The sequence below is a fragment of the Antechinus flavipes genome, chromosome 2, assembly GCF_016432865.1.
Source record: "Antechinus flavipes isolate AdamAnt ecotype Samford, QLD, Australia chromosome 2, AdamAnt_v2, whole genome shotgun sequence".
Taxonomy (NCBI): Eukaryota; Metazoa; Chordata; class Mammalia; order Dasyuromorphia; family Dasyuridae; genus Antechinus; species Antechinus flavipes.
Genome location: NC_067399.1, coordinates 680999480 through 681071568, shown reverse-complemented (window position 1 = coordinate 681071568; position 72089 = coordinate 680999480).

Below are 72089 nucleotides of genomic sequence, written 5' to 3'. Positions count from 1 at the left end.
AGCTTTTTTACCTTATTTTTTCATTTGGCCAACTCTATTTTTAAAGGAATTATTTTGTTCAACATTTTTTTTTCATTTTGTCAATTCTATTTTTCAGGAGTTGTTTTCTTCAAGTCAATTTTCGTGCTTCCTTTTCCAAGCCATTGGCTTTTTTCTTAAACTGTTTGCTTTCTTTCAAAATCATCCTACATAGCTTTCATTATTTTTCCAATTTTTCTTCTAGTTCTCTTAATTGATTTTTAAATTCCTTTTTAAGCTCTTCCAAGAGAACCTTTTGAACTTGAGACTAATTCATATCTCCCTTTGAGGCTTCACATGTTGGCATTTTGCCATTGCTGTTTTCTTCTGGGTTTGTGTTCTGATCTTCCATGTTGCCATATTAGCTTTTTTTGCTTTTTTGCAAAGTTGAGCTCTGTTCCTAGGGCACAGGGGAGACCATCCCAGTCTTCTTTTTCAGGAATCAAGGATCTTTCACTGGGTTTCCATACTGGGGCCAGAGGTGCTGCAGATTTCCCACTGCACTGGCTAGGTCTCCCTACATCTTACACCAGGCACATTGCAAGTGCCTTCTGTGCTTGGGTTGGAGATATCACAGCTGGCCTGCTGAGCCACTGGCCCACTGAGCTAGGATAGAAGCATCTCTGTGGCTGATCTGACCAACTTTTTGCCACTAGATTCTTTCTGCACCTGTGATGGGCTGCTTTCCCCTCTAGCCAAGTGAGACAGAACTTCTCTGAAGTCCCTCCAAAACACCCCAAGCTGGAAAATTGTTTCACTCTTAATCCATGTGAGTTCTATCCCTCCAAAATTCATTTAGAAGCTTGGTTTAGCACTTTTTAAGGGAAATTTGGTTTCCTGGCTTCTCTCCACCATGTTTTTCTACTCTTGTTGGTAACTGTTTCCATTGCAATATAAGCAGTTATTTAATGATAAAGAGATCTTCTCCTCTCTTTTGCCAGGCTGCCATGTATCCTTAAGATCTTTATTCTTAAGGCTCTTAATCATGTATATTGTTGAGTGCCAGATAACAGCAGGCAGCATAAAACATTGGCAGTGTTCTAGTGGCATTCTGTGGCTTGAGTCTGGTTTTAAAGAATATATACTCCTGGAATCACAGATTTGGAAGGACTGTTACCATACTGGTGATCCTCTTCTGGGAAGTCTCCAGATAGACCACAGGATAAAAGGTTCAGAGCTAGAAGGAAACTATTCCAAAGTCACATGGAAAACAAGTGATATAGGCTGCTTTTGATTCCATATCACTCTTTGTCCATGCCTTCTTCTCTCTTCATCATATACCTTAAAACATAAATGTCATCTCATGTTACTATCAAGTCCAATACTAGGTTCCCCACACCTATCCACTCTGTGGGGAGTTTTTCCCTCCTGGAAAATCATACATAGAGATGTCCATGAGAATGGCCTTCAGAGCTGAGAAGGGAAAGGCTGAAAACTGCCCTAGGGGTACAGTTATAGCTTTTGTCTAATCCCTAGACACCAATCTCTTTTCCTCTATTGTTAGGATTCTTACAAGGTGCTAACTAAGGAAGTAGAATTGAGGAGACAATGATTAAATCTATTTTAGCTTTTATTTAATCCTACAACAAATAATGGTTTCCTAATGATATAACGATTGGTGTATACTCAGTGTAGGGAATATAAGGAAGAAGTATACCCTGTGATTGAAGAGCTTGACTCTTCAGGTCAAAAACTCTATTCTGGAAACCTTGAGCTTTTTAGATGATAATCAGAATGGAGATCTGCTTCTTGCCTTGGATAGAAAGTAAGAGTTTGGAGAAATGAACTTCTATTCAAGAACTGCTCTTACCTTGAATGACAAAGGCAACAGTTGTGAAAGAGTGAGTTAGCAATTCTCCAGAGAGTTCATGAGTCAAACTGTTTAGTGACTCAACATAAACAATATTGGCTTTTTATTTCCTTATAATGGAATTTCCAAACTGGAGGCATAGCCTTATTTTAAGATCTGGGTCATTTTCTGACCACCTGTAATTCTTTTCTTTCCTATCAGGTCTATAGGTGGAAGAGTAGCAACCTATCACCTGATCTCCACCTCCAGATCATCATCTTCAAGACCACTCACTTTGGACCACCTCCAGCAGATATGGCAGGGTCATTTTTATATAATGAGTTTCTTTGGAGACTTTCCTTCTCATTTGGGAGCCACTGACTAGTCTCAAATTGTGTTGGGGAAAAACAAATTAGTGTACTCTCCCATCTTTACTGTTATGTGACCCAGAATGGCCCACAATTTTACAAAGCTCTTCCCTTCAGCCCAGATAGAATTGGCTTTTTTGTGTTTGTTTGCAGTTATAACAGAAACTTCCATTAGCGGCTGTGGAGGCAGCAGGAAAGCTGCAGGGGAGTTCAGAACTCAGCTGGTCTCCCTGATGGCCTGTTTGGAAAGAAGAAGCTCATTGCTTTGGAACGAGGTTGGGCCCAGCAAGTGGAATAGCTTTTATTTACTTGAAAAAGTAAATAGCTCATCATATTTATAACCAGGATTTGACACACAGAGAGAAAGGGAGTACCTTGCTACCAGAGGAGACTCAAGTACCCAGATCCTCAAAGCATCCATTTCCATCACTATAGGCAAATTTGATGAGATAAATGTTCTAGGCTGTGTGAAATTCCCCACCACCACCACCACCACAATTGAGATTACCTGGGGACAAGTGTTGAATGATTAGATACAAATTTGGATTTCTGATTCCTTTTCTTTTTTATTGTTGTTTTATTTTTGTCTCTTTGGAAGCAATCAGGGTTGAGTGACTTGCCCAAGGTCACATAGCTGGTAAGTGTCTGAGGCTGGGTTTGAATTCAGGACCTCTGATTTTAGGGTCAGTGCTTTGTTCACTGTGCCATCTAGCTGGTACGGATGTATGGCTTTCAAATTGGTATGGACCTATGGCTTCTTGGGTGTGAGCAATTCCCACTGTAGAAAATCTCTTCATCAATGTCAATTAAGAATCTGTCTGCAACTTTTAGTGTTAGGGAAGTGCCTGAATCACTGAGAATTGTAGTGTTTTGTCCCTAGTTACATTGTTATTGTATCCCACAGATAGGACTTATCAAGAGCTTGATTCCAAGGGTACCACCCAGCATCACAACATGCTACTTGTCATCCTCTCAAGTCACATTGTAAATGTTAGAGCCAGGGGAGGCCTTGGCAACAACCCATCCCAAATTAATTTTATAAGGAAGAAACTAGGATCCAGAGAGAAGAGGGTCCACCCCCAAGATCACACAGGAGCAGAGTTTAATATGAATCTAATGTACAACAAAACTAGTATAAAAGACATAGGGACAGAAGGCCATATTATCCAGATCCGAGGACATGGTGAGTCCAACTGGGCTTTGCCAATTCAAAGGTTTTTGAAGTATCATGATTAATGAAGGGAGCCATATTTTTAGAGGGCAATTAACAGTCTAATTAGTCTACCAGAAATGTGCAAAGCCAGGAAACTGTGGCTAAAAGAAAGAGCACTTAAAAATCGCAAGTACTCTGGGTCACCTAACAATCATTATGAGAGAGTTTACAAGTTCATGCTCCAACAACCAAACAGACTAATTCCTCTTCAATATTTAAATCCAGCCATGTATCCACTCTTTCCTGCCCTGAGTTTTCTCTTCTCCAGGCTGATTATTTCCAGATTGTTTCCCTGAGGCAATTGAAGTTAAGTGACTTGCCCAGGGTCACACAGCTAGGATGTGTCAAATGTCTGAGGCCAGATTTGAACTCAGGTCCTCCTGACTTGAGGGCTGGTGCTCTTTCCATTGTAAGACCTAGCTGCCCCCTCAGCTGATCTTCACATACATGGAACAAAGACTTTTTACCACCCTGATTTCTTTCTCCTTGAGGTTTCTCAGCTTATCAATGACTTATCAGAACTAAATACTTGCTCCCCAGTATAACTACTGAGGGCATTCTCTGACAAGACTTCTGATTTCATAATTAGAGCTCTTTCCAAACCCCTAACCTGGTCATTCAAAGTCTGCTTCCATTGAAGCATAAGCTATCTTTCTAGTGTGGCCTCCAAGAACCCTTGGATGAATTCTTCACACTTTCCCATCTCTGTACCCACTTTTTACTGACCTTGATTCCTCAACCTAAAGAAATTCTAACCTTCCATTGAGAGCCAAAAAAAAGTCACCAACTCCTCTATGAAGTCTTGGCGATTACCATAGTCAGACATGGTATCTCCATACACGATCTTACTTAAATGTAAGTCCCTAGAGGACAGGGTCTGTCCTAATGATTGCTCTTCCATCTCAAATGTATAACCCAGCTGACAGATACAGAGTAGAAGACTCATTGAGTAAGTGCATAAGAAATGCTTGTTAAACTGATTTCAGCTTATAAAAATACATCATAATAAAAATATTTGATTGATATAGTATGAACCCATGACTTGGCCAGCAAATCCAAAAGTTCTCCTGCTGCATCCAAGGCCATCTCCAGTCATTTTGATCTGTATTTGGCCACTGGGCCCAGATGATTCTGAAGGACAAAATGAAGTTGGTAACTTTGCATAGCCCTCCCTCATTTAAGTCCAAAATCATTTGCATGTCATGGCCATCTTCTCTGATGTTATAGTCATCTTCAAGAAGGAAGGACAAACAATGACTAGAAAATGTATTGCCCAGGGATGTACAGATGTTTCCTGTCCCAAATGAAGCTATTGAAGGGCGAGGAGATACTAGTCACAGAGGAGAAATCATATGGCCCTAATGCTGAAGGGACCCACATCGATGAATTTACAGATTGAGGCACTGAAGGAACAAATTCTCTCATTCATCTACAAAGAGAAGACAACCCTGTTTCAACCAAAAATCTCTTTCTGCTGTAATAGAACCAACAAGAACAAAAAATTGTTCAACAATACTGTAGATAAAAATTAATTAGAATTTTAATTTAATGTAAGGAATCAAAAATGCTGCTTTGGGTATTTAATTTCTGGGACTGAAAATGGATGGTGATTGAGTGATCTATATCAAATCTGATAATCTGAGCTCAACCCTACCAAAAAGTGATCTGAGGACAATCTCCAGTCTTTGTCAGGGGAAATTCCCTGTCTCCTACACCATCTACATTAGACATGAGTGTTTAGACACTCCCACCCCACCTGCCCTTAGACAAACCCTCCAAGGGACATTTCTTCACTTCTTCGTAAGCCCTTTTGAGAATATTTATTTGGTGGTATTTGTGGTGGGAGGTGGAGAGGATTACCACTGAACCACAATAGGGAGCAGGGATTACAAGATGACAGAAACTAATGCAGGAAAAAAAAAACACATTTATGTAATATTTTCTGGATTATACAACTATTGCCTCCCACAGCCCCTGGGAGAGAAAAAAGCTTTTTTATATGCCAAGTTCTGTCATTCAACACTCAGTGAAGAAAATGTCTACTGTATCATTTTAAAAAATATTTATTGTAAAACCAAGTGAACCTCAAATTTCAAGAATTGATTCACTGTATTTAAGTCTTTTTTGCCTAAGGGAACAAAATCATTTCCATCTGATTCCCAATGCATAGAAGAGTCAATGAAAGTCTGGGAAGAACCTCAGAACTAAAGCCAAGAGGTTGAGTTCTAATTAGACCTCAGACTCTTAATGGTCCAGTGATTCTCCAATCCTTAGTTTCCTCATCCACAAAAAAAAAAGACAATGAGCAAGAGACTCCTAATTCCTACCTCAAAGGATTGTTATTTTGCTCAAATAAGACAGTGTGTATAGAGCAATGGTTGAATGAATGAAAAAAGTCTGTCAGTTACTCACTATGAGCCAAGTACTCTGACAAATGTTATAAAGCTAAGTCAGTACCTGTCCTCAAAGACCTTACATTCAAATAGAGAAAACAATATCCATATATACATACACACATGTACCAGGTACTAAATACTATGTAGAGGGAAAAGAGTCAACTGTCCTCAAGGAGCTTACATTCCAACAGAGGGGAAAACAAGAACTGGGTACATAAAGAACCCGACAGTTAACTTAAAAAAAAAATTAATGAATAATTTCAGCAAACTTGCAGGAAAGAAAAGAAATCTGCCCAAAATACTAGTATATTTATATGACCAACAAGGAAATAGTAAAATTCAATTTAAAATACTTGGGAGTCTACCATGGTATGCACAAGAATTATATATTGATTACAGATCTCTCTTGGTAAGATCAGGAGAGTCTTCAGTACTTTTCCTCTGCCAAGAACTGGTGAGCACCTGGGTGATTGGGATGGGGATTGAATTTAAGTGGTTAAAATCCATAAAAGGCTCTCATTTCCCTTTGATAGTGGAGAAATCCTAGGCAGTTGGATTTTTCTACTTTCCTTTGGTAAGATCAAGTGAATTCTCCTTTATAGAGGACGAGAAATTGAATCATGGGAAAACAATTTAAAGTAGCTGGCTCAAAGCACTTATTTAGTATTCTGGAAATTAGCCCTTTAGATAATGAGCTTATGAAATGGGATGAAGTGTTATGCCACAGTCTCCTCTGTTCTACCTCAGTTTTCCTGCATTTGTTTCCCTGAATTATATCTCCATTGCCCTGAATTAGTATGCAACTCCCACCTTTTTTCCTGTCCATTATGGCTGTACTACCTACTCTAAACATTCCAAAAGATAAGACTATCTCAGATACCTAATTGACATCTTTATTTCTGTTTGTTCAGACATCCTAGTTAAGAAGAATTTATAGTTTTCACCCCCATCCTGTTAGAACCAAATTTATGGTCCATCCCTGAAAATTTCCACTCTTTGCTTCCTGCCTTTGTTTCTCTTCTTATTAGAGTCCTATAAAAAACCTGGGAGTCTCACATTCACCACTGGATACTTTGAGACAAAAGTCCTGTGCAGTCAATCAATTAAACTCTCCAATAAATAAAATATTAAAACTTTCTAATCTCTCAGTTTCTTTGGCATTACAGAAGTACCAAAATGTACAGGGAAGGACAAAGATAAAATGATTAAATACTGCTATTCTGTTTGTGCAGGCACCCCACTTGGAGGAAATATCTTCTGGCCAAGTATGGATTTTCCAAGATTTGGGTTTGCCAAAAATTGAATCACTATGTGAATTCAAGGAGTTTATTAATTCTTAGGAGAGTGAATATGTAACCTTGTGGTTGCTGACTGTGGGAAAATCTGTTTTGAAGAAGGAGGAAGAAGTGCTAGAGAAATTCTACCCATCTCAGCACTACTTCCTCTCTTTGCCCCTCAGTCAGCCACTGCTCTATGACTAGGACTCCAGAACTCCCTTGACTCAGCCCTAGGAAGGAGATGAAAAAAAGGAGCTCAACTGATTTAAAGCCATTAACTATTTCCTTTCTTCTTTGCCACCATTGTCTTTGGAGAGAATTTAAGCAAATATTAAAGGATAAGAAAGCTTTCCATTCTCCACAGGAACTGGCTTGTTTTTGCTTAGCGCTGGTCTCATTCACCTAGGGAGGAATTAGGTTTGTAAATGCTCCAAGAAGCATGGAGGTGAGAAATGTTAAAAGGAGAGAGAAAGACAGAGAGAGAGAGAGAGAGAGAGAGAGAGAGAGAGAGAGAGAGAGAGAGAGAAAGGCACTTTTAAAAGATCCATCTGGGTTAGTGGGACAGTTTGACCAATTCTTTGGTCCTAACATTTATGCCTTGCCATAATTGATGTCAATCTTAGGGTTTCTCTTCATTGGAGAAGAGCAGGGGCAGATTAGGAGAGCTGGATGAGACCTATCTGGTTGCACAGGGTGGCCCCCAGGGGAGAACAAAAGTTCCGCCTTCAGTATTCCAATTGGTATCATAATAATCCAGGCCATAAAGAAAGTATGAGGGACCTATTAGAAATACAGTCCCTCAAAATCAAAATATAAATAAAGGAATAGAAATTAAGCAAGAAAAGGAAGAAACCTCCTCAGTCTTTTTAAGTAGACTGGAGGAATGTAAGATTTTTGAAAGTAGTAAATGGTTTAGTGTTGTTGGCTTCAAATATGACTTCTGGGCTTGTCTACTAGATCCTGAAAGGAGGGATATCTTTGCTTTTGAATGGGAAGACCCTAATACTGGAAGAAAACAGCATTATGGTTGGTGTGTTCCTTCTCAGGAATATACAGAATCCCCTAATCTGTTGGGACAAGTACTAGAAACTATTTTGGGAGCTCCCCTGGGTATCCATGCCTTAGGATATTTGATGATTTATTGATCACTAGACAAAGAAGAGAAGGGGTCAGGGAAGCTTTCTTTGAATTGTTAAACTTCCTAGGGAGGAAGGGGCTCAGAGTTTCAAACAGAAAGCTACAATTTGTGAAAAGGGAAGCAAGGTACTTGGGGCACTTAATTAGTGAAGGGAGTAAATGGGAAGCCTCAGGACAAAGGAGTTTCCAACAATTAAAGGAGGTTTTAAAGTCTCTTCAAGTACTGGCCCTCTCTTCCCTAGAAATACCCTTTCATTTATTTGTTAAAGTGGATCATTGAAGAGCTTTAGGGGTACTGATACAAAAGAGACCTGTGGATTTCCTCTCCAGAGTATTGGATGTAGTGGCACAGGAATAGCCTGTTTGTATTCAAGCTATTGAAGCAACAGCTATATTAGTGGAGGAAAGCAAAAAACTCACTTCTGGAGGTAGCGTCATAGTCAGTGTTCCCCACCACATTAGATCCATGCTAAGTCAAAGAGCCAGGAGATGGCTCATCAACTACAGAATTCTGAAATATGAGGTCATACTCCTAGAAAAAGATGATTTAATATTAGCTCAGGATCATCATTTGAACCTTGCTTCTTTTCTAACTACCTCGGTTGGTCAGGAAGGACCAAGACCAAAATATTATTTTTTCTTCGAAATGATTGATTTACAAGCAAAAACATGTAAAGATATGAAAAATGCCCAACTTCAGAAATTAGTAATTTATTCATAGATGGATCTTCATTTTTGAGACTAACAATTTGATTTTCCTCTTTCCTTTTTCTAATCAAATTAACTGAAGGCTTATCTATTTTTTTTGGTTTTTTAATAAAACCAACTTTTAGTTTCATTTATTAATTCAATCTTTTTTTTATTTTTCAGTTTTTATCGATTTCTTCTTTTATTTTTAGAATTTCAAGTTTGGCATTTGATTGGGGGGAGGGGGTGTTAATTTGTTCTTTTTCTAGCTTTTTTAGTTGCAAGCCCATTTCATTGATTTTCTCTTTTTCTATTTTATGCAAGTAAGGATCTAGAGATATAAAATTTCCCCTTATTACCTCTTTGGCTTCATCCCACACATTTTGGTATGTTGCCTCATTATTGTCATTCTCTTGGATGAAATTATTGATTATGTCTATGATTTGCTGTTTCACCCATTCATTCTTTAGGATGAGATCATTTACTTTCCAATTACTTTTTGGTCTATTTTTGAAGCAGGAGGGAACTATTTTCTTTACTATAAGTTGTGGTCCCTTTAGAAACTGTATTTCCTTTTGATCTGTAATCCTTTTCAGCATCTCAATCCCTCCTGGGGAAGGCATATCCCCCTCCAGATAAGTTATTTTTCCAGGACGCCAGAGCCTTTGATTCAATTAGAAATTCTGGTCAAAAAACACCCCTTTGAAGGATTGTTAATTCCAATAGGAGATCCAGGCTGTCCCAGCCTCCATCTGGTGTGATCAGCTCGGACTGTCCCAGCTCCCATAAAGATACCCAATATAACAGCTTCCCTCAACTAAGATCTTTGCAGATGGCTCTAGTTAGTTTGCTGTCTCAGCTGCCAGAACCCTTCTGCCCACTGAGAAAACATTTTCAGTGCCAAAACTCCATTTCCCAATAGGAACTGATTTCTATCCAATAATAAACTTTCATTTTGCAACTAATAACTCAGGAATGAGTGAATTCTTTTACTCCTAAACCTGCAGGTGATTTATTTTTTTTTAATTTTTATTTAATAATTACTTTATATTGACAGAATCCATGCCAGGGTAATTTTTTTTTTTACAACATTATCCCTTGCACTCGTTTCTGTTCCGATTTTTTTCCCCTCCCTCCCTCCACCCCCTCCCCTAGATGGCAAGCAGTCCTTTATTTGTTGGATATGTACCTGCAGTTGATTTAAAGGAGATATTTAACAATCCTCTTATTGCCGCTAACCTCTTGACTACCAAGAATTGAGACCATTCAAACTGCATCATTGTCTCCTTGACTTACATTGCATGTGATTTTTATTGCATCATGATCTGGAAAAAAATGCATTTACTATTTCTGCCTTTCTGTACTTGATTTTGAGGTTTTTATGTCCTAACATATGGTCATTTTTTTTATAAGTTCCATGAACCCCTGAGAAAAAAGGAAACTCCTTTCTGTTTCCATTTAATTTTCTCTAAAGATCTATCATACCTAATTTTTCTAACATTTGTTTATCTCCTTAACTTCTCTCTTATTTATTTTGTGGTTTGATTTATCTAGTTCTGAGAGAACAAGGTTGAGATCCCCCAGTAGTATAGTTTTTCTAAGTATTTCTTCTTGCAGCTCTCTTAACTTCTCCTTTAGAAATTTAGATGCTATACCACTTGATGCATATATGTTTAGTATTGATATTGCTTCATTATCTATGGTACCCTTTAATAAGATATAGTTTCCTTCCTTATCTCTTTTAATTAGATCTATCTTTGCTTTTACCTGATCTGAGATCAGGATTGCTATCCCTCCCTTTTTTACTTCATCTGAAGCATAATAGTTTCTACTCCAACCTTTTATCTTCACTTTGTATGTATCACTATACTTTAAATGTGTTTCTTATAAACAACATATTGTAGGATTCTGGCTTTTAATCCAGCTTGCTATTCCCTTCCATTTTATGGGAGAGTCCATCCTATTCATATTTATAGTTAAAATAACTAATTCTGTATTTCCTACCATCTTATTTGCCCTAAGTTATGCTTTTCTCTTTCCTTTTCCTCTTCTCTCCTCCTCAGTATTTTGCTTTTGATGACCACCTCCCTCCAACAGTCCTCCCCCTTTACAGGTACTCCCCCTTTTTTATACCTTTCTCCTAATTCTTCTGTTTTCCTTTATGTTAGTCTTTCCCTTTCTTTTCCTCCTTTTCCCTTCTACTTCCCCATAAGGTGAGACAAGTTTCTCTGTGAAACAAAATATGTCTGATATTCTTTCTAAGAGCCAAATCTAATAAGAGTAAGATTCACACAATACTTATTTCCCTCCTTTCTTTCCCTCAATTATAATAGGTTTTTTTTTTTTTTTGCCTATGTATAAGATATAATTTCCCTTATTTTATCTCCTTTTTCCTCTTTTCCAGTACAATTCCCTTTCCACCTTTAGCTTCTTTTTCATGTTACCATAATAAAATCAAATTATACCCACATTTTCTAAGTATCCTTATAACAGAAATACAGTTCTCAAGAGTTCTTTCCTTTTTACTTTTTATACTTCTTTTGAGTTCTGTGTTTGGAGATCAAATTTTTTGTTCAGTTCTGGTCTTTTCATTGGAAACTCACCTATATCATTGAATGCCAGTCTTCTTCCCTGAGAGATAATGTTCATTTTAGCTGGATAACATATTCTTGGCTATAATTCCAGTTCCTTTCTTTTTGAAATATCAGATTCCAGGCCTTTTGACTATAAGGCAGAAGCTGCTAGGTCCTAGGTAATCCTAATTGTGGCTCCTCAGTATTTAAATTGTTTCTTTCTGGATGCTTGCAATATTTTTTGCCTTGGTATAATAGTTCTGGAAATTAGTCACAATATTCCTTGGAGATTTAATTTTGGTGTTTCTTTCAGGAGATGATCTGTTAATTCTTTAATGGCTATTTTACCTTCTGATTCTAAAATGTCAGGGCAGTTTTCTTTTATGATTTCTTGTAAGATAATATCTAGGTTCTTTTTTTCATCATGGATTTCAGGAAGTCCAATAATCCTTAGATTGTCTCTCCTAGATCTGTTTTCCAGGTCAGTTGTTTTTCCTAGGAGATATTTCATATTTTCTTCCATTTTTTCATTTTTGTTTTTGTTTGGTTGATTCTTGAAGTCTTATTGAGTCATTCATTTCCATTTATTCAATTCTAATTTTTATTGTATTATTTTCTTCTTTTACCTTTGTTTAGCTTTTTTTGCAATTGGCCAATTAATTTTTTTGTTCATTGCACTCTTTCCATTTCACAGATTTTGTTTTTCATTGAAGTGATGTTTTTTTTATATCTCTTTTGTAGGATATAATACACTTTTTCCATTCCTTCTTGCAATGATCTCATTTCATTTCCCCATTTTTCTTCTGTCTTTTAAGATCCTTTTTGCAATCTTCTAAGTAAGCCTTGTGAAATGGGGACCAGCTCATGTATTCCTTTGGAGCTTCATCTGCAATCGCTTTGCTTTTAGAAACCATAGGATTTGAGAACTGTTCTTCTCTCTATATATAAAAGCTGTCTATGGTAAGAGTTCTTTTTTGTTTTTTTATTTATTTTTTTAAGGCTTGTGATCTGTTCAATGCAAAGGAGTGACAGCTGCTTTAATTTGCCCTGGGGCACTTCTGCTGATAGATTTCCAGTGTTGGGTAATGGAGACCATTACTATTGTACATGTGTATGGACATCAACCTGATCACTTCTTTGAAGTAAAGGAAACCATCTTGCTGGGAGTTTCGTGAAGTGAAAAGAATGAACCAGGAAATCAAGAGACAACTCATCAAATTAGTATTAGAATTCTGCTAACATTGTGAACTTGTTTATTCTGGTATAAGCTTTAGAATTATGTGTGCATTGATATTGAAGTATTGCTACTAGAAATTTAAGTCTGTATTTGATTTGATTTTAAGTTAAAAAATTTTGGTTCTTTGGTAACTTACCTAACAAGATCACATGTTTGTATCACCTAATTAGATGAAATATATTTAAGCTACTACATTGCTTTCTAAATTGTATATTGGGTAATTTGTAAAAATTGTATGTGATTTAACATTCTGTCAGCCTGGCTGGATATATGGTACACATTTTGTGAAATTTGATCCAAAGCTATTTAAAATATTAATCATAAGGTTTGTATTACTTTCTCCCTATAACAAAAAAGTGAAAGCAAGAAAATTTTTGCATAAAGAGATATGTGTAATTGTAGAACAAATTATATCTGAAAGGTGTGTGATATGTCTAAAGATAAATAAGGAAGTATTAAAGAGGTGTTCCTCCAGATGGAGAGAGCCTGGCTCCAAAATATCCAGGTTAGTTTTAATGAAATGACACCAGTGTGGTTGGGTGGAAGCTTTTCCCTAGACTCTGCTGCTTTATGAGGGTTTAGTGGTAGAGACTATTGATTCTAATAAAGGAAATTGATGTTAAGAGACTAAATTGCCTTGGACCAAATATTTGCCTATTGCTTTGTTTTAAAAGATTGCTTTTGTTAAAAAAAAAAAAAAAGAAAGAAAAAAAATTGTTCCCAGAAGTAATCTAGGACTTTCCCCATATGAGACTGGTCTATTTCATTTGGGAGGAGAAAATGGAAAGAACCTTTTTTTGAAACAAAGGATAAATTTTTCGGTAATTATATACTAGCAGTGTTCTCATCCCTTTTAGGATTAAGGAACAAGGATTGCTGATCCAGACAACATATTTGATGTTTGCAATTTGTAGGAGAGTGGGTATTTACTAAGTCCTGGAAGAAGCAGAGTGGGAAGGATCTTACCAGACTGAGAATCTTATAGATGTCTGAGACTGCAGTCTGGAGGCTGAGAACACTGGGCTTAAAGGACCTGTGGAGGAATCTCAAAAATGAACTATTAAGGACAATTTGTCATCTCTAAAATTGACTTTACAATGGTGGGAGATTAATTGTGCTTGAGGAATTTTAACATTATTGATGTTGTACCTGTTGTTTATATGTCCAGAAAATCTTATTTTCTCTTCAATTGGAGGACATGGAATTAACATTTTTAGGATGAAGAAATTATTAATTTCTTAATTATCAATTTGATGCTAGATTTAAAATAGAGATAATAGGGTTCTTTAATGTGAAATTAGGATATTCTATATTCTCTGTGAGTCTTAATTGATTTTATGGAGTCATTTTAAAGTTGTTCCCATTGTTTAGGGAGATCACTGAGACAGTGATCTGTATCTTTGTCCCTTTGAACATGGTGCTACCTGGACATGGTTTGATACAGATTAATTATTGAGCATCTTAAAGTAAAACCATTTGTGTAATGTCGAATTTAAAATCCATCTACTTAGATATGAAGATAAGCTGTGAACTTTCTAGGATGAATCTCTTACTATGATCTATATAGGATTATAATCAATACTTATTTAGGATCCTTAAGAACTAAATTCACCTAAAGACTTGATTAATGAGACTTGATATGTGAGATAAAATCTCTTGGCACTTGCCTGATATTATTTGAAGTTTTGAAATCAGATATGATCATCTGATGGATCATCAAGCCAGTGATCCACCATTTAAAGGAATATTCCATAAGCTACTCAGAGGAATATGATCCTGAATTATTAAAGATGGAGGTTAGTATCTAGGCAAGAGTTAGGAGGACAATCTTGGTCTCCACTTAAGGTGGGATCCTTCTGACTCACTCTCCCTGTGGTGTTCCTTTAAATAAGAATCCACCTGATTATTCCTGAATCTGGCTATAAAGTGGAATTACTAAATTGAGCTAAGGATACTTTATCCTGTCATGTATGTACTCTCAGGTCTCTAGAGGCCTGAAGGACCAGTTTTTGATTATAATCATATCCCTGCTTTTTCCTCTTATAGAAAATTTCTATAATCAGGGTAAGTGTTCAATAGATCTGAAAATATGTGTTCATTATTTCTTAAATAAGTATTTGGCCTAGTCATTTGTTGTTAGATGCATATCTATCTGGGTTTGTTTTGGGTTTTTTTAGCTTTTTTGTTGTTGCTGACTTTTGTGGTAGGAATTTTTATTTCTGAAAGGTTACCTACTCTAATTACTAGGACACAAATGAAAAGATGTATCAAGTAAATGGTCAAAGGGTATGAACAGACAATTTTCAGATGAAGAAACTGAAACCATTTCTAGTCATATGAAAAGGTGTTCCAGATCACTATTGATCAGAGAAATGCATATTAAGACAAGTCTGAGGTACTACTACACACCTGTCAGATTGGCTAAGATGACAGGAAAAGATAATGACAAATGTTGAAGGGGATGCGGGAAAACTGGGACACTGATACATTATTGGTGGAACTGTGAATGGATCCAACTATTCTGGAGAACAATCTGGAACTATGCCCCAAAAGTTATCAAACTGTGCATACCCTTTGATCCAACAGTGTTACTACTGGGCTTATATCCAAAGAGATCTTAAAGGAGGGAAAGGAACCCACAAGTGCAAAATTTTTTGTGGCAGCCCTTTTGTAGTGGCAATAAACTGAGAACTGAGTGGATGCCCATCAGTTGGAGAATGGCTGAATAAATTGTGGTCTATGAAAGTTATGGAATATTATTGTTCTGTAAGAAACGACCAGCAGGACAATTTCAGAGAGACATGGAGAGACTTAAATGAACTGATGCTGAGGGAAGTGAATAGAACCAGGAGATCATTGTACATAGAAACAAGTTTATACAATGATAAACTGATAGACAAAGTGCTTTTCAATAATGAGATGATTTAGGGCAGTTCCAATGATCTAGTGAGGAAGAGAGCCATCTACACCCGGAGAAGACTGTGGGATCTGACTGGGGATCAGAATATAGCATTTTCACTCTTTTTGCTGTTGTTCACTTGCATTTTGTTTTCTTTCTCATATTTTTCCTTTTTGATCTGATTTTTCTTGTGTAGCAAGAGAATTGTGGAAACATGTATAGCAGAACTCCACATGTTTAGATTATGAAAAGGGGAGATGGTGAGGCAGTAGTGCCCCCCAAATCTCAAATTATGCTCCAAAGCAGTCTTTCACAAAACAATTTGATGCTAGATTTAAAATAGAGATAATGCAGTAGAGCAACTTAGGCACACAACCTAGAGAAATATGCCTAGTATCTAGTATTTGATAAAAATGAAGACTCCAATTGGAGGGATCAGTATTCACTATTTGACAAAAATTACTAAGAAAATGGGTGCTCTGAAGATGGAACAAAGTATTTTGAGTTCCCCCTGATGCCAACCAAGTTGGTGAGGTGCCTTCCCAGAGACTGCAGTCACCCGCCAAGTAAATGCATATTAATTAAAAGTTCCTGTCTTTCTTGGAGACAAGGAAAGCAGACTACACCTCTCCCTTTCAATTTGCTGTTTCAGTGGAGTTCTTATAGAGGAAGAAAGGACATCACTCAGCACTTTCAGGGAAAAAAACAAGGCTGGTTTTCTCCTATATTGTGCTCTGGGACCCTTCACCCATGGGGGGTTCAAGATTCCGTCTGGATCCCCTTTCATTCAAAGCTCACGAGCCCCCACCAACACAATCATGTTTGCTAGTCAGTGGGATAATACAAGTAGTCTAAAGCAAAGGTGGATCACCACAGGAAAAGTAGAAACTAATTATCCACATTAATCTTGACCACACTTCAACATATTCATAATCAGAGAATAGGTAACCATTTGAATCTTATGTACAAGGCACACATGGAAGAAGCATAAATGGCTACTGTACATGTTTAGAAAGGCAACTTATGTCTTTGCTGTTTGTTGCACATAATGCGAGAGCCCTCTCCTTTCCTGGTTCTGCTCCCTGATGGGCACACACTACTCTAACTGGTACTGCTGACCCCAACTCACTATTCCCTGCTTGCTTTTTCAGTTCCAGGTCATTTTTGTTGCTTCTTCCAATTGGGACTTACCTGTAGCCTTCAGCTGACGTATAGCATCTCCCTGATAAAAAGGGTACCATTTTTTTTTGCCATCTTAGTTTTTAGTTTTCATGCCAGAGATTAAATTAATGCACTCACTGAGGAAGTGGGACTCCACAAAACAAGCGCACAGACTTGGGAGACTCCAGAGCTGTGCTACTGAGAGGTCTGTCAGATCTCATAGTCCTGGCTCCTGGGGCTAAGTTCTTTGGAATCCAGACCAACCAGCCAACTAATTAGAGCCTCCAGGCATAGAAACTGGGGGATTTTTTTTTGTTGGCTGGCTTGTTTTTTTTAAAAATTCACTTACTGTTTGTAGCAGGATCAAAGTCTCTATCTTAAGCCTCAGTCTGATTTGGCAATAAAAAGTCTTCCTTAGCTCTAGTGGCTTCCAGCCAGTCTTGCTCAGGTCCCCTCCAATCTTTTCAGGTGCTTTATTCCAGCATCCCACAAAGGGCTGCCCAGGTTGGAGGCACTTGGGATCTCCTTCCACTCTGAAGAGATTCCAGATGCATCTGTCCAGGAATTGCAGGTGGAGATCCTTTGACGTTTTTCTTAACATCAGCCTCAAACACAGTTCTTGGCAAGATCAGAAAGAGTTTGAAGCTACTGTTATAACTCATAAGAATAAGGCCTTCAGGGCACATAGGTGGTGCAATGGATAGAACACCAGCCCTGGTGTCAGGAGGACCTGAGTTCAAATCCGGCCTCAGACACTGAATACTTCCTAGCTGTGTGACCCTGGGCAAGTCACTTAACCCCAATTGCCTTAGCAAAAAAAAAAAAAAAAAAAGAATAACACCTTCTATTGATGGTCAAGCCAAGTGGGTAGGTGCCTTCCCAGAGACTGTAGCCACGTACCAAGAACTGTGTTAGATGTACTTAGTTTTTATCTTTGGTCCTCAAAACAGCTCCTTGAGTAAAGAGGGCAGAGGTAGTAGGATCATTCCTATGTTGCAGATAAGAGAATGGGAAGGTACAGAAAGGTTTTGTGACTTGGGCAGCAAAATGGGCAGAGGTAAGATAAGGATTCTGATGTCATGTGCTCTTCCCTTGTAAAATCTTCCCCCCCACCCCCAAGTCACCTTTCCTGGTATAAACTAGGCCTTTTGGTTAGCCAGCAGGTGGCACCCCTCAAGGTGAAAAGGTCCAGTAGATGGCTGGATACAGGGGCTGATAATGGAGGGGGGGGGAGAGGAAGAGGATAGAAAAGGAAGAGAAAAAGGAGGAGAAAAAAGGGGAAGGGGAAGAAGAAGAGAGGAGGAGAGGGGGTAGGAGGAGGACAGCAATTGGGTTCACCTTCCACTTTCTTCCCACCCAAGTCCCTCCAAGCTTTGCTTTAGGGCATCATCCAGAAAGGCTCCCAAAAGGGTCCACCCATCTATCCTTGGGCCTTTTAAAATGAGAGTGTTGTTTGCTTTCTTAATTAGATCTTTTGCATTTCAATGTTTTCTTTGTAAATTTACTCACAGTTTGTTTTTCTCTATTTGGTGTGATCTTTGCAGTAAATGAAAATAGATTTCTCTTAAGTAAAACAGCAGACAGAGAGGGCTAGGTCTTACAGAGTTTAGAATTGGGCCTTTTTTCCTGGGGGTCAGCCTTTGTTTTCTGACTAATTGCCCCAAGCCCTACCTTTAGAGGGGAGACTTGGGTAGGATATCCAATCTGATCCATCAAAAGCCATGCAACTTGGAACTAATTGGTGCCAAAGCTCTCTGGACCTCAGTTTCTGATTCTATAAAATCAGGGATTGAATTAGATCTCTAGGTTCCTTGTAGTTCTGTTGTAATGCCAGAGAAAATGAGGCAGGAGAGAGATTAGAGAGTTTTTAATATTTTATTAATGGGAGAGTATAATTGACCGGACAGGACTCTCGTCTCAAATTATCCAGTCAGACAGAGATAAAGATATACTGGGACCAAGGAATCCATGTTGGTCCCAGGGCTAGAGGAGACTCTAATCCCAAAGAATCCAACATCCAGTATCCAGCCGACAGCTGCCAGTGTCCAGCATCCAGCCGACAGCTACCAGCCTCCAGCCTAAGCCACGTTCTCAGCCTCCTGCTTCCATCTTTCTGTCATTCTAGATTCTGGATCTTTTTGTTGGGTGAAAGCACACACATACACAAAGGCACAGCACACACACTTTCACACACACACACACACACACACACACACACACACACACACACATATATATAACAGAAGGGATTGAGGGCAAATATTTATCCTCAGTCCCCAACTGTTCCCTCATTTCTTCTGTGCCTAATTTTAAATGTGGTGTGTTTTCTCCTTTCTTTTCCTTGGGAAGAAAGCCAAAATCCAATCCAGAGCCATTCTCAGGAAAATCAGCATTGTTCCTGTCTCATGGCTGGAAAATGGAGCCGATAATATCCGCAGGACTCTGAGAAACTTCAAAAAAGTTGATGTGAGGAGACTGTCTTATAAACAAAATGCCACTGGAAATGGCTAAAACTCAGATGGGTTCGATCATCCCCTACGAGAGGCACAACAATCACGGAGGTCTTCGGCACTGATCCAAGTATACATCGGTTGGTTGTCCCTTGGTAGGACAGGGATAGTTTCGTTATTGTCTCTGTATCCCCAGCACCAAGGACAGAGCTCTATCCATGGAAGCTGCCATATTAAGCACTTACAAAGGGTGATGAAATGGTGCAGTGAGTAAAGCACCAGGCTTGGGAGCAAGAAGACTTCCTGGGTTCAAATTTAGCTCAGACATTAGCTGTGGGATCCTGGGTGAGTCACTTTACCCTATTTGCCCCATTTCTCATTGGTAAAATGAACTGGAGAAGGAAATGGCAAACCATTCCTATATTTCTGCCAGAGAAACCCCAAATGGGGTCAAAAAGAGCCAGATTTGACTGAAAACAACCAAACAACTTAAGATGCTTTAGTTGAATTGAATTAAACTGGCATTCAAACCCCAAGCCTTTGTCTCCATACCCAGTCTTACTCTATAGCCTCATCACTGTCCCCTCAAATTCTCTCCTTCCTTACAACTTCCCCTCTTTCTAGCATCCTCATTCTCTCAGGATTCCATGTTCAAGGTCTTGGATTCTTCCCTGATGCCTTTCTCTCATTTGCATCCCTCCTTCCCTCCCTATCCAAGATTGCTTTTTTCTGTCACACCTCTGACACACACCCTTCACCTCATAGCTTTTTTTACTTTCGGCCATGCCTTCTTCAAGAGAATCTGTCCCTTCTGTTTCTCTTCCTCATGGAATCAGTATCACACAATGTTAATGCAGAAAGGGCCAGAAGCTCCTCCAGTCCATCAATGGTTTAGGAACTGGAGACAATCTGAGGTTGTGAGGTCACAATCCCTAGATCGAAATCAATACATGACAAATTCCCAATGGCCATTCTCTTTGGCAAAAGCAAGATTTATTTGGGGAATTAGTAACAGACAAAATTAAGGGATAACATAAACACCAATAATAGTAAATATGAAATAGAGTTGGGAGAGCATATAGTTACCAAGGAAAAACATAAGTTCCCTGGGTGAACTCATAATTAGCCAGGAAAAAGGAAATAGTCCATGAGGTAGGCTGGCACTAACCAGAGTTAGTTAGAGCAAGGAGAAAGTCTCCATTAAAGGGAAGGCACTATGAGGGAGAAAGAGTGTCTCATAGTGGGGTTAATTCTGAAAAGCAAGATCTTCATCATAAGCAGATCTTTTAGAGAAGAAATGTAGCCTTGGGAGTTTCTCAGGCATAAACCAGGAACTCAAGAGAAAGGACTCAAGGAGCCAGATGGGATGTACCTTGCAGACCAGGTCCCAGACCTGTCTAAAGATATGCTAATCAATATCTCAAAGGTTAAGAGGTTGGGGGATGGCCTTCATGAGGGATGATAAAGAGGTCCTTCTTAGATTGTCTGGGAATTATCTGATAAAAGAATATTCTGATAATAGTTTCTTCCTGACTGGAGAAGAGAGTAATTTACATCACTTGGTCCAAGGAAACAAAATAACAAAAAAAAAGTTATGGCCAAAAGCAGAAAAGATGTTTCTAGTTATTCAGCCAAGATCAGCACCTTTGCTTCTGTACTGGCTGTTTCTGAGCAACGCCAACTGTGAGAATGATTCATTGGGAGCCGTATGAGATTGCTTTTGTCTCAAAATTTCCTTTCCAGAGGTTAAAATACAAGAATTAATCAAAGTATAGATTAATGCCTCATCCTTAAGGTGCCACATGTAAATCTGAATCCACTAAGTTGTAAACATTTCAACTCAATTCAGCAAACATTATGGAAATGTTCACTGCCCAGCCAGACCCTGTGACAGGAATGGAGAATGCAAAGATAGACCCACAATCCTCATGCCTCCAGTCTGCTGGATGGACCCACATGAAGCAGGTACACAATGGGATCCGATTTTTTGAAAAAGAACACTAACAATGAGGGGGTAGGGAAAGACTTTAGGAGGAGGTGACAGCTGAGCTGAGACTTGCAGAAGATGAGGTTTTTGACAAGTGAATAAGTGCTATCTCATGCAAATGTATGAAGGCAGGAGACAGGACATCATCTCTGGATGGGACAGCTCCTTATCCTGTCTGACTCAAACATAGTTTGTGAAGGGGTCCTGCAAAGGGGGTTTTCGGGGAAAGGAAGTTAAATCCAGAATTGGGGGAGGGGGAGGAAGGAGGGAAGGTTAAAGACCTGACTCAGGACTTTGTATTTTATACTGGGCAAAAGAAAGCCATAGAAGACACATTGGCAGAGGAGTGATGTGTTCAGAATTGTACATTCAGAAGATTATCTTGGCAGCTTTTGTGGAACACAATCTTTTACAAAAGCCAAGGTCTCCCACTGCATCCAGGGCCATCTCATTATCCCACTCTGTATCTGCCCAATGAACCCAGATGGCTCTGGAGAACAAAGTGAGCTTGGTGACCTTGTACAACCCTCCCTCACTCAGATCCAGTTCACTTGCAAGTCAGCATCACCTCCCTGACAACAGGGTTCCCTTTGAAAACTAAGGACAAACAACAACCGAAGCAACAAATTGGCAGCTCTAGGGAGGATATGTTGGGGAGAGAAAGGGCTGGAGCAGTTGGGAAGTCATTTGAATAATCTAAGTAGGAGGCAGAGATGGGAGAGAAGGGGATCATATGAGGGATATCATGGAGGTGCTCAGCATCTGATTGGAGGCTCATGGATAATTCTACCCTGTGTCAATGGAAAGATAGAGGTATACTTAGAAAAATTGGAAAGTTGGGAGGAGAGAACAAGATGAGCTCTATCTCTTTCAGGGATCTGATGCATCCAGGGGATGTCAAAACTGAGATGTCCAGTTGGCGATTGGTGATCTAGGACAAAGGCTTGTTAGCTCCTAGAGGATAGGCTTTGGTCTTCTGGCCTTTTTTTTTTGTTTCCCTAGCACTTAGCAAAGTGCCTGGACTCATAGAAGATGCTGAATAAATGTTTATTGACTGACTGACTGAGTGACTGGGGGTCAACAGAGGTAGATTGTTGTTGTTTCCCCTTGGTTCTCAAAGATGACCAGGACATCAGGGAATTGAGGCCATGACATGCAAGTGCCTTGAATTTGAGCGAGGGAGGATTCACCAAAGCTGGAGCTGCATTTTTACCATAGAAATTGGAGTCATCTCTAGAAATGAATATTGAGTTCATGCAAGTAGAGGAGACTACCAAGGGAGAAAGTAAAGAAACAGGAAGGAAGAAGCCCTGGGGAAATTCCCATCTACCAAACACTTTATTCAGTGTAGTACAAAAATGAGTAGAATGGGAGAATTACAAATGCTAGAAGAAGCATTAACACTAAGTATGGGTTGGGAGATCTGCTTGTGTTCCTAACTTACTCTTATTAAAATAAGGATAAGATACTTGGATGAATCCATTCTATTTCCTGAATTTCAATTTCTCTGTTAAATTAAGGAATTAATTTAACAAAAAGTTTCTTAATTTTTGTTTCCTGGAACTTTTTGGCAATATGGTGTTAGCCTATAGATCTCTTCTAAAAATAAGTTTTTAAGTTAATAGCATAAAATAAAATAGCTAGTGTTACACAGGAAATCAATGACATTATCAAAATATTAAATAAATAAAAATCAAAAAATTTTTTAAAAAGCAAAAATAAGCTTCCCAGGCCCCAGATGAAGAAGACCTGAACTAGAAGGGGTTAATATATCTTTGACATTCTACAATTATCTCAGAAAGGCAAAAATTTGGATGTAACTGCAGGAATGATAGAGAAAGGTCACTAGTCACATCACATCTCTTACAATCTTTCTAATTAAAGCTCCAGGATATTCTGTATGACCCTAATTCTTGATGTCAGAATGGAATAAGAGTTAAAAGAAATTTACATACCCCAATCTAAATAGTAGGAAAATCCAAGAAAATTGCCACCGAGTAGGGAACAAAGTCAGTTTTCTTTTGTTTTTAAGGGACGCTATTTGCCCTACAGAGGCACTAGATGACATAATGGATAAAGCACCAGGCCCCAGTCAGGAAGATTTATCTTCCTAAGTCCATATCTGGCCTTCCACATTAGTTTTCTGATCCGAAATAAGTCATTTACCCCTGTTTGCCTCAGTTTCTTTATCTGAAAGATGAGCTAGAGAAGGAAGTGAAAAAGGCACTCTACTGTCTTTGCTGAGAAAATGTCAAATGATGTGACAAAGAGTCAGACACAACTAGAAAATGACTGAACAGAGATACAATTTGAGTTACAGGCTACTATCTGTGTGAGCTGTATATAGCTGTGGGTCTGACTCAAAAAAAGAGATGAAAGAGTCCTTGGGTAGGTATGGGCTGCCTTACAAAGGAAACGAGTCCACTTCCAGGTGGGGAAAAGTTACAATTCAACTGAGAAATAACACATAATAACATGATAACTCCGTGAAGCAAAAAGAGTCGCTTCTATGCACAGATAAACAAGGAGGCAACAAGAAGCAGCCTTTGGGCTACATTGAGCATAAGATGTATTTTAACTGATGGATTAGACAGGTTGCCTCCTCTCTACATCTGCTACTCTGCTGGATTTCACCATCTGGAGGAGAATGTTCTGCCCAGGTTAAGGTCATCACCTCTAATCTGATCACCAAGCTGCTAACTCAAGACTTGACTAACACAAGTACCCTCAGTCTCTACTGTCCTCTATTTGGAGGGTGAGAAGGCAGAGCACCAACCTGTTTTCCTTTATAGAGGGCAGAAGCTGAACTTGGGGGTTCATTCCTCTCTGCACAGCTACCTTGCTGGAGGTTTTTCAGTGTGCGTAATGCTTCCCTCTTCTTTCCCCTTCCTCTGCTTCTCAACTCCTTTACTGTGTTATCTTTTCACTGAACTGCAAACTCCTTGAGAGGTGGAATATCTTTCTATTAATCATAATCACTAGCACATAGCACAGTACCTAGAACCTAGGTACTGTCTAGGTCTAATCCCTAGCACTTAGCACAGTACCTAGAGTCTAGGTCCTCAAACTTCTTAAATAGGGGGCCAGTTCACTGTCCCTCAGACTGTTGGAGGACCGGACGATAGTAAAAACAAAAACTTTGTTTTGTGGATCTTTAAATAAAGAAAATTCACAGCCTGGGTGAGGGGGATAAACATCCTCAGCTGCCGCATCTGGCCCATGGGCTATAATTTAAGGACCCCTTATCCTAGAACATAGTAGGAACTAAATAAATATTTATTGGATTTGACTGTTTCCTCTTCTGCAGAATGTGTGCCAATGGTAATAGGTGGAATGAGGGGTATTCCTTATTATTTGTTATTGTTTGCTTGATTTTTTTTCTTCTCATTTTTCCCGTTTTTGATCTGATTTTTCTAGTGCAATATGATAAGTGTAGGAATATCTATAGGAAAATTGTACATGTTTAACATGGATTGTTTGATTCTAGAAAAAGGGAGAGGGGGTGAAGGAAGGGAGGGAAATTTGGAACAAAAGGTTCTGCAAGGGTGAATGTTGAAAACTATCTATGCGTGTATTTTGAAAATAAAAACTATTATTTTAAAAAAAGAGCTGGTGAAGAAAATCAGAAGATTCTGCAATCAAGTGAAGTGAGGAAGTTTCTGAAGTTGGTCTTTAGCCCTTCCTGCCTCTCCCACAGACACACTTTGGCTCCTCTCTTCCCACAAGGCTCACAGTACCCTTCATGCCATTCCTCAGCTTCCTAGTGTTTTCCAACTGAATATCTTGCTTCAACATTATAAAGAAGGGAATCATATTCCTCAATTATGGATGACAACTAATGTATCTTTAAATAAACACCCCCACAGTGGGAGAGGAGAGAACTAATGGAGTCGCCTGACAATGGTGTGCACTTAGATGAGCAGCTCCAGAAAACTAAGTATTACAGAATGAATTCGAGGAAGGATAATGAATCTACTCCTTTTCCTTTACGTGGAACTCTGAAGCCAGAAAGTCAGGGATTTGGCCTGGCACACAGCTAGTCAAAGCCATCTCCCCTAACTCCTAATCCATCTGTTACTTTTTCTACTGCATCACACACACACACACACACACACACACACACACACACACACCTCAGGCTCTTCAAATGGTCAACAAGGCAATGATGGGTCCACCAACCTCATTGTGCCTTACTCATAGTACTTTATCAGTTCTAGGAACCAGGCTTGAAGGAAGATATATATAAATGTCTTGAGGAGGCAGCACAGGCAGTGAAAAACTTTGAGACCGTACTGAATGAGGATCAGATGAATGAACTTGGAGAAAAAAGATTCCAGGGAAACCTGTCTTCAAACATCTGAAGATGTTTGGATTTTGGAGGAGCAAGAATTAAACTTGTTCAGTCTGGGGGGGAGGCAGAGCAAAGAGCCTTGATTGGGGGAGGGGGTTGCTGTGAAGCCAAATAAGGCTTGAGATCATGAAAAGCTTCCTCACAATTAGAGCTGTCCCAGATTAGCCTAAACTACCTGGAAGTAGGAGTGGACTCCCTGCTATTGGAGGAGGTTAAAATGGGCATTAAATTGGAGGGCACCAAGTTCCCCCTCCAATTCTCCAAGGTGATGAGTCTGTGAGATCCATTCATTAAAAGGAAGAAATTAGGTGAGATCCCATCAGAAAAGCTGTACTCCACTTCCAGAAGACCCCAAGCTATTCCTTGCCTCCAGAGAGGTTCCCCAGGAGGATGACTATCAATGGCGCACTGCCAAGATGCAGAAGAATCAAAGCTATAAAGGACAAATGGCAGTAAAAGAACATGTAATGGGAGTGAGTAGGTGAGATATTACAAGATGATGAAATACAAGGAGTAGATATGACTCCAAAAATATGAACATGAAGGATGGCAAGTGGATAAAGAACCCAGGGCCATCCTGATGTTCAAGAAATATAAAAAGTATCAGAGAGAGGTTTATAGGACCACATGGATATTATCACTGAGGATTTAAAGTAGATGGAGAACACAAGAGGAGATGGAATGGAAAGTCATAATCATCATTGGTAGGACCACAGTGGCCACAGTGATGATGCCCCAGATCCACAGGAATTGACAAGAAAAGAGAGATGGATGGATGAATGGAGAGGTAGATAGATAGATGGATGGATAGATCAATAGATCGATAGATCAATAGATAGATAGATGATAGATAGATGGAGAGAGACACAAGAGACAGGCAGAGACAAAGACATAAATATCCATGGGGGGGGGGCAATTTCAGTATAATATGCATGTAGTAACTTAAATAAGGTCTCCCTCAACCAGATCTGTTCTCAGTGTTTGTATTTATTAGAGAGTTTTACATCATTTCAGCAGAAGAGCTGAAAATCCAAATATCTTTCAATATATTTGAATTGAAAACTCAAAGAAAACTCCTCAAAAAACCTAAGGTAGGCTCAAGAAAATGATGCAGCCTTAAATTATATGATGATTGATGCAGTGCCAGATCACATCAGTTTTCAGCAAAACCAGGGGTCCTCCTAGTGGGAGCAGTAGGTACAGACCCATTGAACAAGAACCAGGAATCCATCCAGGAGAGATTGGGGACTGGCTGATCATCCTTGAAAGCAAAACCGATGATGCTGCCTGCCCCCCAATCGCCTTTGGTACTGAGCTAATCCATCATTCCTGACCCTGAGAAAACAGAAAGGAAATGGTGCTACTCTCCTGGTTTTAATTACTTTGGGAATGGAAGGCTGAATTTAAAAAGGGAGATGGTGCATATTGTTCTCTGGATATCCCCCCCTCATTTTAAGGCTCCCATGTCTCTTTGAATCACATACTCTCTTGAGCCTCCCAACAAATAGTAGATACTATTGTTATGTCCATTTTACAGGTGAGAAAATGCAGGTGAACTTGCCCAGGCTCATACAGATAATCTGTGGCAGGAGTCAAATCCAGGGTCTTTCACTCCATGTCTAGTATTCTCTCCCTTCTGTCAGGCTCCCCCCTCCCTAGCCCAGGACAAATGATTTTAGATTGGAAATGCAGTGGCCAGAGCCCTGGAAAAGAAGTAAAGAAAGCTGAGTTCTGGTCTTCCCGCCATTGCAAATTTTCACCGTAGGACCCTGCACAAGTCCTTCTCTCTGGCAAGACATTTATGAATATGTGAAATGAGAGGATTGACCGAGACTAGCTGGGAGGATGGACCTGACTCAGAGCTTCTATACTCAGCTTCCTCCTCCCCTGGGCCAGGCCTCAGTCACCTGAAATGAAAGAAAGAGCTGGGTTCAATGGCCTCTGGATTTCCTTCTGCCTGGGACATCCTGTCTTCTGCCTCGTATGTACCAAAGATGACCGTCCATGTGGAAGAATTCAGACTCCATCATCCTAGCCCAGGGTCCATGACATAAGCACAGTGACTGGGTGCTGTGCACAAAGGTTGGATCGGACTGAGCAGGTGGCCCTTCTCACCCCCATTTGCCCACAGTACACATTCCCAGCCACAGCAACAGGGCAGAGCTAAAGCACATTTTGGGAGAAAGGGAATGTGGTTTTATGGGTATAGTAAATTCCAAGAAAAAAAATGGTTTCTACCAGTTCAAACCCACACCTGTTCTGCAACTCATAATTTTTTGAGAGTTGCTTTAGGCACTGAGAGTTGGTTACGCAATAAACATTCGTTAAGTGCCTACTATGTGCCAGAAAAAACACTGGGAATGATACACAGCAAGGCAACTTAACGCCAGAGACAACATGCAATCAACTGTAAACAAAAAAAAGCTATATCCAGGTCAAACAGGAGAAATGGGGATTATAGTGGCCTCCTTGCAGATCTAGAGGCAAGTAGACCAGCCCTCAAGCTATGTAATAATCCAGGCCTGAGATAAAGAAGACATAATTGGGGATTATGTGTGAGGGTAGAGGTGGTGGGGAAGAATAAGAAGTGGACAAGAAGGTGAGAAAAATGTTCTTGATAGTTTCAAGTAAAGCCTTGGTTAGTGGAAGACACTGGTTTCTTAGCAAAGGGAAAAGTTAGAACCAGTAGGAGGAGACTCAAAAGAGAGCTTCTTGAATGTTGTTCTGTTGGTTTCCAACAGAAACAACCTGGGCTAAAAAATAAATCATACTACAAGAAACAACTCACTTCACAAGTGGTGTGTGTGTGTGTGTGTGTGTGTGTGTGTGTGTGTGTGTGTGTGTGTGTTGGGTGGTGGTAAGGAAATGGGTGCTGAAAAGGAAATAAATGTCACTTACTCTCTTTCCTGGATCCTAAAGTATCTCTAGAACCTCCAGTCCCTAAGGATGCTCTGAGAAATCAGATCAGGAACAAGTTCGAATCAAATTCACATTCAAAAATTCCCAGAGGTCCCTAGGGATGATCTTTCCAGGGCTAGACTCACTCCAGAGGAAGTCGATGTTTAAAGGAATTGGACTATCTGAGCCTTCAGAGGAGTTTTGACCAGGGAGACCACTATAATCCCCATTTGAAATGTTCTCTGTATGATTCTTAAGGTAATTGGATTTTTTGGGGGGTGGGGGGAGTCGGTAGGCAGGAAGAAAAACAGAACCATATGATCCTTCCAAGGATTCCCCAGCTCTTTGAAATGTCACTGGATGAGGACTATAGACTCTAATCCTATGGAGAGGATAGAGGAAAGGCTTGTTTGAGGATTGCAGGAGCAAAGATTCAGAGCTCTGACTGGAAAGGGTCTTGGAAGACATTGAGTCCAACATCTTTATTTTATGAAAGAGGAAGTTGAGACCTAGGACACGGTCATATAGTCAGTCAGTGACTGAACTGGGATTCCCACATGAGTCGGTGCTCTTTCCATTCTACCACATGGGAGATCCAGATCTAAGGTGTTATTTTGCCTCTAGCTCACTCTGTGAACTACGATGAAGAATTGCCCTTCTCTCAACCTCCTCTAAAAATCTTAGTGTGCTACTAAAATCTCTGATGTTCTTTAGAATTCTGATATTCTGTGAATTTACCTAAAACTGATTACCACGTAAACTTTTTCCTCATTTCTACTTTCACCATCAGCCCTAAAATTAGGAAAGTCTGCCTTCCACAGTAATCAGAGCTCATTTCTACTCAGGGCCTGGTTTGGATTTTCTTGAGATCTTGACACAAACGTAGAGAATTTTAAAACAAACCCTAGTCATTGTAATTCAGATGAAAAATAAAAAAAAATAATAAAATAAAAGCAGGCCTGATGCTAAGACTCACCCAAGGGATCAGATCAGAACTACAAGCCCAGATTCATTAGCTTAAAGGATCAGAGAATTACAGCTATCACGCATGTTGCCACCAAGCTCCTCCTTCCATTTTACAGACCCAGAAACTGAGTCTTAGCAAGGCAGAAAAATTTGCCTTAGGGGTACAGAAGTGCATAGTGACAGAATCCAGATTAAAATCAAGGTCCTCTGCCTTTAAATCCAAACTGATTCCATTCAGCTGCTTCACACACACATTCTAATTAAAATTGTGTGCTTCACCAGCATGGAAATACCCTGGAATATGGGATTCAGGTTGAGTCTTGAGGGAAGCCATGGAAGTGAGAAAATGAAGCGGGGAGGAATGGCGGTCCAGGCTTGGGGAACAGCTCCCAACTTGGGAGATGGAGCGGTTTAAAGGATCACCCAGATAGTGTTTATGCCTAAGTTAGGATTTGAGCCAGATCTCCCAGATAATTCCCTCTCCTTCTGCCCTGCTATCTGTAGCTCTGATATATTCTATATTTTGTGAGCTCTACTATGGCTAGTAAATGTCAACTTCATGTTTTGGCTTTAATCTTGACAACAACCCAAAAGAACTATTAGCTGGATTCAATCCAATCCAATAAACATTTAGTAAGTGCCTACGGTGTGCTAAGTTTGGGGGTGTTTTAACAAAAAGAAAGACAGTCCTGGCCCTCAACAAGCTTATAATCTAAAGGGGGAGACAACACACAAGAGGAGGGAAGACAGGCAACTGTTACAAGGCGGAAGGAGCTGAGAGTCCAGTCTCTGCCCTCTATCACAGAAGGCTTTGGGAGGAGTTGGGTAGTAAGAATTCCAACTCAACGGGAGAAGAGGTTGAGGCAGCAGGAGTCCATCGAGACCAGATTTAGTCAGTTGGTAGTGAGGATAGAAGTGGTAAGCTTGTGGAGGGAGGGACATCTGGTTGAAATTAAGCAGGTGAGTAGATGTAAGGTGGGAAAGAAGGAAGGGAAGGAGGAAGGAAATGGCACATGTAGCATTAATGTTGCATGGATACACACGAATGTACATGGACAATATTGTACCTTTAACAGGACGGTGGCCCTGCTCTAACATTTTACTCAGTGACGGTGACTCAGGGTCTAATGGGGTCTTCATCGAAGCCTTTTTAAAAGTTATAAAGCCCAGAGGAAGTCAGAGAGTTCTGCCAGGAAGATGAAGTATTGTGTAGCTGGGAACAGTCTCCAGTTATTGTTGGGCCATTGATGAAGGTAGCAAATGCTAAGGAAATTTTGCCTTTCCAATTCCTAAGGGAGAGGACTAAGAAAGAAACTCAGCGGAAGGCACCAACTGGGAAATTTCAATAAAGATTGGGGACAGATTGGGAGGAGAATATGGTACAAACATGGGGCTTATCTACCTGCCCCTGACACCACAACTACCTCAAGAGATGCTTGAATGTATAATCTATTTCACATTGCTTGCTGTTCTGGGGAAGGCGGAAGGGATAGAAGAAGAAAAAAAGGGAACTCAAAATTTTATAAAAATGAATGTTGAAAACCCTTTTTACATGTAATTGGAAAAATAAAATACTATTGAAATTTTTAAGAGAGAGAGAGAGAGAGAGAGAGAGAGAGAGAGAGAGAGAGAGAGAGAGAGAGATGGTTCAAGAGGAAATGGGCTAAGCTGTTCCCAGTTATTGTTACCACCATGGTCCCTCATTCAAGAGCATTATCACTGACACCGAGCCATAGCAACCAGGAGAAAAGCTGAAGGCACAAAAGGTGCCGGTCAGACATTAGAGTGGGTGCTAGGACCCTGGTAAGCAGAGAAGCAAGAAACCAAGACTAGAAGAAAGCCTCAGAAATTGGCTATTGCAATGGAATCAGGAACAGAACTGCTACAGTGATGAGATGGACACTGGATCTCAGGACTGAGAGAAGTAGCAGAGTTAATTGGAAAACTCTCCAGAAGGGCCAAGACACCAATTCCATTTCTCCACCCTCCTTTCACCGTTCCTTTGTCTTCCCTCAGGATGTACTTATGTCAGTGCTTATCTCTATGTTTAAAAAATAGATCTTTCATATCTCTTTGTTTCTCATCTCTGGAAGCTATTAGAAAAATGCAAACTAGAATAACCTTTGCATCTTGATCTATACGAATTCCATTTGTTAAAAAGGTAGCAGAAAGCTGAGAAGAGACAAATACAGAGCTTTGGAAAGACAGAGGTGGAGAAAATGGAGGCAGAGGAGACAAGGACAAAAACAGAGAGTTGGAGAGACAGGGGAAGCGGGAGCGAGATTTGGTGATATTACCTAACTTAGCAGTCCTCAATAAAATGAGAGTATTTGTTACTTTACCTTTCTAGACATACCCTTTCTTGGAGCAGACAATCATGGGTGTTAACCAGTGTAGTCTGCTCAGATCGAGGTTTATTCCAGTTAGATGATAAAACATTATTTTGTCCAGTCTGGCAATGCACAATAATATTAATTACTATTAGTTTGTGTGACTTTCAGATTGTGGAGGTGATTCCAAGCCTGTATAATCGCATTAAGGGTACAGCCATGTACATATGATACGATGTGTCAGTTAGCTCTTTTCTGTATCTACTTTGTCCTAATATTGATTTTACAAAAGTCAACTCACATCGTAATGAATTCCTCGCCTCCTTCATTCACCGATGCTGGGTGTTTATTCTTTAATGGAGCATCTGCTGGCTGCTGCTCCAAATTTTTCCTCATTATAAAATGACAAAATGTCACTATGGATGCCATCACCATTGTCAGCGATACACAATTAGAAGTTTTGGCCAGTCGATCTCCACTCGGTCCTGCTTAACAATAAAGGCAAACAATTTTTTTTTAATGGCCTGGAGACTCATGGGCATAACCTTGAGTGAGTCATGTCAAGCTGGGAAGACCAAAGATCAAGGAAGATCCCTGTTGTTTGCTAAGTAGGCTTTACCATTTCACCATTTCTAGTGCATAAGAAGGAAATGTGAGGATGGAACAAGGGATGGCCTGGCTATGGAGTAAGAAGGAGGCAATCTAAATAGATAGCTTCAAGGCTCCACTGCTATCCATGAAAAACTAAAAGGCAAGGTAGATTCTCTTTAATGAGTAAAGTCCAGGGAGAGTTCCCTACTCCCATTGTCTCTTGGACCGTGGGTTACTTGTAAGGAGCCCTGTGCTCTGACTTGGCCATGAAGGCTCAACCATGAAGGTCATGTGCTTTGGGATAACACAACCAATTCCCTATTGTCTTCCATCCCAATCAGATCCAATCCAAAATGAAGCTGCTGTGATAGAGGATTGTATTCCAGAAAATAGCAGCCGACCTATAAAAGACTTTAAGAGGAAAAACAATCTTGGTTCTCACTCTCTCCTAGATCCATAGACTTGGGACCCTAACAATTTTCTTACACTTTCCCATGAGACTTAAATGTGAGAGGGAGGATTTTCTATATCCCCTCCATCAGTCATGGTGACTGTTCTTGCTGCCATACCTTTATTGCCATGAATAAGGAAACACCTTAGAGGCTCAGAGTAGGAGTTTAGCAACGTAGCATTAGCTCCCCCAAACGTACTGGGGAACCATTTATCTTTGGACAAATCATCTGCTTCTAATAGCTCCTAAAGGGTGGGGACAGTTTCATTTGTGGCCTTGAATCTCCGTGATTAGCACAATCTTGGAACGTTATCAAGCATCTCATAAATGTTTGCTGAATCAAATTTAATTAAATTGAATCAAATGGAATCAAATTGAATTGACAGCCTGAAGTGCCTCTTTACTAGCTAAGGGTTACTTGGTCTGCCCCAAGGCCTTTGGTCAGAAGTTGAGATTATTTGTTTTTTCAATATCTTTTTTCTTATGTTCTTCCTTTATCATGTTCCCCAGCATTAAAAAATGCCCGTCCCTGGTACCATAGCAGAAACAATGGCAATGTCACCTAATTCGGAGCAGCTGCAAACCAGCCGTCTCTCAGTCTTGACTCTGGGGTTCAGAGTAACAGGAAGGAGCCCCAGATTGATCACATGACTAAGGCAGGTGACACAATGGATAGAGCTCTAGACCTGAATTCAAATGCAGCCTCAGGATCTCACTAGTCATGTGGTCCTCTCTCAACTTCAATTTCCTCATCTATAAAATGCAATATTTAATATATTATTATTGGACCTCATAGATCTGGACAGTGGTGATGGGGAATCTGTTCAGAGTTCAAGGCCTAGGCACAAATCCAACTTCTCAGCTATATGGGGATTCACCACAATGACCCACATTCACCTTTCCTGCTGACCCCATATGCTTGCAGACATTGCAAAATCTTACTCCAAAGTCCTTCCGCTGCACTTATCCGCCATCATTACAGCAACATTAGCATTAATTGGTTCAGCCCTGCACATATGCCAAGCTTGGGCCATTAATTCTCTTACTGCGAAGAGTCTTAGTGCTGTGTTCATGTATCAGTGCCTCAGTTCACTCTTTGATTACCACTGGTCTTTATAGCTTGTAATTTGTATAGCCTTCTAAGAAATGGCCCCGTTCCTGCCAATGCCTCTATTTCAAGGACTTCTTGTGGGCATCTGTATTCCTTACACACACACAAAAAGATAAGACTAGAGATCTTTATAGATTAACTTAGGAAGGAGAGTATCGAGGCTCATCTAATATTCTAGTAAGACCCAAGATCCATCGTCCTATTTTATTGTGACTCTTCTTTCTACTGATATACTTAATTTTTTACCCTTTGACTATTATTAAAAAAAAAGGACCCCAGAGATCATGTAGTTTTACACCCTCATTTTATAAAGGAGACAACCAGTGCTCTTCAAGATGAAGGGGCTCTCCTCCTCCAATTGCACAACCAGGAGGCAGCAGCTTTGGGGACCACACCTAACCCTCTGGCTCCAATTTTAGCCACAAAGAGTGTCTGAGCTGGTAGGTGTGGAGCCTCTTTCTGCCAGCCTGAGACCCTACTGCCACCGCTGCTGGAGCCCTGGACAGATCCTGGCAGCTGGGAGCCCAGGACCTGTAGCAGAATTGAAGTGGGATATGGAGCAGAGTCCTCAGGGTGGCAATGAGTGCTTGACTACTGTGCCCTGCTCATCCAAATATGATTTACAACACTGAAGAGAGTCCAGAGCAGGACAAAGAGAAAGGTTGCTTGACCAGTGTGATCGGTTCTGGAGTCAGGGGGCCAACACAAGTTTCGGGGGGAATGTCATTGGGCTCCATGGAAGGGAAATCCAAGGAGACTGAATTAGATCCCATGGGGGACCCTGACTTAGGTTATATTTGTAATGGGGAAGAAGGCAGAGATATTTTACACTCAAGCTCTCAATCATGTTAGGCTATTTAAAAAAAAATTAAATGAGAGGCAGACTGAATGTCCTGGCAGGCCTTCTTCCTTTCAGCGCAATTCCCAAGAGGAGGTTGGCATTTTTTCTTGATTTCCCTTGTAAATATTTTCCTGACAGGTACAGATAGGAAAGAAAAAAAGAAAAGATGGAAGGAAGAGAGGGAGGGAGGAAGGAAGGAAGGAAGGAAGGAAGGAAGGAAGGAAGGAAGGAAGGAAGGAAGGAAGGAAGGAAGGAAGGAAGGAAGGAAGGAAGGAAGGAAGGAAGGAAGGAAGGAAGGAAGGAAGAAAGGAAGGAAGAAAAGAAGAAAGGAAGAAGGAAAAGAAGGAAGGAAGGAAGGAAGAAGGAAGGAAGGAAGGAAGGAAGGAAGGAGGAAGGAAGGAAGGAAGGAAGGAAGAAGGAAGGAAGGAAAGAAGAAAGGAAGAAGGAAAAGAAGAAGGAAAGAAGAAAGGAAGGAAGGAAGGAAGGGAAAAAAGGAAGGAGCAAAGAGAAGGAGGGAGGGAGGAACAGAAGAAAAAAAGAGAAGAAAACTTAAAGAGAAGTCTTGCTTGATTTTTAAAAAGGATAGTAAATGATGTGAGTTTCCAATGTAAGTGTCATTCCCCAGATAACTTATTTCAGTGTTTGGGATTTAGTACAAAAAGATTTCATTTTAAAAATCCACTTTTATCTTGTAGATAGAACTTCCAGGGACTTCTCAGTTGTGGCAGACAAATCTGGACACATCAAACAAAAGGGAATTCTGAGCAGAGCAGAGCAACCTGAGGTGTTATGTGTGAAGTTGCTATTTAAAGGAGTGGATTTGAGGAGTCCCTGAAATAACTGCTCCTTTACCCCTCCCCCAAGCACCCCCCATGAGGTCACATAGGTGGATGTGACTTTCATGGATGAAACTGGGCTTGCTTAGGGACCATCCAATATTTCTCATATTTACCAACATCAGATTCGAGCCTGCTTCCCTGCTGGTATGGGTTCCTACCCTACCCTTATCCTGGGAACTTTTCTATCCCTCTACCCCCGACCCAGCTGAGGAGTTCCTTGATGAAAAACAGGCCCAGCCCTTGAAAGCATCTTGATTTTACGGTGTCACTATTCCCCCCAGAAGGCAAACCATCAAGATTCCTCATCTCATGAAAGTTAAGAGCCATATTTGGGTCTCTTTATCTATCAAAAGCTCTGGAGAATTACTCAGGCTGCCCATAACCCATGCTATTTAATGAGCCCATCTGCCTTTCTCATCAGATTTCCTAAGGATGCCCAAAATTCCACATCTCCATGAAGCCTTTCAATCTTACAGGTTGGTTGTTCCAACAGAGAGCAAACACTGGGAGCACCAGCAACTGACTTAATGGATCTTATTTCCAAGGACCATCCAAATGACTCTCACAAGCAGCCTGGCCACTAGAGATGAGTCTTCTGAGCAAGGATTCTAAAAAACATCGTAAGATGTGATTAATATGTTTCATTTTATTAACTCAGGCTTCCTCTCATTTGTCCTAAATAACATTTGAAGGGTCACTCACACCATCCTAATGTTTGGAAATAAGGTCCCATTCCACTAAGCCCCTTTCCATAATTTTATGGATTATGAGGATATCTCCCTCCGGTTAACAATGAGTGAGAACAGCCTAGAATATGCTCTTTTCTTGAGAGTAGAAGAGATTTCATCTTTTGGTGTTTTGAACTTTGAAAAGTTTTTTCCTCAACTTCAGAAATGTATATTTTATCCCAATTCCTCTTGCTTCTGCTCACTCAGATTCTGAAGTCAGTTTTATGTATATTAATTTCATATTAATAACCATCTCTGGCCCCAAATGAAGAATAATTGAATTTTGCTCTGTTAGAGGAAAGCAGCTCCTTCAGAGCATTTGTCTCAATGAAAACAAATAGAATATCTTTGATAGACCTAAGAAGTCTGATCACCATAATGACCAACCATGATGCCTGAAGACCAGTGATAAAGAATACTGCCCACCTCCTGGCAGACCGCTGATGGAATAAAGATGCAAAATGAGGCACATTTAGGATATAGTCAATGGAGGCATTTATTTTTGCTTCACTGTGCATATGTTATCCTTAAAAACCACTCGAGTCCATACAGAGTCAACCAATATTTCATATATTTACACTGCAGATATATGTCATCTCTCCTCCTACTTTCCTTTTGTGCCCAGGAAATAATAAAGTTGTTCATTCAATTTTCAATTGTGTATGGCTCTTAGGGACCCTATTTTGTGTTTCCCTGACAAAGACACTGGAGGGATTTGCTATTTCTTTTTCTAGCTCTCTTTATAGATGAGGAACTGAGGGAAATAGGGTTAAGTGATTTGTCTGGATCACACAATTAGTGTCTGAGGCCGAATTTGAACTCAGGAAGATGTGTCTTCCTGATTCCAAAACCAGTGCTCTCTCTATTGTGCCACTTAGCTTTAGAGTTAGGTGGCCTAACAGATAGAGCACCAGATCTCAAGTCAAAAAACCTCAGTTCAAATCAGCCTCAGACATTTATTAACTGTATGACCCTGAGCAAGTTGCCCTCAGTTTCTGTATCTGTAAAATGGACTGGAGTAGAAAATGTCATCCTATTCCAGCATCTTTGCTGAGGAAGCAAAGAGTTGGACATAATTAGAGTGCTGAACAACAAAAATCCTTGTCTTAGAACTTTATTTTTCTTTTTGTTAACCCATGGGAGGAAAGAAAGTGGAAGTTTAAAAAAAAAAAACCTCATTAATTGAAAAACAATTAAATTTAATTTAAAAAATAAAAAAAAAATTCTCTTTTTACTATCCATGTAAATTTATCACTCCTAGGGAGATCCTACCCAAAATGGCACATAAATCTTGTAGTGGTAAACTCCACTATCAAAAGTCAACAGCTCTTTAACATAAAGCAATGGGGTATGAGGCAGGAAGGTCCAACTCCCCTTGTAGCAAAGACTTCCACAAGCCAGAACCCATCCTTCTTAGGGTACTTTAGTCATTATAATTATGATAACTCATCTTCATGGAGTATAACTTCATGGAGTATATGGCTCTGAATCTCTAATAGACCTTCTCCTCATAACTGCCTTTATTTAGAAGAAGAGATAGAGAAGACACATAGAGGCCGAATCCCTTGCCCAAAGTGTACGTCTCAACTCTGTGTTGCAAACATTGTTCAGCTTCCAGGGAGGCAAGGGTAAAGCACCCTGAGAGAGCCAAAGGCAATAGTCTGTGCCAGGCAGAGCAGACCACCACCACCTCTGCTCAGACCTCCCTACATGTAGCCCAGACCTGAATCCAAGAAATTTGGGAAGAGCAAGCTTCATAGCCATCACTGGGGGAAATACCCTGAGGGCAGGGGAGACAGGTGGCTGAAGTACTAGACCTCCTGAGGGAGGAGTAGGGGGTAGCAGTGTGTTCCAAGCAAGCCAAAACACCACCATCACTTTGGCCACCATTTCCCTTTCAATCCAGATAGAGGAAATCTGGAACCTGAATCTGAGAGCCCTGAGAATATTCAAGTTCTCAGCCCAGGACCCTCAGCATCATCCTGGAAAGCAGCCCCTGTAGAGATGGAGCTTGGGTATTGACTAATCCTGCAACTCTCAGCTACAGACACTAAAGATCCAGAAGAGAACATCACTAAAGATCCAGAAGAGAACATCATCTCAACCAAAGTGCTCTCCAAGGTTCTAAATCAGAAAGTGATTTTATCAGAAACAAGATTTTATATGTATAAATCACATGAAATAAAAGCTATAACCACCTGCTTTACTGCTACATCCTTTGACCTTTCCTTCTGACTTATAGCTGAAACCTTCCATATATATTGTTTCCCCCTTAGAATGTGAACTCCTGGAGAACTGGGACTGACTTACTTTTCTATCAGTATGCTCAATACTTAAGACACTGTTTTATATATTGTAAGCACTTAATAAATGTATAATTCATCCATTCCACATAAGGAGAAAAATCCCTAATAATTAATGATCTTCAAGAATTAATTGTGTTGCCCTTGAGAGGTAGTAAATCCCCTCTCTAAAGTGAACTAGGGGTCTTCAACTGAAAACAGAATAATGGTTTGTTGGAAGGGAATTTTGTTAAGGGACAGCTTAGATTAAGTGAAGCCTTTGGGAGTCTGAGCTGCTGATATACTATCTTAGAACTCCATTCCTTTTCTAAGAATAGATTCGATCACATAGGGTATTTGTTAGAAGTGCAGTGAATGGAATATCCTCCCTCCTTCCTCCAACTATTTCTAGAGGAGGCACAAGAGTTCATGTACCTACTCCCGGTCACAAAATTAGGGATTATTCTGGGAAGGAAGGCACTGTCCATGGCTCAGGAGAAGCCAAAGACTCACTACCTTATGAAGAAGTAACAATAGAACCCTGATGGTCAGCAAATGGCAATACATATGAATTACACAAACCCATAGCTAGAACGAGGAAATAATTGCTAATGAATAGAGAGTCTTGGTTCAATATGGTCCAATCAACTCTGTCAATATCCTTTTTTAGGTCATTGAATCACAGGATTACCCATCTGGAGCTGGAAGGGATCCTAGACATCCCCTAGTCTAGCTCTCTTATTTTACAGATAAGGAAACTGAGGATGGGATCAAAAGTGATTTTGCCAAGCTCATAGAGATGATCATTGAGAGAAGTGGGATTCAAGCCCAGATTTTTCCTTTCTATAAGCCTGGTATTTTAAGGATACCAGTTCACTTTTTCAGTTGCACTACCGCTGCAATGACATTCATTCTTTTCTTTTTCTTGACTCCCAATTGTGTACATATCATTTCCCCTAATAGAACGCCAGCTCCCTGAGGGCAGGATATGTTTTGCTTTTGCTTTCCATTGCTAGGGCACATCTCTTCCACTCCCCTAGTATTATGCCTTGTACAGAGCGATGATTAATAAAATGCAGAACTGAATCTCCTCCTGGCCTAAAAGTGGGCTTGTGTCAACTCCTGGATCACCAGGACCAATAAAATGATATCCATACTGGTTCAAAATCCTCATAAAATGCACCCACAATACTAGTAAAAATATCAAAAGTGTTGCCAGGCAAAATATTATGATATTACAGAATTGCTCGTGTAGAACAAATGTGTGTGCTTTTGAAATATAAGCCATAATAAAACATAATAAGATTTATTCTTAATATTTAAAAGTGGATGCAGCAGAAAAGTTATATTCCCATGGAACATCATATTTTCCCTTTTATTAACAATAAAAAAGCAATCGGTGAGTGTGCTTGCATATACCTGGCCAAACCCAAACCCAGACCAGACATAGAGTGGCAGACTGCTCCAGTGGCCAATCATTTATCTAGCAGCCTCCCTCCTGGCAATTATTATAAAAGCCCCCCACAGGGAACATCCTCATCTCCTTGACTCTGGGTCTCCAATCATCACTTCTGGATGGCACTGGGAGAATTACAGCCCACAGAAAACCATCAGGGAAATAGGCCGATAAACAACGATAACCAAATCACACGACAATATCCCTGTGACCATCGAGACAGAGCCAGATATTAAAATTAACAGGTGCACCTCGAGCGGCCTGGTGGCTCATCCCTAAAAAAAAAGAAGGGCCATTACGGCTGTGGCTGCCCCCTCCTCAGATCATGGGAAATAAAAGTGAAGAATGATCCGCAGCAGCAGCAGAAGTAGGCAGCCAACTGGAAAGAAATAAAAGGCATATTGAGCACCAGAGACTTGAATTAGGGAAGATTAGCAAAAATTAATTTTGCTTTGCTGTCCTAGGAATAGAAAGTGGAAGGGGTGAAGATTTAAGGACCGTATAAGTCATCAGTAGAAAGTGAGATCTGAAAAAGGCCTTGGAGATCACGGAGTCCTGCCCCTTCATTTTAGAGATGAGAAAACTGAGGGCCAGATAAAGGAAAAAGCTGAACCAAGGTCACACAACTAATACAGAGCAGGGCTGGGCTCTAAGTTCTGTTCTATTCATCTTTCTTCTGTGACTTGATGGTCTCCCTGAAAACTGCATTTGAGGGAAGAGATGGCAATCAAGAGTCTTAAATAACATGAAGCACACAAATGGGGCTTAAGGACTGAGTCTACTAAATGAAGAGGAGATTTAGGCTATTGAGGAAAGGCAAAGTACACAACGTGCCCAGCCCTGGTCCTGTCAGCTGGGCTCCTACCACAGTGACCACCAAATTCAGAGTTCTTTTCCTGGGAGAACCAGAAAAACCACTGAGAGTGAATCTGCACATGTCCATCACCTGGAGACAGGTCATCCAAATAGAAGTCCATTTGACATCTTTACACAGTGAACCAAACAGAGTACTGTGGGTAGAGTAAGAGGCTAGGATGACCAAGAGCAAAGGAGTGAAGCCCATCAACTCTGAGATCTAGGATTCTGAGCCTCTGAGAATTGCCCTAAGGAGGAAATTCCCCAATCAAATGCCTTTTTGTTGACTACCAAGAAATAGAATTAGCAAATGAATAATAAACAGCAAACACTTCTTCCAGCCCTCAGCACTTCCAAATTCTAGCATCCCCACCCCATCCCAGAGCCCCCATATTCCATCCCCCAGGAGCCTTCCTAGAACTAAGTGTTCCAATTCAATACAGATCTAGCTTTCACTGCAGGGAGTTCTTCGGGACCAGATTTCTGTCTTTTCCTATCCCACTGATACCACAAATCTTTATCCATAGTTTTTCCGCTTGTTTGTTTGTTTTAGTAGATGGAGCAGAGACAAAATATTCACAAAGTCTGCCTTTGACTAGACTGAAAGGCAGCTTTTTAACACAAGCATTTCTTTACTTTTTGGTGAGCTGACTATTCTTTTATGTAATTTCTCTTCCTCCAGTTTAGGAAGGAATAGGACATTGAACAGCTGCTCTGAAAGAATGTCTTTTCTCGGTGATTTCTCAGAGCTGATCATGGAAGATTTGTGGGGATGATGATCCAGCCCTGGATTGTTGGTGCTTTTTACCTCTTTAATTTTGGGTAGGCCATCAAGCTCCTTGAGTCTCAGTTTCATCAGCTGTAAAGTACAAAAAAGAAGTTCACTCATTCTGTGCATCACTTTTAAAGACACAGATAATCTGGAAAGCATCCAAAAGAGGATAACTAATCAATAAAGACAGCCCATGCTCTCGTGGAATTTACAATATAACTTAAGAGAGAATAAAACAAATATACACAAACTAGACAAGTAGTTTGATGAAGGGCATTGAGTCCATGGCATTAAGATAAGCTGAAAGAACTAGGCTGTTTAGCCTAAAGAAGATTACCGATGATATGAGTTTATTCAAAAATATGATAGCCAACTAAGTAGAAATAACTAACAGTGAATGCTGTTTTCAAGAGGAACCAGCTGCCCTATGGAGGGAGTGGCTCCTCCACCTTAGAGGTTTTTAAGCAAAGACTGGATGGCTCCTTCTTGGATGTGGAAGAGTGGGAGTTCTTTTTATGTGGATTGAATTAGATGTCCATGGTGCTTATAAGTCTATGAGGTAAGTATTACCAAAAATATCATTCATAGATAGTATCTTAGAGATTAAACTTAGGGGTTAAACTACCCATGGCCAGTTTAGGAAGTGTCAGAGCAAGGATCTGAATGCAGATCTTTCATATCAAAATTCAGAATGTATTGCTAATGTTGCTAATATTATCTAAGGGAAGCCCAAACCTAAAGGCCTATGACCCTTAATAATTCCTTTTAGAAAAGCACTCTGAAAGAAGACTTACATACTTCTCAGTAAGTGGAAGACTCCATCTTGACTCTTGAAATTCCTCCAAGCAACTAAATCTTCTGCGTGCCTCCAGAGCAATAGCTCGTATCTATGACTAAGGTTAATCATTGGAACATCTCGTATCTATGACTAAGGTTAATCATTGGAACATTGTGAAGTTGGCAAAGTTCTTTTTTACCTCTCCTATATCCTTCCTCCCAGGAATTCTCCCTCCCTTGTGCCTGCAAAGTCCTGTACCCTTCTGCTATAAGTTCTTCGCTTCTTAGGAAGCAATATGGCAGCCAAAAGAGTTAGTTGTATCAGTGGCATTTCAGACTGCATTAAAAGGGCTTCATGTGCAAAGTACTGCTCTACATTACTTAGATCACATCTTACATATGGGGGAAGATGTCTATTGAACACAATTCAGCATAACTGGGTCCATATGTTAGGAAGGATAAGGATGCATAAGAGATTATCTAGAGAAGAACAACCAGGATGGGGGGAAAGCATTCATTAAGTGTCTATTTTGTACCAAGCCTTATGCTAACTACTCTTGGTAAATGGTGATAGGTCTCAAGTCCATGTTGCTAAATATCATCTGAAAACACTGGGGTTATTTAGGCTGGAAGGCAGAAGATTCATGGAGGACATGGTAGTTTTTATAATTACTTGATAAGTTGCCATGTGGGAGATAATATGTTGGTTCTGTTTCGTACCAAGGAACAGGATCAGAAAGACATGAAGTTACAATCATATCAATATCTATGACCTTGATATCAGGGAAAATTTCTCAACAATAAGAGTTCCCCCAAAGTGAAATGGGTTATCTTGGCAGGTACTAGGCTTCCCCCACCAGAGATCTGCGAACTGAGGATGGTGGACCCTCTAATCAGCCAGAATGGAGGGGAAATTATATTTCCAATGTGGTAGAAGGATGTTGTTGATCTCTTTTCTAATTCTATAGATATGAAATTCTATGATTTCATTTAAGGGATCAAATTCAGCTGGCAATTATTGGTTAAAGGGATTAATCTGTTGATCAAATGGACCATGTGATCATTTGGGGAGGGGAACAGGAAATTACTCATCACCAGGCAATGAGGGACTGTATTTCTCTGAGCAAGACTTGTTTAGCTTTATCCAAGCTCTCAAGAAATGGCTGTCAAGGGTCACTTCCTGGGTAAAAGTTAATGTCACTTAGAAGCAGGATTAGTCTTATCCTGTTTAACCATAGAAAGCTGAACTAGGACCAATGGGAGGAAATTATAGAAAGAATAAGCTCTAAATCCACAAAAGGAAGTCATTCCTAATGGAGTTCTTTAAAAGCAGAATTTCCTGTTGCTGGAGATCTTCAGGAGAAAGCTGCCCATCAACAGTGTTCCAGAAAGGATTTTTGTGCAGGTTCAGATCTGACTCCATAACTCCAGAGGTCTCCATAAGCTGAGGGAATGAACTTGTTCTAACCCTTTTAGAGTGAGCTTAGCAGCACCCCATATCAATGGATGATAGCTTCCTTTCTTTCAAAAATTCAGGAAAAGATATATAAGGAAGAGGAGGCTACCAGGAACATCCAGCTCCTTTCCAACATGAAAAGAGACACTACTAATGGCTGTCACCGACCTTTACTTGTCTCTCTGAGGAGAATTCTACAGTCTGGCTCACCACTAGATCAGGAGCCAGAATTCTGGGCAAAGGCAACACTAAACTGGGGCTATTTTGACTGCTTTAAATGTCTTACACCTTTGAACTCCTGAAAATTTCTTTAGAAAAAGCATTTGCAAACCTTGTGCATTCTTCTCTGTTCTCTGTTAGGCTATTCCAGCCCAGTCTATGCTAGTCTATTGGCATGCTTCCTGGCCCTACCTGGTCCTATGTGAGCAGAGAAAAAGAGATTCTGAGTTGGAAAAGAGCCTTGGAGGTGATCCAATACAAATCTGCATCTTCCAAATGAGAAAGATAAAGCCTAAGATATTCTTAGCGACTTCCCTAAGACTAGAATGAACCAACAAGTCTTTATTAAATGACTCTTATTTATTGCTAAGTACTGTGCTGAGGGATGGGAGACACAAAACCCCAAATGGAACCTCCGTCTCTCTAGTTCACACATACACAATATACCATAATGATGTCATTGTAATAGGATATATAAGAACTGGGGACAGGAAGTCAGACCAAAGTCAGACTGGCGGACTGCTGGAGGGGATTGGGTCAGACCAGGACAGACACAGACTGTGTAAGAGACAATAAAGACTTGGGACTAAAAAAAAAAAAAAAAAGCCACAGGTAATCCCAGAGAACTGGGATTCCATCACCATGCTAAGTACTAAATATATGTAAACTAGATAACCATTGTCTCATTAATTCCTCTGAGTTAACACCTTGTTTCAAGTATGCTTCTTTCAGATATACTTCTCCAGAGTTTTGGTTCTCTACATGGATGCTGGATTTGGAGTCCGAGAGATCTAAATTCAAATCCTGCCTCAAAGATGTTCTAGCTGTAGGACCTTGAGCAAGATAGTTAACGTTCTCTATAAAATAGAGCCCTTGCCCCTTAATGTCCTCTAGAATTGGGTCAACTCTAAATCTATGACCCTATGATCTTATGTACATATATGAGTATTCACCAAATAAATAATAAATGAATCCAAGGCGGTCTCAGAGGAGGAAAGTAGCATTGGGGGGAATGAGGAATGGCTTTATGTAGATCATAGTATTTGAAGAAAGAGATGAGTTATATGATCAGAAGTGAGGAGGAACCAAAATGCAGCCATTGTAGATGACCAGTTCAAAGGCCCAGAGCTCTGCCTACTATGGTTTTATCTCCAACTAAACCAAGTGTGGCCTCAGAGAGTCCAATCGATCTACAGATCAGGCAATCCATTCGTGGTCCATCACTCCTTCTGACTGCCTCAGCCAGCATCTCTCCATAGGACCCACTGCCTCCAGGACATCTCTGGAAGGCTTCATCATTCCTCAGGCATCCCCACTGTTCGTTCCTGGCTGCTTGAATTAGTCCATCCTACAGATTTCATCATCCAGGGCATTTTCTCAAATTCAATCAAATTGCCCAGTGCTATTTTGAATGGTATTTGTGGTCCACTGGGGAGTGATCATGGCAATTCCAGAGAGTTATGAAGCTTTCAGCCAGTGAGGGTAAAAGGGGAAACAGGCAATTAAAAATGTTCACTTTTGGAAGCAGACATCACTGATATTAGCAGAAGCCCATTTGAAGAGGGTTTAGTTCAATGGAAACTTACAAAGAGGCCCTTGGAGGTGCTTCTAGAATCCTAATGCATGCTCCACTGGGGTCTGGTGGAGAGCCGCAGAGCCCAGTGCCCTTCAGCACAATGTCGGGAAAGCACATGCATATTTAGCAGGGAGCTCTGAGAAGAGCTGTCTTCAATCTCCTAAATATTAGCCAGTGTTTATAAAGCACCAATTTAGAACCTGAGTTTGATGGACACTTTGCATACATTATCTAATTTGAATCTTATAGCATTCTGAGAAGATGGCAGAGTAGGTCAGAAATGTCTAAGCTCTCCAGACTTCTTCCACAAACAAGTCAAAGTAGCTCTCCAGAGCAAATGCAGAGCAGTCAAAATAAACAAGAGTTGGGGCAGAGGAGCTGTCCTCCTGGCGGTCCTGGAGAAGACCTAAGGAAAGAATCCAGTGTAGAGCTTGGACCTGAGTGAAGGGCAAACACCTCAACTGAAACAACACTCAACAAAGTATGGAAACAGCTGGGTTGGGAAGTAGTCTCAGCCTCAGCCACAGGAATTCTCATCTCACAACATAGGGGATCAGGAATCTGAGCAGGAGAATACCGAAGAATCCTCTGCTGTTGGAAGGATGCCAGGAGATGCTGTCCTGGGCTTAGGCTGAAGGGGACAAGGAATCAGCATGTTCCCAATGAGTACAAAAGAGTGGGATGGGGATACTGCAAGCTGTGTACAGTTACAGGTGACCTGAGTTCTTGGTTTCAGTTCCAGGCAAAAGGGGAGGACTGAAGATCATTGGTAGAGTCTTCTGGGAGCAAGAACATTTCCAGAATAGTGTTCTGGGGGTGCCTGGCTGTGACTTGAAGGGAGAAAAGATATCAAGGTTGGGACTTGGACAAAGTTAAAAAAAAAAACAGTTAGAAGGACCTGAAATCAAAGGCACCATCCAACACATTCCTGGACTAGAAGTGATTATAATAGCCACTAAAGACTATAAAAATTTTTTTAAAAGTGAGTAAGCAAAGGACAAAGAATATAACGTAGACAGCTGCTATGGGAATAAAAAAGGTTGGGCTCATTTTCAGAGGAAGATGTTGAAACAAAGACTAACACAAAATGCCCAAAAAGTCCTGCCCCAAAAGATATCTTGGAAAAAATGGTGCATCTTTAGAAATCAAATAAGAGAGACTGAGGGAAAAATTAGAAAAAAATTAGGACAATCCAAGAAAATTATGGAAAGAAAGTAAACCAACTTAATACAGAATCATCTTTTTGGAAAGCTTTTATTTTAAACTTAAATACAAAATAGGAAAGGATGAAAAAAAATTACCATGTGAACAGCAGAGCATCCTAACACTTTAGGACAATTGTAGTTAATTATTTCTTGTATTGTTGTATCAAGATTCTTTTTTTTTTTTGATCATAGCTTTCAGGTAGTTGAAATACTCTTATGTTTTCTCCTCTTGGTTATTCTCCAGATTTGGTTTTTTATGAGAGGTCTCACATTCCCTTCTATTTTTCATATTTTTTTATATTTTGTTTTGTTTTCTTGGTCTGTTATACCAAGTCTTGGTCTGTTATAACTTCACTAGTTTCCACTTGCCCAAATCTAGTTTTCAGTCACTTTCTTAAGGCTTTGCATCTCCTTTTTTAGTTGGTTAACTTTCTTTTCACAATCTTCTTGCTTTTCTTGAATTATTCTTCTTTTTTAATTTTTCCTCAATCTCCCCCTTTTAATTTTTAAAGTATTTTTTGAGATTTTATGTTAATTCTCTTTGGGAAGGTGATCATTTGGTATTGCTTTTGGGGGCATAAGAGATTCTTTTGCTTTAGTTTCCTCCTCTAAAGATGAACCCTTGTTTTCTATATAACTTTCTCATAGTAACTCTCTATGACTGGGTTCTTTCTCTTTTGCTTGCTCATATTTATATCATTTATAGCACCTTGTAAAGTGTAATCACCTCTAGACATGTGCTATGGGGGATGGTGCCTCTGAACCTGGGTCTTCCTTCAATTATTTCCTTTGGCCTGAAACCAAAATAAAAAACTCTGTTCTCCTTTAAATGCCCACATCCAGCAGCATCCCTGCCAACTGCTTCTGTACTCACTGAGTGTGTTCTGATTCTTTCTCACTCAGGGCTCCATCTAGCAGCACAACTGTGCCTGGTATCGTTTAATAGCAGAGATTCCCTCAATCTTACCACACTCAGATGCCTAACTCTCCACATTGTCTATGAAGTGAAAATTCCTGTAGCTGGAGCTATGGTTACCTACCAGCCCAGCTAGCTGCAGGGCTTCCTGGTTATTGTTTCAGTGGAACTAATTGGAGTTGTTTGCACTTCACATGGACTAAACCCCCATCCTAGTATCTTTCTTCAGAACTTCTCCTGTGTCTCTGTTCTACCCAATATCTTATTTATTTTTATTGTTTTTTATTGTTTTTCATTCACTCAGAAGCATCATTTGGTCTTATTAGTGAGAGAAATCTGGAGAAATTGGAATTTTCTGACCCATTCTGCCATCTTTTCAGAATCCTCTCCAGAGATCCAGAATCTTAAACAAGAAAACAACTCCTTGAAAATTGGAATTGGCACTATTGGTCAGAGAAATGCAATTTAAGACAACTCTGAGGTATCATTACACATCTCTCAAATTGTCTAAGATGACAGGAAAAGACAATGACAAATGTTGAAGGGGTTGTGGGAAACAGTAATACATTGTTGGTGGAGTTGTGAAGTGACCCAACCATTCTGAAGAGCAATTTGGAATTATGCCCAAAGCGCTATCACACTGTGCATACCCTTTGATCCAGCAATGTTTCAATTGCACTTAAATCCTAAAGAGAGTTTAAGGGAGGGAAATGGATGCACATATGCAAAAATGTTCATGACAATCCTTTTTGTAGTGACAAGAAACTGGAAACTGAGTGGATGCTCATCAGATGGAGAATGACTGAATAGGTTTTAGCATATAAATGCTGTGGAATATTATTATTCCATAAGAAATGATCAGCAGGATGATTTCAGAGAGGCCTGGAGAGACTTACATGACCTGATGCTGAGTGAAATGAGCAGAACCAGGAGATCATTGTACACAGCAACAGCAAGATTATACAATGATCAATTCTGATGGACATATCTCTTTTCAATAGTGAGATGATTCAGACCAGTTTCAATGATCTTGTGATGAAGAGAGTCATTTACACCCAGAGAAAGGACTGTGGGACCTGAGTGTAGACCACAACACAACATTTTTCACTCTTTTTGTTGTTGTTTGCTTGCATTTTATTTCTTTCTCATTTTTTTCCTTTTTGATCTGATTTTTCTTGTGCAGCAAGATAATTGTATAAATATATATGCATATTTTGGATTTAATGTATATTTTTACTATGTTTGACATATATTGGGTTACTTGCTATCTAAGGGAGGGGTGAGGGTAAGAGGGGAAAATTGGAACATAAAGTTTTGCAAGGGTTAATTTTGAGAAATTATCCATGCATATCTTTTGAAAATTAAAAAAAACTTTAATAAAAAAATAAAATAAAACAAATGTAATAAAAAAAGAAAAAGGAAATTAGAATTGGGCAAGGGGATATTATAATATACCAAGAAATAATAAAATAAAATAAAAAGAATGAAAATAATAGAAGAGAATGTGAAACATTCCACAAGCAAAACAATTAAGGTAAAGAAAACAAGAATAATAATTGGACTACCTGAAAGCTATGATCAAAAAAAAGGAAAAAACCTTGATACAAGAAATACAAGAAATAAATTTCCAAAATTTCCCTAAAGTTTTAAATGAGGGAAAAGTAGAAATAGAAAAAAAATCCATCAATCACCACTTAAAAGAGATCCCAGAATGAAAACCTATAGGAATGCCATAGCCATATAATTTCAAAACCCCCAGGTTAAGGAGAAAATATTATGAGCAACAAGAAAAAAAATTCAAATGTGGCTGAGCTACAATCAGAATTACAGAAGAGCTAGCAGTTACTTCACTAAAAGATGGTAGGTCTTAGAAGACTATGCATTGAAAAACAAATAGACTGGGATTGCAAACAAATGAAACAACAATAACCTTACCAGCAAAATTAAGCATAAACCTAAATGGAAAAAAAAAAAAGAATATTCAATGAGTTGACAGACTTTCAGGATTTTTTTTTTTTGCAAAAAAAGATCAGAATCTAATAGGAAATTTAACATAGAAGATCCAGGAGAAATACAAAGTAGACATCAAAAACCAATTACAAGGGCCTCAATAAGGACAAATTGGTAGTTTTATACTTGGTAACGTAAAGCATATGTTTAAAATTGTCATTACTAACTCATCAATAATCAGTTCAAAAGAAAGATTGGAAAAGAAATGAGTATGGTGTGGTACTTCTAAAGAGCAAAATTAAATAGGAAAAGGTAAAAAAAACAAAGCAATTATACCTATGAGGCATGAAAAGAACTGATACAGAGGAATCATGAGGGGATGGAAACCTAATCTCATTCAGATCTAGGTTAAATTGAGAACGACATTCATCTAGAAGGATAAATTTACATAAATATATAAATTTATGTTCTATATATTCTATAGTCTATATAAATTTATATTCTAAATTCATAAAGAAATAAGAGGGTAAAGAAACAGAACAAGAAGGTTGTATAGATTAAGATTTAGAAGGGGGGAGAAAAAGGAGGGATCTTTAAAGCAATGTATAGAAAAAGGAAAAAGAAGCTAAAGGGAGAGGATAAAGGGGAAATTAGTTTAAAGGGTATGGAATAGGGAGGTAGCGTTTAGAAGTAAACTAGAGTAGGGATAGGATAAAAAGAGAGTCTGAAAACAATAGTGAGGGGAAAATAAGTTGAAAGGAAATACCCTAATCATAATTATAACTTTGAAAGTGAATGGGATTAGTTCATCTATAAAATGGAATTTGATAGCAGAATAGATTAAAAATCAGAATCCAAAAACATGCTTTTTACATTTTAAACTGAGAGATACACAGAGTTAAAATGAAGGACTGGAGTAGAATGTATTGTGCCTCAGGCAATGCAAAAAAGAAAAAAAGAAAAAAGAAAGGAAGAAAAAGAAAAAAGCAGGAGCTTCAACCATTATAAAAGCCAAAGCTAAAAACAGATTTAATTAAAAGAGATAAACAGGAAAACTATATTGTGATAAAAGGTACCATAGAAAATGAAGCAATAACAATACTAAACTTAATAAGCTCCACATATAATAGCATCTAAATTCTTAAAAGAAAAATTAAATGAATTATAGGTGGAAATAGATAATGATAGTAAAATAGTGGGGAACTCAGAAGTAGAAAATCACTAAAAATAAATGTGAAAAAAGTTAAGGAAGTAAATGGAATTTTAGATAAGCAAGACATGATAGATATTTGGAGAGAACTGAATGGAATTAGAAAGGAATACACCTTTTTCTCAGTGACACATGGTACCTTTACAAAGATTGACCATATATTAGGGCACAAGCATTTTATGATTAAAACTAGAAATATTAAATGTTTCTTTTACTAGAAATATTGTGTTTCCTTTACAGACCACAATGCAAGAAGGATTGTATTAAATAAAGAACCATGGAAATAGAAAAAAATAATTAGAGACTAAACAACCTAAACTTAAAGAATATATGGGTTAAAGAATAAATAATAGAAACAATTAGTAATTTCATTAACTAGAATAAAAATAATGAAAAAGAAAAAATCAAAACCTATGGGACATAGAAAAAGCAATAACCAAAGGAAAATTTATATCTTTAAATGTCTTTAGGCACCAATCTTATTATTCAGTGTCTTACTGGGAATGCTAGCAATTGCATTAAGATAAAGAAAAGAAATAGAATCAGAATAGGGAATGAGGTATTAAATATAGGTTTAAAAAAACCCTGGGTTTTTTTTTTGCAAATGATCTGATGTTATACTTGGAAATTCCTAAAACCAATTAAAAATTAATTGAAATAATAAATTCAGCAAAAAGTAGCAGGATATAAAGTAAATCCACATAAATTATCAGCATTCCTTTATATACCAAGAGGATCCTGGAGGAAGAAATAGCTAGAAATACCTCACTTAACAAGTTTAGAGAGCATAAAATATATGGGAATATATCTACCAAGACAAACCATATGAACAAAATCTAAGAAACTCTGTACATACATAAAATCAGATTTCAATAAATAGAAAAATGTTAATTGTTCATTACTAGGCAGGATCAATATAATAAAAAGGACAATTTTACCTAAATTAATTTATATGTTCAATGATATCCCAATTAAATTATGAAGAAAAGTGTACAGAGCTAGAAAAATAATATTCATGAAATCAAAATTCCTTTGGAAGAGCAAAAAATCAATAATACCAAAGGAACTAATGGGAAAAATGTAAAGGAAGGAGGTTTGGCAATACCAGATCAGCTCACAAATCCACAAAGAATGAATTAAGGTTCTGTTTTTAGAGAGAGATTTGGAATTATGCCCAAAGAGTTACTAAAATGATGATATTCTTTAATCCAAACATACTATTATTAAGTCTATTTCCCAAGAGGATTAGGGAAAAGGGAAAAGGACTTACAAGTTCTATAATATTTATAGGAACTCTCTCTATGGTGGTAAAGAGCTGGAAATTGTGATGATGCCCATCAATTAGAGAAGGGCTAAAGAAATTGTGATGTGTGTGTGTATATATATATGATGGAATATTACTCTGACATAATAAAAGATGAACTCAATGACTTTAGAAAAGCATGGAGAGACTTCCACAAAATAATGAAAAGTGAAATGAGCAGTACCAAGACTACATTACATACAATAAAAGCATATTATTTTAAGAACTTTGAGCATCCAAATCATTCTAAATATCCAAATTAAATTCAATGAAGGAAGACGCTGTTAGATCTAGAAAGGAATATTGCTATTGTGGTGTTCTTTTTTTTCTAAAATATAATCATTCTCTTCTTTTCTAGAATATATGATGGTTCTCTGGGAGCAGGTTTTTTGGGGAGGTTTTCTAGAGGCAGCCTTAGTTTCAGTTCAAAGTAATAATCACTTCAAATGCAGCCAGGAATTTAAATCCAGTCCTTTATTGTGTCTTCAAAGTCTTGAGCTTCAGCCTCTAGCTCCCTCCGAATGTCTCTAGCCAGCACAAAGGTGGAATATGGAATGAATCTGTCTCCGCCTCCAAGAGTGGGCTTCTGTCCCTGGCCCTGAGAGCTTCTTGCTTATATGTTGTACACTGAGTACACACCAATCATTATATCACTGGGAAACCAATATTTGTTGTAGGATTAAATCAATTCTAAATTAGATTTAAACCTTGTCTCCTCAGTTCCACTTAGTACCTTGTTTCAAGTTCTAGCCCATAACATCTCCTTGTAGGATCAGATCAATCATACTGAACCACGCTAAATTAGATAATTATTGTCTCTATTAATTCTAATGACTTAACATTTTGTAAGGGTTCCAACAGCTATGGTGTAAGAAATGATAAACTGGTTGATTTAGAAAAACAAGACTAAAATATATGAAAGAAGATATTGTCTACCTTCAAAGAAACAGACAATAGGACGAAAAAAGGTTTTTCCTGATTCGTGTCCAATAGTCTATACCATAGTGTCTTAAAAGGAATAATCTGCCCTAATAGGACTTCATTCATTCACACCAGGCATTTTGCCATTTGCCCTGAAATGGTACCTTCTGGATTTCTAGAGATCATGAGGGGAAGAGTTAATCTACAGGACTTCAGATCTCCACTCTCAGCCTGATTTGACCTAACTGGTGTGTGCAAATACAATGAATATATTAAACTTTATAGGACTCAATTTATGCCTCAAATCCTATGTACCATGAATATCTCTGTCTTTCTATCTCTTATGCTAGGAATAATAATCAAATCAGCATCATCATTGACCCTATGATAACTCTTTCCTGGTCATCACTCCAGGCTCTGTGGTCTCCCCTCCCCTATAAGATTTTTGCTTCCTATCTTCCCCAATTAGAAGGCAAGTTCCTCTAGGGCAGGCACTGCATCACTTTTGCATTCATATCCCTATGTGGGCCATAGAATTTATGCTACGTGTGGTGAGGCTGCTGATCAAGATTAATAGCGGGGTCAGTCTTACCAAAGACTCGATCAATCTACAAATATTTCTTCAATGCCCACTGTGGATCAGGCCCTGTGCAAGACTGGTGAGAAAAAGATAAAAGTAAGATTTTCTTTGCCCTCAAAGAGATGACATTCAACTGAAGAAGGGATGAAGTCATAAGAGAGAAATCCAGATCTTTTGCATTTGTATAGTATTTTAAATTCATTTGAAATAGCTGTAACTGGTTCTGGTCATTGATGGGGGAATTAGCTGTTGCTCATGGTCTCTTAAGATAGTAACATCACAAGCTTGGAAGATCTGGCTGCCTATGCTAAGAACATGTGGGTAGTACGTAGAAAAGAGCAACCTGGAGAGAAAATTTTGGCTTTTCTTCAGTCCATAGGATTTAGAACTAGAAGGGATCCTGGAGGCTAGTCCAATTTCTCATTTTATAAATGAGAAGACTGAAGCTCAAAGAAAGAAAGAAATTATTGAGGTAGCCAATAGAACTGGGATTGAAATTCCTGTGTGATCACTCCAAATTCAGAGCTCTTCTCACTACTCGCTATGTCCTGCTTGTCCTTCTCTTCTTGCTTCTAAGAGCATGAAGGTAGTTCTGAAAACAGGTGTCATATCTTCCCCTATTAGGTCCAACCTGCTTCCTACTTTCCCTGATAATTATCAAAAAACAGATGGATCATGGACAGGCATGGTCAAGATTAAACTAAGACAAGAGGAAACCATTCAAGCATCTTCTCTGTAGCACCTCAGCATCCATGACAGGAAGATGGATGGAGGAATGAGAGGGGGCCGTGAATCTGAAGCCTGACTTTTTGTGAACCTCAGCTGGAAACAGAAATTCTCTTGCAATCTTTTTGGGGGAAAAGGGGATTTTTTTTAATTCAGAATTACACAACAGATTTAAAAAGTCATTTCCATTCAGAAAAGGAGGCTTGTATAAGAGACTAAGGATCTGTTTTATACAATTGGTTTTTCTCTTTAAATATACAAAGCATTCAGCATTGACTTTTTTTTCGCTATTGGGATTCTTTCTGGCTTGTGTTCTGATCTCTTTTGTATATTTTTTCCATGCTTCGATGACTTTCTTATCTTTATCTTTTTCTTTTCTTTCTTTTTTGTTTTATAATTACCTTATTGCTATTTCTTACCCCACCCTGTCAAAAAAAGATAAAGCCCTTAGAATAAATATGTATAATTAAAGCAAATTACCTCCTTGGCCACGGGTAAGGTATGTATGACTCCTTCTTCACCTAAATGTCAGGAGTTGGATAACACAGTTCCTCTACTATCTTCTGGAATTATAGTGGCTCATTGCTATTCTTTGTATATGACACTCTAACTCCAGCTCTGGGGATTTTCACTGATTGTCCCTTACACCTAGAATTTTCTCCTTCATTGATTGCACTTCTTGACTTGTCTAATTTCCTTTAAGTCTTGTCAAATTTTCATCTTCTGTAAATGTTTTCTCTTTTCTCCTTAGTGTTGATGCTATCTATTTGTGGATTATCTACAATTTATCCTGTCTATAATTTTTTTATAGATAGTTGCTTATATGTTGTCTACCTCTTTTAAATATGAGCTCCTGGAGAGTAGGTTCTGTATTTTATCTCTCTATGTAACCCCAACAGTTAGCATAGTGCCTGGCACGTAGTACTTAAGGTTTGTTTACTAGACTAAATCTTTTAAGATTATTTATCTTTACAATATTGTTTATTGGCTAAACCATTCTTCTGATTCTATTCACTTCATTATGCACCAATTCACAGAATTCTTTCCAAATTTCTCTGAAATCTTCCCTTTTATTATTTCTTACATCACAATAATATTCCATAGCACAGCTGATAATGGTAGCATGTAATCTGTGCCTGATACTATGCTAAACACTGTAGAAATAGAATGTAATTTGGTATCCATATATACTGAAATTTTTAACTATTCCCCAACTGATGGGCACCCTTTTAATTTGCAGTTCATTGCTAGCATAAAAAGAACTTCCATGAGTCTTTTTTTAAAAAAAAAACACATTATGTTTTCTTCTGTCTTTGATCTCTTTGGGCCATAGACCAAGTAATTGTGTTGCTGGCTCAAACAATGTATAGAGTTTAATGATTTTTGAAGTATAGCTTTCTAGAATGATTCAATTAATCCACAGTTCCACCAATCCATGCCTGATTCCTACAGCCCCTCTAGCAATTACCCATTTCTTTTTTTATCTTTGCCAATGTGATGGATGTGAGACAGAACCTCCCAAGTTTTCATATTTTTATGCCTCTAATTATTAATGCTGTGAAATATTTTCTTTGATATGGTCCTTCATAGTTTGCAGTGCTTTTTTTTGAAACCTACCTATTCATAACCCATGACAATTCCCTTGCAACTTAACTGTACAGACTTCAATCTACCTGCCCAGAATTTTGTCCATATTCTTCTCTATATCTCATGAGCATATAAATTAAGAGAATTTCTGGGATCTCTAAGGTCCTTAAATACCATTAGATAGCAATAGTCTGGAAGATAGAGATGCCAGCTTAGATTTTGTAAGTCAGGACATGGAGCTGCACTGAATAACCAATCCTGTCTATTCAGCCAATGCCAAGAACAATTATGTTCTGAGAACAATCTGGCATTGAAGTCATGAGTTGTCAGATCAAATTTTCTATTCCAGATCAAAGTGAAAGTTAGCACAAGACAGACTTTAAAAGCATTTTCTTTGTAGGCATAGATTAACTCAAAAACTACTTTATCAGTACAAGAATTTACTTCCATCAGGAAGAAAAAAATAAAAATCAAATTTGCCCATGTGGATGATTAATTTTTTAAAAGAATATTTTCTAAGTAGACTGCAGGATGATCTCTAGGCTAAATCAATCATCCCATCAGTTGCGCCCCGCCCCCCACTTCCTTCTGACATCAAATGCCTATGCCAGACACAGAAAGCATCAAAGATTATAAGCTCATTGGATACTTTAATGGATTGTGTCAATCAGTCTACAAGCATTGAGTAAGCACCTACTATATGCCAGCTATTGTGTTATGCCCTAGGGATAGATATACAAAAAGTGAACCAAGTCCCACTCCCAATGAACTTATATTCTAATGAGGAAACAACATTCATATAAAATGTATATAGTATAGCTATAAAGTTAATAAGTACACACCTTAGATTATATAGCCACAAAATATTTTAACATAAGTCGGTATGGAAGAGATAAGGATATGGGAATTGGATCAGGAGATCCTGCTACTTAAATTGCTGTTTCAAGAAAGAGAGAAAGTGCATTCCAACATGACTTGAAGAAAATCATGAGTAAGGAATGGAGAAAAACTACTTTGGCTAGATCCCAGATGATAATAAAATGGAAATGTCCAATGAGACCAGAAAGATAAGTTAAGATTGGGTTGTAGAAGACTTTAAAAGCCAAGAAGATGGGAATGATACAGGTGCTAACAATTATTTGCCTGTATTTTAGCAAAGATTTTAATAATCTCTTATTCTTTACTCAAGGAAAAGAAGGAGCAATATGGACTACATGATATAGTACAATCATATATATTTGGAACTTGTTGAATGGCATCCCTAAAGCAGCCATTAATGACAACTTGGATAAGGCCAAAATGGGTTCATGATTTAGACATAAAAAATGATACTATAGTATTTATACAATAGTATAGCAAATTAGAAAAACAAAAAACCCTCCCAGATCTGTAGAGAAGAAAGGAGTTTGTAGCCAAAAAAGAACTAGAGTGCATTATAAATGCTAAATAGATATTTTTAAATTATATTAAGTTTAAAAAGGCTTTGTACAAAAAAAAAACTCAGACAAGATTAGAAAGGAAGCAGAAAACTAGGGGATTTTTTTTTTACATCCAACAGTTCTCATTAAGGCCTTATTTCTAAAATATATAGAGAACTGACTCAAATTTATAAGAATACAAGCTATTCTTCAAATAATAAACATCAAAGGATATAAACAGACAATTTTCAGGTGAAGAAATTAAAACCATTTCTAGTCATATGAAAAAATACTTTAAATCACTATTGATCAGAGAAATGCAAATTAAGGCAAATCTTAGGTACCACTATACACTTCTCAGATTGGCTAAGATGACAGGAAAACAATGATGAATGTTGGAGGGAATGTGGCAAAACTGGGATACTAAAACATTGTTGATGGAATTGAACTGATCCAAACATTCTGGAGAGCAATTTGAAACTATGCCCAAAGGGCTATCAAAATGTGCATACCCTTTGACCCAACAGTGTCTCTACTGGGCCTATATCCCAAAGAAATCATAAAAAGGGGGAAAAGATCCATATGTTCAAAAATGTTTGTAGCAGACCTTTTGTAGTGGCAAGAAACTAGAGACCGAGTGGATGGATGCCCATCAGTTGGAGAATGACTGAATAAGTTATAATATATGAATGGTATGGAATATTATTGTTCTAGAAGAAAAAATCAGCAGGATGATTTCAGAGAGGTTTGGAGAGATTTAGATGAATTGATGCTAAGTGAAATGAGCAGAACCAGGAGATCATTGTACATAGTAACAAGATTATATGATGATCAGTTCTAATGGACATGACTTTCTTCAGCAGTGAGGTAATTCAGGCCACTTCCAATGGACTTGTGATGGAGATAACCATCTGCATCCAGAAAGAGGATCATGGGGAATGAATGTGGATCCACAACATAGTATATTCACCTTTTTGTTTTTGGCTTGCTTTTTATTTTCTTTCATATTTCATGTTTGACATTTGGGTCAGTCTTCAAGATGACAACATCATTGGATCATAAGATCATAGACTAAGAGCTAGAAGGAAACCTAAGGAGCCATCAAGTTCAAACCCCAGAAATAAATATGAGAAAGCTGTGTTCAGGTTGGGTGAGACAAGTCACTCAAGGTCCCTTGGGTAATTGGTGCCCTGTTTCCAAATCCAAGAATCCTGGCCACACAGAAGATGGTGCTCCCTCACTAGAAACCTTCAAACAAAGGTAAAGTGATCCTCTATTGAAGATACTACAAGCGCTATCTTTTCTCATTTGTGTTTTGAAACAGATAATATCTGAGTTCTCTTCCAACTCAGAGATCTCATGATCTTTTAGGAAGCAACCATCTTGGTTGTATCTCATGAGCATTCTTCAACTCACTATTTCCTTCTTAAAACCTCGATAAAGGGTGCATCTAGGTGGTGCAATGCACAGAGCACGAACCCTGAAGTCAGGAGGACCTGAGTTCAAATCTGGCATCAGACACTTAGCACTTCACATTTCCTAGTGTGTGACCCTGGGCAAGTCATTTAACCCCAATTGTCTCAGCCAAAATAAAGCTAGATAAGGACAACATCCCCAATGTGCCCTGATCAGAGGAGAAAATACAGGACTATCGTTTTATGCCTAGAGACTAGGCTTTTCTTAACCTTGAGTAAGATCACATTCACTTTTCTATTTGCAATACCTCAAAGAAAGTTTGTGGTCCACTAAGGCCAACAGACCTAGAACAACACAAACTTGTTCAGTCATTTAAAAGATAAGGAGATTAGAAAAGAGAAATGAAAGAATAAACAAAAAATAAATTTTAAAAATAGGGAAATGAATGAAAGGAACAAAAAATCAATTAGATGATAGATAATGAATGAACAAAATAAATAAAGTAGATGAATGAATGAATAAATTAGGTTACTAAATAGATTAATAAATGAAAGAATAAGTCCACAGATGAATGAATGAATAAATAATAAAGTCAACTATGGGTTTAATCATCAAGTCAGTGAAAACAAATCAATAGGCACAGGCAGACATAAGCATGACAAGAATACAGACATCATCCACAGAATGAGTCATTTTCATAAGAGCAAAGGGCAGGAACAAGAAAAAAGTTACCAGAAATCTGAGAGCAGAGAGAATATTGTTATTTGGAAAAACTAATGGAACATTAATCAAGAAGTGATGCTGGCATAGGTCCTTGAAAATAAGTAGATTTTTTTAAAGCATTGGGTGTACAAAAAAAGCTTTTCAGTCATGGGGGCTGGTGTGAGCAAAGGCACAGAGATGGAAAAGGTAGAATGAATTTAGTCAATAATGTACAGTTATAGAACTTTGAGGTATTTGAAATAGATTACTATGTGGACGAAACCTTGGAAAAGAAAGGTGAAACCAGAATGTCATTGGGCTTTTAAGGTCATTGATGAGATGTTTGACTCTATTCAGTCTATTCAATTGGGAGAGATGGAAGACTTTCTTTTCTTCCTCCCTCCCTTCTCTCTTTTCTTCCTCCTTCTTTCCCCTCCTCTCTCTTTCCTCTCTTCCTTTCCTCCCTCTCTTCTTTTTCTCCCTCCCTCCCTCCCTCCCTTCTTTCCTTCCTTCCTCCTTCCTTCCTTCCTTCCTTCCTTCCTTTCTTCCTTTCTCTTCCTTCCTTACTTCTCTTTCTTTCTTTCCTTCCTTCCTTCCTTTCTTTTTCTTCCTTCCTTCTCTTCCCTTCTTTCCTTTTTTTCTTTCTTTCTTTCCTTCCTTCTTTCTTTCCTTCCTTCCTTTCTTTTTCTTACTTCTTTCTCTTCCCTTCCTTCCTTTTTTCCTTCCTTCCTTCCTTCCTTCCTTCCCTAGCATTTCCTGACAGCTCTTTGGCTAAGTAGAGAGGAGAAGTAAAGATGGGATGGGAAGAGTCTGCATTAATGGAAGCAAGTACCATACCACCAATGCCCTAGGTCCTAGAAGTATTATGAATTTGATAATTGCTGTTGTTACCTGCTGATACTAATAATGTCCCTCCCAGACATGCTAGGTAGCAATTTGGAACTATGGAAAGAAAATGACTAAACTAAAGTTTCCTTTTTCCCAGAGAGTCTTTTGACTCAGAACATCTACCCCAAAATCAATGACAAAGATTTGAATAAGAGAATTAAGGTGGGGAAGCCACGTTGCAGGAGACATTCTGTCAATGCACTGATTAACTCCTAGTCAGTACCAAGAAGAAAGGTATCAAAGAATTAATACTAGCATGGCTCATAGTTGCAAAGAACTAGAAATAGTTGATACTCATTGATTATTGTTGCTACCATTGTTCAGTCATGCTCGGAGACACTGGGAAGCACTTGCCATTTCTTTTTCCAGATCATTCTCTTTAACTGTCCTGACTCAGTTTCCCTGCACTAGTTTCCCTTGTCTCAGTTTCTTTAACTGTTCTGTGTCAGTCCCCTAAGTTGTAAACCCCCCGTCCATTACTGAGAACGAATTACTCTAAGGTTATAAATTGTTAGCCCAAGCAAGATAAACAAGAGAGTAGACCTCCTGACTCTTTTCTGTCCTCAAGAATTTACAATATCCCTCTAAAATATTTCAAGATATTTCACTGACATCTTTATTTCTGTGTATTCAGACATCCTGTCTCTGGGTTTTTTTTGGGTTTATGGCCTCTTCTATCCTGACAGAGACTTTCCCGCGCTTTCCCTCTTCTTTGTCTCCAAAAGATACTTAAAGGTTTGAGATTCTTCCATTCATTGCTGAAGGCTGGAAGCTGGAGGCTGGAGGCTGGACACTGGATTCTTTGGGATGACAGTCTCCTCCAGCCCTAGGACCAATATGGATTCTTTGGTCCCAGTACATCTTTATCTCTGTCTGACTGGATAATTTGAGACGAGAGTCCTGTCCAGTCAATTTTACTCTTCCATGAATAAAATACTAAAAACTCTCTAATCTTTCTCCTGCCTCAGTTTCTCCAGCATTACAATTTTACATAGGAATATGAAGCCAACAAGGTTAAATGATTCGTCTAAGTGTCTCAGGCTAGATTTGAACTCAAGTTTTCCTGACTTCAGGCCTGAGACTCTTTTCACTAACTGAACAACAGTAGCAACAAAAACACATTTGAGTCCCATCAATTGGGAAATGGCTAAATGAACTGCCATATGCAAATGTAATGATGTTTTGCTACACAATGAAAAATGAGGAGAGTGCATCTGAGTGGCTCAGGGGATAGAGTTCTGGGCTTAAAGTAAAGAGAAACTGAGTTCAAATCCAGATTCACTTACCATATGACCCTAGGAAAGTCACTTAATCTATGTTTGTTTAAATCCTGATGTCAGGGTATTCTTTGAGAAAGGAGGACAAACAATCTCTGTGAGAAGGAATATAGGTTGCCCCACTGGGGATCCAATTGGAAATGGCCACTTGAGCAAGATAGCTTTTCTTTCTTTCTTTCTTTCTTTCTTTCTTTCTTTCTTTCTTTCTTTCTTTCTTTCTTTCTTTCTTTCTTTCTTTCTTTCTTTTTTTCCTTCCTTCCTTCTTTCCTTTCTTTCTTTCTTTCTTTCCTCCTTTCCTTCTTCTTTCACTTTGATCTTCCTTTCATTTTCGTCTTCTTCTTTTTCTTTCTTTGCCTCTGTCCACACAGGATATTCCACTTTTGATGAGGTACAAAAATTGAGGGTAAGAGATCCCCTCTAGTCAATGTTGCACATTCTTTGCAAAAGAATTCACAAACCCGAAGTTTATAGTAAATGGGAATTTATTTGCAATAAGAAGATAGATTTCTTAATGGGCAAAGAATCCTGGCAGGATAATTTTGCAAAGATGGGTTGACATTGAGAAGAAAAAATCTTCATCAGTAGGCTAAGTCCAAAAGGGCAGGCCTTCCTGATTAGGAATTGGCAAAAATTCAGGGTTCAGAGGTGTCTTTTATTAGCCTTCTGAGGCTTTGGGGTTTTCCCAGGCCCGGAGCTGGGAGCAGTTTGAGAGACTGATCTCCAATTCAATAGAGGGTGGTGATTATGCCCTGGCCAAGACCTCCAATTAAATGAGATTATTTACCTGGGAGGTGTCTAGGAAAGGTGTGCCCCTTGCAGGGTTTGAGATTCAGGAACACTCTTCTGCCCAAAGTGGGATACAGTTTATATAAGGGCCCCCCATAAGATTAAAGGAGATACAATTTACATCATTTCCCCCCAAAAGATCTCAGTTTACATCACCTTTATCTTAGGGTACTCTTCTCAAAGAAAAGTAAATTTTGGTCACTGAAATCTCCCAAGATTTCTTGGGATTTATGGCTACCATCATGCCTTAAACTCAAAACACTCTGGCTCTCTTTGACCAACAATAAGCCTCAGGTCAAATCCCACTTGGTCATTGTTTAGGCCCAGATGGCTCAGAGTAAATGTAAATAACAATTGTTTCTGTTTTGATGTAAAACTTTGGGGGTCTTCCCCTCCCAGAATGATATTTTTTGACTAGCTAAAAGACTTTTCTGCCTCAATTCTTTTCTAAACTTAATCATTATTTGGATTTTGACTCAATCAAACTGAGACTTGTTAAAGAACTTAGCTTAAAAAGGCTCAGGCATCCCACCACATTTCCAGTCATCCTATTCTATGTCTTCCCCCTGGACCCAGATAGCCCCAGAGGAGAAAGTGAGGCTGAGGTGATTTTGCCCAGCCCTCCCTCACAAATTTAGTTCATTTGCATGCCATAGTGCCACCTCTTTTATGGTCCTCTTCAAGAACAAAGGCCAGACCACAGCATCAATAATACTTGCTTTAATCCAATGGAGAGGGAAATGGCAAACCACTCTTATGTCTTTGCCAAAAAAAACAATCAACCTAGGGCCAATATTGGCATGCTATGGTCCTTGGGGTCACAAAGAGCCAGATGCGACTGAATGACTAAAGAGCAACAAGAAACAATGAGGCAGAGAAATAAAGGTATGAATCAGTAAAAAGCAAATGAAAGAGAGTCGAGAAAACAGTAAGCATAAATTATGGTACTGGAAGATTATATGATGATCAACTTTGACAGATGTGGCTCTTTTCAACAATTAGATGATTCAGACCAATTCCAATTGCCTTGTGATGGAGAGAGCCATGTATCTCCAGAGAGAAGACTATGGGGACTGAATGTGGGTCACAATATTGTATTTTCACCTTTTTTGTTGTTGTTTGCTTGATTTTTTTCCTTCTCATTTTTCTTTTGACCTGATTTTTCTTGTGCATCATGATAAATGTGGAAATATGTATAGAAGAACTGCACTTGTTTAACACATATCAGATTATCCGCTGTATGGGAGAGGAGATAGAGGTAAGGGAGAGAGAAAAATTTGGAAAACAAAATTTTGCAAGGGTGAATGTTGAACACTAGCTTTGCATGTATTTTGAAAATAAAAACTATTGTCAAAAAAACCCACCAATGATGTTGGAATGGGAAAACAGCAAGCACAATAAAAATGGTGGTGGAGTAGAAGAGATAGATTGGAAAATGGGGGTGATGTAAAAATGAGTGATATCAATTACAGTTTCCAAAAAGTCACAAATGTCAGCCAGTTTTAACCTCATGAAGACCTTGAATGAATGGAGTGAATTGGAATCTTTGCTAAAGGAACGACTGATTTAATTTCCTCCTCTCTTTATCCTTCCTACAGAGATTTTCCCAAGTTAGAGCCAGTTTGTGTCTTTCTTGAGTCTCCTCAACTTTCTCTTTTGAGAGTTTGCTCCAAATAGTCAGCCCTCCTCAAAGCAGGGAAACATCATAAAAAACCAGACAATTTTCCCTCCATGAGGTCTATCTATTTTCTCTTGGGTTCACTTTGTCCTCTGTTTTGGCTCTTGCATTTGCTATCCTGAGAAAAATTGATATTTCATGTCTACAGTGAGGGTCATAAAGCAGCCTAAGAGAAGCTAAGGGGGAAAAATACAGTCTGTGTGATTGACCCCTAAAGGACCCTTATTATAGTAACTGGGAAAGAGACATGGAGGTTTTCTGACATGAACATAAGAATCTCACGTTGACATTGTCAAAATGGCTTATTCTTTCCCTCATGGGCCACCTATCGGGGGGTTTTATGATCTCCTATAAGAAATAACCTAGCCATGTTCCAGAGAGTATCTGGTGCTTGGTTTGAAAGTTCCTTTATATAGAAAACCTTGACATGTTTCCTGAATGTCATTTCACAGCTGTAACTCTGAAACAGGCTGGGATGTAATTCTGTGAACAACCTGCAGCCTGAATTATGACGAGTGAAAGTCCCTGATAGATTCTGAGGATCACTGATGTGAGCCTGCCCACGATTGCTTTGCTCAAGTTTGATAACTCACAGACCAATTGGGGGACTTTCAGGCAGAACTTTGTGAAGATTATCAGAAATGGTCGCCATAGCTGATGACTTGACTTAATTAGTTTTCTTGATTATTCAGAGAGTTCAGCTGCAGAGAAGATGAGTACTTCCAGAAAATAATTTTGATGTACAGACACAAGGCGTCAAAAATATGACAGAGACAGAGAGACGGAAAGAGGAAGGGATATCACTCAGTAACCCCTTCTCCTTTGGAGTCCAGTCAATCTATATTGATCAAACAATGGCTGTCCAGGCCCCTCTCCTTCTGTGTTCATCAAATCCAGTGCTGACTCTTCTCATCTCCTGCCTTCCCATTAGGAGACATCAATACACATATTGATATTCCTGAAAACACCCCAACCTCGTAATTTCTCAACCCATTTCTAATGCCCAGCTTCTATGCCCTACCTTAGCTCCACACAAAGATGGCCACCTTCCACTTTCATGCTCATCAATTCTGCAATGCCTTTATCTGATCCTCTTCTATTATTATCCCCTCTCTCCCTCTGCATTGCTGCACCAAATCTGGTTCTTTTTCCTCACTATGACCCCCATCCTCCCATTTCAGTTTGTTTTCTAGTCATCTGATATCTTAGCTGCACCCTTTTTCTTTCCCCATATCCACACCCTGCTCAACCAGATCAATGATAAACTGTTCTGTTCTCTTGAATCCCCTTATGCTATCAAAAATTTGTCCTGCCAAGATGACTCTGTGTTACTCATATTATCTGATGATTTTACTCCTACATTCATACTACTGAATAAACTGGAGAAAATCACAGCACTATGTAGAGTAAAGCTCCTACAAATTGATATTATCATCTGGGCCCTCACTACTGCAAGGCAATTCTTTTTACATCTTTATTTCATTCACTATCTCTCTCATCAGAGCAGATTTTTCCCAAATCTCTTCATCCCTTCTCAAAGCTCCTGCTTCTCCCATCTTCTCGGGGTCTCCTCCATAACACTGCTCCCTCAGTCATCCACATTCTATCATTTTTGTTCAAGCTCTCCCAGTTGCAGGGTTCCTTCCTTACTGCCTACAAACATGCCTCCTCCAGCTTCCAAATTTCTCACTCACTCTTCTTATCCAAAAGGACTATGACAAATCTTGATCACCAGCTCTAAAAAACACAACCCACATTTAAGCTTAATTTGTATTATTAACATTTTCTCCATCCCTTTTTCAAGCCTTAGCAATCCATAAAACAACCAATCAAGTACTGATCTGTAGCATTTGCTAATTTACTAGATATAAATATTCACAATGAAACTTTAACCATCATCTCTTCAGAACCAGTACAAAAAATGCCACCAGGACCCACTTCCATCTAGCACTGGTAGCTGTTATTTCAACTTTCCTCCCTTCATAGCTAAACTTGAGAATATAATCCACAACTAGATCCCCACTTCCTTTCCTGTCACTCTCTTCTTCACTCTCTTATACTGCTGACCTCATTATTCAACTGCAACTGCTCTCACCAACATTACAATAAGTTCTTACTTGTCAAATCTAATAGACTTTTCTTGATCCTCATCCCTCTTGACGTCTCTGCAATCTTTGACACTGTTAATCATACTTTTCCCCTTGGTTTTTGTGACAGCACTCACTCTATCCTGTTCTCCTCCCATTTGTCTCATGGCTTTCTCTTGGATTTTCATTCAGATCATACCTGATAACTATGAGTGTCCCCAAGACTTTGTCCATGACCCTCTTCTCTTCTACTATTTGTTGCTTAGTGATATCACCAACCGTCCTGCATCCAACAATCATCTCGATGCGGATGATTTCCAGATTCGGTCTCTCTTCTGACCTCCACATCTCCAACTACCAAGTAGACATGTCAAATGGGAGAGACATCTTAATCCCAGTTGTCCAAAACAACTCATCTGCACTTCCAACATGGCGCCTTCCTACCTTCCATTTCACAATTGGGGCTGTCCCTTTCTTCCCATAATCAGTCCCTAACCAAGATGTCTTCATCAGTGCTCATTCTCTCCCATGCCCTCCCATACCCCATCAATTGGCCAAACTCATTATTTGTTCCATGTGTTCTTCATTTTCTCTTGACACTGCTACTGCCTTGAACCACGCCCTCAGCACCTCATTCCTAGACCATTGCAATAGTCTGTTGATTCGTCTCCTTGACTCAAGTCTCTCCTCACTCCAGTTAGTTGGCAAACACATCTCTTTATAGTCTCACCATGGTACTGCTACCACCCCCATTCAATAAACTCCAATAGCTCCCTATTGATTCTAGGAACAAATTTTAAATCTTCTGTTTCGCTTTAAAAACTCTTTATCATATACTGCAACCCATTCAACATGTAAAGGACTCTTGCCATCTGGGGGAAGGGGTGGAGGGAGGGAGGGGAAAAATCGGAACAGAAATGAATGCAAGGGATAATGCTGTAAAAAATTACCCTGGCATGCGTTCTATCAATAAAAAATTATTAAAAAAAAAAGAATTAATAAAAAAAAGAAAAAAGAAAAAAAATTTAAAAAAAAACTCTTTATCATCTGGCCTCTTCAAAGTTTTCCAGACTTCTTACTTTCTCTCCTCCACCCCCAGCACTCTGTTACACTAGCTTACTAATTTTGAAATACAATATTCTAGCTCTTGCCTCTGGACATTTCCACTGGCTGTCTCCTATGAAGAGAATTCTCTCTTTTCCCCTTGATCTCCTTATTTCTGTGGCTTCCTTTAAGTCTCAAATAATATTCCATTTTCCACAAGAAGAGAGTCCTACTGAATGTGGATCACAATATATGTGATAAATAAATACTATGGTGTTTTCACCTTTGCTGTTGTTGTTGTTTGCTTGTTTGATTTTTTCTCTCATTTTTTTTCTTTTTGATCTGATTTTTCTTGTGCAGCATGATAAATGTAGAACAGGTTTAGAAGAATTGCATGTTTAACCTATATTGTATTACTTGCTGCCTAGGAGAGAGAGGAAGAAGGGAGAAAAGGAAAAAAAAATATGGGACACAAGGTTTTACAAGAGTGAATATTGAAAACTATCTTTGCATCTATTTTGAAAAGTAAAAGCTATTATAAAAAATAAAAACAAAGCAAAACCAAAAAGATAAGAAATCTGTCCTAGTCTTCCAAAATCTTAATGCCTTCCTTCTATTGATTTCCTTTAATTGATTCTGGCTTTATCTTATATGTCCATGACTTTTTGCATGTTATCTCCCCAATTAGATCTGAAGTGCTTGAGGTACTAGCTTGGGTTGGGTTTTGTTTTTATTTCTTTGGATCCTCAAAATAGTGCTTACTATAGTGACTAGCACACAGTAGCTGTTTATTAACTGTTTTTACTTGATTTGGAGTTGTCACCCATTTTTATATCCATATCCTAGGACTTAATTGTGACTCTGCTGTTTTTTGGCTCTGTGACTTGGCCAAGACTCTTCCCTTCACTGGGTTTTGGTTACTCCTCGATGATAAAAGGGGGCTTTGTTACAAGATCTCTGATATCTCTTCAGCCTATAACTGCCCAAACCTTGATACCCTTTCACATCTTAGCATGAGGCAGCAAGAAGTCATCGAATCAATAAATACACTGATAAGCCCTCATCAAGTATGAGCTCAATGTTAGAACTAGTGACACAGTATAATCCTTCCACAAATCCTTAGCAAGAGGACAAAGCAAAGTTTAGTTTTTCAAGTGGAAGTTTCCAAGAGGATTTTTAAGGTTTTTCAATTTGGGGGGGCATTGTGTGTGTGAGAGAAAGACAGAGAGAGAGAGAGGCGGGGAGAAGAAAGGAAAGAAGGAAGGAAGGAAAAAAGGAAGGAAGGAAGGAAGGAAGGAAGGAAGGAAGGAAGGAAGGAAGGAAGGAAGGAAGGAAGGAAGGAAGGAAGGAAGGAAGGAAGGAAGGAAGGAAGGAAGAGACAGACAGACAAAGAGACAGAGAAAGACAGAGAGACAGAGACAGAGAGTAGACTGCTGTACTTTTTGGGCCCTGGTGGACCATTGTCCATCCAAGGTGATTCTATTCTTCGTCCACTAGATGGCAGAGTTCTCTTAACAAATGAGTTTACCCTTTTGCAGTCAGTATGAAAAGATTTCAGAGGAGCCTTCTTCTGCTCTTTCCGCTCGGGTTTCCCGCCCCTGTTGCTACAGTCCGGCCCTTTTATTATTTACCACTGTGACCCTAAAAAGATGGATGGTGATTCATATGAAACAGACAAGACTTTGCCAAGGCTGCTGTTTTAAATCCTCTCTCTCCGGGGACACCGAGAGAACTTTCAGGGGATATTTTCTCCATTTTTTATGGGCTGCTTGTATGGTTTGCAATCTGTATCTTTGCCAGGAACATACACATAGATGAGATTGCAGATATATTGGAATGTTTGCATGGTCCGCATGACCTAACCCTATGACTTGCTTCATCTGAGAAAAGCCCAGTGTGGAGGAAGGCAAACAATAAATAATTCATGTCAACTTTCTTCAGACCTGGACTCTTCCTGATTCTGGGCAGGTCTCCTGATTCAAAACTAAAATTCATTTTAGAGTTGTAAGTCTTTGATGGAAGAATGGTCACTGGAAATGAAATATGCTTAGGGAATTGGGTAAATGGTAGAGCCAAATAGCTGCAAGTGGATTTTATGCTATTAATATTTAAAGAAATAATAAACAAAGATATTTAATGTCTTACATTGAAGATACTGACTTGTGCTGAATTATAATGAATAAACGAATCTATTTTGTGAACTCTACAGAAATAACCCTCAATCTAAGTCCTTGTGTCCTGTGCAAAATCAGACACGACTGAAAATGTAGTTAACTCTATTTACCATGACCAGCCCTGCTGGCAACATGGTAATCTTCAGAAGGGTCTCCCTAGGAGCTTAGAAGTCTTTGAATCTCATAGCTCTGCTTCCATAATTCATTTTTCATTCATTTCCCAATTCACAACCTTTGATATAAATATTAAACAGAATGATTCTCATCACAGAGTCCCAAAATTTTAGACTTGAAAGGGCCTCAGGTTGTATCATTCTACAAGAACTGAATCAATGATATGTGACATTTAGGCTGCATCTTAGAGCTGGCAAATTATTTCCACACATTATTTCATGTGGACATTGCAACAACCCTATTTGGTAGGTTCTAGAGGTAATATTGTTCCCATTTTACAAATGGAGTTATTGCAGCTTGGTGACTTTAAGTGATGTTTTCAATTATATATCTAGTAAGTTTTGAGGTAGGTCTGAAATCCTGGTCATCCTAATGTCAGATTCAAAGCTTTTATTTACTGTTGCATCATGATGCTGGCCAGAAAAAGTAAATTCCTTTATATCATTCTAACAAAATAAAAATTGAATTGTAATTTGAAAATCTTATGAAGGGGGGACTTCACAAAGAGAGTCCACCCATTCCATTAGTCAAAGCAAAAGCACTAGATTTAAAACAAGAAGGGTATAAATGTGATACACTTATTTGGGATATGCTTTACAATTTATTGAAAAACAACATGGGGAAGTAGATAGTAGGTAGTCCCTAGTGTAATGGGCTTGAGTTGATGCACTGAGGTCCCAAGCACGTGAGGCTAAATAGTAATTGGACTATATATATATATATATATATATATATATATATATACACATACACACACACACACACACACATACACACACACACACACACACACTTGGAGAAAGAATGGCCCCCGCCCACTCTTTGTGCAAGTCCTGATGTGTTGTATAGGAAATGACGATTTTGGTGGGTGGAGGCAGGGGAATGGAAAGGGAAGCCGAAGGAAAGACTGCTGGCTGGTTTCCTGACACAGCTGCTCGCATTGCTATCACGACCCCCCTTCACCTCCGATCCCCCTTCACCTGCAATCCCCTTTCACCTCTGTTGACTGGCTTCCTGTTGCAACTGCCCATATTGCTATCACAATCCCCCTTCACCTCAAAAAGAATAAAGATTGAAGATTTTTCCCTTAACCTGAATTCCTGACTCTGGCTGATTTTAAATATGCGGTCATCACACCTAGAGTCAGGAAGACCTGCTTTTAACATCATCTGGCTGTGTGTCTCTAGCCAAGTCACTTTATCTCTCAATGCTCTAGGAAGATCAGAACAGACCAACAAGAAAATATAGAAGGTACAGCAGAAGGAGAAATTTTTCATGAAGGGATAATTGCATGAAAAAAAGTGTAGAGATTTGGCATGAAATGAAGAATAAGAGGGAATATTATTACAAAGTCAAAAGACCACAAAATTTGGAAAACATGCTCCATGCTGATACAATGAATCTTTAAAAAATAATCTAGTGAGATAATCTAAAAATAACTGTTTGCTCCTCCTCAAAAAAATCAATTAAACCAAGAACCTGCATACCATGTTTAGGGAAATCATGCAAGAAAAATACCTATGTGGAAACTGGGTGGCTGTCCAATAGTTGGAGAGTGGCTGAATAAGTTATGGTACATAAATGTTAAGGAATATTATTGTTCTGTAAGAAATGATCAGCAGGAGGATTTCAGAAGGCCTGGAGAGAATTCAGGAACTGGTACTGAGGAAAGTGAGCAGAACCAGGAGATCATTGCACACAGCAATAACAAGATTGTGTGATCAATTCTGATGCACGTGACTTTTTTTTTCTTTTTTTTTTTTCTTTTTTTGCTGAGGCAATTGGAGTTAAGTGCCTTGCCCAGGGTCACTGGGCAAGCTAGAAAGTGTTAAGTGTCTTGAGGCTGGATTTGAAGTCAGGGCCTTCTGACTTCAGTGTGCTCTATCCATTGCACCACCTAGCTACCCCATATGACCCTTTTCAACAGAGAGGTGATTCAGATCAGTTCCAATGGTCTTTTAGTGTGATGACCACATATTTAAAATCAGCCGGAGTTAGGAATTCAGGTTAAGGGAAAAATCTTCGATCTTTATTGAAGTGAAGAGGTGAACAAGGATTACGATAGCAATATGGGCAAACAGGAAGCCAGCTAGCAGAGGGGGATTGGAGGTGAAGGGGGATCATGATAGCAGTGTGAGCAGCTGTGTCAAGGCACCAGCCAACAGTCTCTCCTTCCGCTTCCCTGCCTCCACCCACCAAAATCGTCATTTCCTATACAACACATCAGGACTTGCACAAAGAGTGGGCGGGGGCCATTCTTTCTCCAAGCTTATATATTAATAGAGTATGGTCCAACTACTATTTAGCCTCACGTGCTTGGGACCTCAGTGCATCAACTCGAGCCTCAGCCCATTAC